Below are 72,089 nucleotides of genomic sequence, written 5' to 3'. Positions count from 1 at the left end.
CCTCCTCCTTGCCGGAGATGTTGAAATGAACCCGGGACCTGACGGAGATTGCCACCACTGCCGCCGTCCGATCCGTCGCGGCCAACCTCCGCTCCATTGCTCCGCCCCTACCTGCCCCGCCCTATGCCACAAACAGTCGGCCTGCAGTGGCCTCTCCCGGCATTTCCAGACCGGCCCTTGGAGGTGCGTGGCCCACGGAGGCCAACCTCCCGGCCCTCCCCCTTCAGGAGGGCGGATTTGTTGTGTCCCTATGGAGATGCCCACTGCACAGGCCCCGAATCGAGACAGTCGCCGGCCGCGTTGCGGCCGACCTTGCAGCTCGACCCCCGTCTGACTCCCAGCACAAAGTGAAATGCACCGGCTGCCAGCGTACCATCGCCAAGACGACTCAGCCCCTCACCTGTCGAGCCTGCAGAGCCCCCTACCACCAGTCCTGCTCAGGCACTACCCGTGATGCTGCGGCAACTATGAGGCCATCTGACAGCTGGTCCTGCCCACAATGTGCCACCACCCCGACACCGGCTACCTCTCAACCCCAACCCAATCCTCCAAACCCCCTCCTACCCTTCCCAAAACCAAAGACGGACATCCGCAACATAGCCAAGAGATCCACGCTGCGCATCTTGCATTGGAATGCTGACGGCGTGAAGACAAAGTCTGCCGAGCTGGAAAAGCGGATGGTCGAAGGCAAGTACGACATCTGCTTGATCCAGGAAAGCAAGCTGTGGGCCAAAGACTCCACCCCGACCTTCCCGGGGTATGCTGTCGTCCGTGCCGACCGCCCCAAAGACCAACCCGGGGGCGGACTCATGACCCTGATCAAAGACGACCTCTCCTTCATGAACCTGGGCGCCTCCCTGCGGGGCCTCCTGGAGTCGTCCACGATCAAGGTACGTGTGACCCGGCACCGCTGGCTGACGGTGCACAACCTCTACGCACCCCCATGCCGAGATCCGGGACGAAACTCCGAACTGGACCTCACCTGGATCGGGGCGAACACCGACGTGATCATCGGCGGTGACCTAAACGCCCACTCCGGCCTCTGGGACTACAACCAGCCAAGCGACAAGCGTGGGGCCGACATCGAGGACTGGCTGCTTGCCAGTCTCCTTCTACATGGGGGATGAGTCTCCTTCTTCTAACCCAAATTCAATGCAGTTCCTTAAAGATTCTTATTATGTAGTCAGCCCGATTAGCCTCATCATCCAGTTCCAATCGTGCAGCGAATAAGGACGTTTTGTATGGTCTACCAAATAGGATTTTCATAAGTTGTTGTCCGGTTGAACTCGTTATTTAGACGCCGTGATTTCATAACAAGATATGGAACCTTTTGTCAATCCAGCCAATTATTTTGTAACACAATCTGGGTGCCTTTATCAGTATAAATCAATGGTTCTATGGAATTTCAAATTGTCCATTTATATGCCGAGCACAGGTTAAGCATGCTCTTCAACTGATTTAACCCTTATAAATTGTGTAGCGGCACCGTGCCAAGGCCACCATCACCCATGTGGAGACATAGGACTTCCCATGACTCAAGCCAGCTTTGTTAAAAGCAGCTCACCCAAGTAAGTTGATGTACCAATTTATTATTATTTTTTTGGTCCCAAATTTCCCATTTTATAGAGGAGATTATAATTCCTCCACGCCAAGTTTCACATTTGAAGTACTGCTGCTGTATTCTCATCAAAAACTTCATTTGAAGAAAAGTTTTTTTCTTTGTCGCCGCCATCCCTGAAAAACGGCTTATTGGCAATTTTAGAAAAAATTATTTCAAATTTCCGAATCCTTTTCCACCTTGATACCTGATTGATTGATATCTTGGTGGCCAGCCAATCAAAAACACACGAAGACAGACAACCATTCACTCCTAATAAAGGGAATTTAGAGTGTTCAACCAGTCTAGCATCCATAATTTTGGTTTGTGGGATAAAACTGGAGTACTTGGAGAAAACCCACAAATTCTTGAGGAAGCCAGGAATTCTCCACACTTTGGCTTTCATTAGTAGATCTTAGAACCATAAGGTTTATAATAATAATCGGACATAATAATAATAATCGGACATAATAATAATAATCGGACATAATAATAATTGGACATAATAATAATTGGACATAATAATCGGACATAATAATAATAATGGGACATAAGAATAATTGGACATAATAATTGGACATAATAATCGGACATAATAATAACCAGACATAATAATAATCGGACATAATAATAATCGGACATAATAATAATCGGACATAATAATAATCGGACATAATAATAATCGGACATAATAATAATCGGACATAATAATAATCGGACATAATAATAATCGGACATAATAATAATCCGACATAATGTTAATAATAATCAGACATAATATAATAATCAGACATAATATAATAATCAGACATAATGTTAATAATAATCAGACATAATAATAATCAGACATAATATAATAATCGGACATAATAATAATCGGACATAGGCCCTGTCATCATCATCAACAGCAAAAGCCTACTTGTCATCACACCCAGAAACTGCGCGTGACGAAATTGGTAGTGCTTTTCCATAAGGTGCATTTACTCGGCAAAATACCTAAATAAGTGATAGTTATGGACTTGTAATTTGGCATTCTGCCTATCATCATCAATGAAATTAGAATTAAATCAGAGAAACTAACCTTCTACTAGGCGTTTCCTTACAAATTTTCACCAATATGTCATAATACTGTAAATTTTCTCATCCTTTTTTACTCGAACCAGCTGATCTCTAACGTTATAAAGTATTTTGAACAAACCAACTATTCAAAAACAGTATTAAAAAAAAATAATAAACTTTTACTTTCCAAAAGCTAGTTTTCTTTCATAAAGAGTCCTTCGAAATCAACAAATTAGTCAAAAATGTCTATTTTGCTCTATTCCCAATTTCGAAGCCAAACAAATCTTTTCTTTTTTAAAAACAGATTGACTATCACCTTGAAAAACATTTTTGTTTAAAATTCAAAAAATGCGAAAGTAACCTTAGAACACTGCATTTCCTGCAGACCATGTTTTGCTCTTATTCTGAAATGTTTAACGGAAGCACGCTCTTAGCCGCTAACTGTGAGCTATAGACTGCAAAAGCAGGATTTCTCCTCTCAAACACATCTTGTCTGTCACAAATTCCTTGTTTTGCATTTTTTACAAATGCCTCCCCAGCGAGGTATGTTTGAAATGTCGCTTTTTAGCTGTGAATATTGCATTTTGGAGAAGACTACCATTAGTCCATAATAAGCTAAATTAATTCCTTATCCGGTAACCAACCATATCTAAAAAAAAATTCCAAGACCAAATAATCCCAAAATATGCTGCAATCACAGATCAAAACCCCAGATCAAAAAACATTTTTGCACACACATTTGTTTGAGAAACCCCAAGGGCCAGTTGATGTAATGTCTTCACAGATGGGGTCCAAAATTTTTAGTCACGTGTGCTGTTCGGCCACACAAGGTGCACGTTCAATGACTGCATATAATCAAGATCTGTTTCTAACTCCGTCCAATCGGTAGCCCCGCGGGCCCCATGTACAAAGTCGGCCTGAGTGACCTGTGCTTTTTTTTCCTCATTGGCCTTATCAGGCCCTCAGTCATTTTGCACCAAATTTTCACATGGAGAGAGTTCATATTTTCAATACTCTGCCTCGTCTCTATCAAATCAGCAGTTGCAGTAACAGGGCACTTCCCACCACAGTCAGTGTATTATTTGGGAAGTTTAGAGTGTAATTAAAGAAAGCAGGTTAGCAACCCAGCAAAACATTTAATTGGCCGTTATGAATTTATTTTCGTATTTTAACCACCATCTTCCCGCAAGCGGACCGGATCAAAGCCAGGCCAAGCTTCAATAGGCCATCTCATCCCAGTAAAATAACAGGACATTCAGGTACCACTAACACAGACATCTAACCGTCAATAAGACCCTCCATTTTGTATACCTAATACCTGGAATATCTATTTTAATTGCAGTTTTATAAGCTCCAGTATCACACGTACTTTTTTTATCGTATCCCATTCACGAACAATGCGATCTATGGTTTAATCGTATTAAATGCCAGTATTTCCGCTAAATTTAGCTCAACTCCTATTTAAAGTCTTCGTTCATCACATTTTAAGCAGGCCTGCCGGCTTTTCATGCCGAGTAGGCCTAGTTTTTTTCTCCCAAATGCACGCACAAATAAAAGAGACAGGAGACACATCTGTAGTTTTCTTGCAAGAGAAAATCGGACTGAGGGGTCTTCGTTCAAGTTCATTTTGGCATTAAACACATCTTTTCACCGTTTATTAACTTCAAAGAGCCTAGTTACAATGGACATGAAGATGATTTGACCTTCATTTGTTTGGTCTAACTAAGGAGCGTGCATTTATGTGGGGTAGACCTGCCGACTGGCTTAATAATTGTTGGTTCATGTCGAACCATGTGGCCAAACTGGTTTTACAATTGTTTGTTAAGACAGTGGAATGTAGGATAGGCCAACTAGCTGGCCTTGCAATTGTTTGTCCGCACCACGAATTGTAAGATAGCTAACTAGCTGGTCTTGCAATTGTTTGTTCGCCTGACGAAATACATAGGCTGGCTAACAGGGTTTGCAATTGTTTTTCTTGTATTGTGGAATGTGGCCAAATCGCTTTGGAATTGTTTGTTCGAAACGCGCAATATAAGATAGGCTGCTGCAGTTTGTGTGAGCTATAAAAATATCGTGTTTGCGTACAACTTAAACCTGCAAATGTCTAATCATCTAAACCCAAAGTTTTGTTTGCATAAACTCTGTCCTACATCACTGTCTTAAAAATATTACCCTGTTTTCCTAAATAAAGACTGACCCAGTATTCATTCAAAGAGAATTGCGAAGACGACAGACTCTGAGAGGTTCACAGCTGTCTGAGCTTTCTCCAACCATCCTACAGACGGCAATAAACCTTTTTCCTATTTAAATTGATCTCACTCTTTCTTAACCTGCTCCTGAAGTTGTATTTTCAGATCTATCAATTTACATGATTGCAAAGAGATGTTATAAAATGACTTTTCTAATGTGAATAAGCTAAGTAAAGCAAAGCGTTCTTCATTGCGAGCATATATAATAATGTAAGACTAATAACCCTAACAATCCATCTTGGTCGCTATTGTTGATCAACACTATCAGTTAACAGTTGACTCCCAAAACATATCTTTATTAATATGACTCTCTCACTCTCTATTTATTTCAGCTGGTCTGAGGAGGAGTTTTCGACTGGGAAAAAAGTGCAATTGGGCCAAAAAAGCATCTCGGTCCAGAAGGTGGAGCTCAGGAGCTTATGACTGCATTTGTCTACCTCCTTACATACAAGTCATCCCTTACAATAAATATCCGAAAGAAAGAATCTGTCTTGTGGTCTTTGTTGGTAAGTATGAAATAATCTTGCAACAGAGGAAGTTTTTTTTTTCTTCAAAAGTGTGTTTCTGTATCAAGTATATATATATATATATATATATATATATATATATATATATATATATATATATATATATATATATATATATATATATATATATATATATATATATATATATATATATATATATATATATATATATATATATATATATATATATATATATATATATATATAGATAGATAGATAGATAGATAGATAGATAGATAGATAGATAGATAGATAGATAGATAGATAGATAGATAGATAGATAGATAGATAGATAGATAGATAGATAGATAGATAGATAGATAGATAGATAGATAGATAGATAGATAGATAGATAGATAGATAGATAGATAGATAGATAGATAGATAGATAGATAGATAGATAGATAGATAGATAGATAGATAGATAGATAGATAGATAGATAGATAGATAGATAGATAGATAGATAGATAGATAGATAGATAGATAGATAGATAGATAGATAGATAGATAGATAGATAGATAGATAGATAGATAGATAGATAGATAGATAGATAGATAGATAGATAGATAGATAGATAGATAGATAGATAGATAGATAGATAGATAGATAGATAGATAGATAGATAGATAGATAGATAGATAGATAGATAGATAGATAGATAGATAGATAGATAGATAGATAGATAGATAGATAGATAGATAGATAGATAGATAGATAGATAGATAGATAGATAGATAGATAGATAGATAGATAGATAGATAGATAGATAGATAGATAGATAGATAGATAGATAGATAGATAGATAGATAGATAGATAGATAGATAGATAGATAGATAGATAGATAGATAGATAGATAGATAGATAGATAGATAGATAGATAGATAGATAGATAGATAGATAGATAGATAGATAGATAGATAGATAGATAGATAGATAGATAGATAGATAGATAGATAGATAGATAGATAGATAGATAGATAGATAGATAGATAGATAGATAGATAGATAGATAGATAGATAGATAGATAGATAGATAGATAGATAGATAGATAGATAGATAGATAGATAGATAGATAGATAGATAGATAGATAGATAGATAGATAGATAGATAGATAGATAGATAGATAGATAGATAGATAGATAGATAGATAGATAGATAGATAGATAGATAGATAGATAGATAGATAGATAGATAGATAGATAGATAGATAGATAGATAGATAGATAGATAGATAGATAGATAGATAGATAGATAGATAGATAGATAGATAGATAGATAGATAGATAGATAGATAGATAGATAGATAGATAGATAGATAGATAGATAGATAGATAGATAGATAGATAGATAGATAGATAGATAGATAGATAGATAGATAGATAGATAGATAGATAGATAGATAGATAGATAGATAGATAGATAGATAGATAGATAGATAGATAGATAGATAGATAGATAGATAGATAGATAGATAGATAGATAGATAGATAGATAGATAGATAGATAGATAGATAGATAGATAGATAGATAGATAGATAGATAGATAGATAGATAGATAGATAGATAGATAGATAGATAGATAGATAGATAGATAGATAGATAGATAGATAGATAGATAGATAGATAGATAGATAGATAGATAGATAGATAGATAGATAGATAGATAGATAGATAGATAGATAGATAGATAGATAGATAGATAGATAGATAGATAGATAGATAGATAGATAGATAGATAGATAGATAGATAGATAGATAGATAGATAGATAGATAGATAGATAGATAGATAGATAGATAGATAGATAGATAGATAGATAGATAGATAGATAGATAGATAGATAGATAGATAGATAGATAGATAGATAGATAGATAGATAGATAGATAGATAGATAGATAGATAGATAGATAGATAGATAGATAGATAGATAGATAGATAGATAGATAGATAGATAGATAGATAGATAGATAGATAGATAGATAGATAGATAGATAGATAGATAGATAGATAGATAGATAGATAGATAGATAGATAGATAGATAGATAGATAGATAGATAGATAGATAGATAGATAGATAGATAGATAGATAGATAGATAGATAGATAGATAGATAGATAGATAGATAGATAGATAGATAGATAGATAGATAGATAGATAGATAGATAGATAGATAGATAGATAGATAGATAGATAGATAGATAGATAGATAGATAGATAGATAGATAGATAGATAGATAGATAGATAGATAGATAGATAGATAGATAGATAGATAGATAGATAGATAGATAGATAGATAGATAGATAGATAGATAGATAGATAGATAGATAGATAGATAGATAGATAGATAGATAGATAGATAGATAGATAGATAGATAGATAGATAGATAGATAGATAGATAGATAGATAGATAGATAGATAGATAGATAGATAGATAGATAGATAGATAGATAGATAGATAGATAGATAGATAGATAGATAGATAGATAGATAGATAGATAGATAGATAGATAGATAGATAGATAGATAGATAGATAGATAGATAGATAGATAGATAGATAGATAGATAGATATATATATATATATATATGTATATGTGTGTGTTTCACTTGCGAGTTTCAGTGTGAATTTTTACATTTTATTAACTTTTTTTATACTTAATATAAAAAAATGCTAATTACTGAACCTGTGAATGTTGAAACCATGAAGTGCTGAAGGATGACAGTATTTGGTTCACTCGTTCTAAATGAAAGAAAATTATACGATGGTATAATAGCCACAAAAGTTACTGACTAATGGTAACTATTCATGTGCGCTATTCGAGTTTTGTTCGACTCGTCAATTTTGTTAGTTTTGACCACAAACAATGTTAAATATATATTTATTTATATTATTTATTTATTTGTTTTTTTTAATTTTTGGAGGGCCAAGCGGTGTTGGTGTCACCGAATTGAAGAAAAGACTTCTGATCTCAGATCCTGACCTCTATGGTGTAACTGTACCATGTAAAGCAAAAAATAAATCTACTCACTATTTCTTCCCATAAACTATTTTTATTGGGGGTCTTGCCGTCAGCTTGCCAACATCTTCTCTTTCAGACACCACACGCGAGAAGAAAAACCAAGAAATTGACGGGATAGATTACCATTTTGTATCTGTCCAGAGATTTGAAGAGGACATCCTCAACCACAGGTACATAAAACATTTCCTCTCCAGACTCATTAAATTATAGTCTGACTTGCATTCTGGACATTCTATACCACTCATCTTTGTTTTGAAATGGAAGGTGATTTTTTTCGTTAATCATTATTTTATCTGCTATCTTTAATGTGTTATGTTGGCCTTCAGGTTTATAGAGGTATAGGGGACACTACTATGGAACAAGTCTGGACTCTGTTCACCACGTGTTGGCTGAGGGCAAAGTGTGTTTACTGGATGTACATCCTTATGTAAGTAAAGAAGTAAAAATCATTTTCATGTTCACACAAACTGAAAGCAAATGAGAACTGGAGCATTGTTATGGATTTTAGTCAAAAGACCCCGAATCAGCCATAAATACACCTTTAATGGTGATGATGTCTATTCATTGCAATTCACCCTGACAGAGTGAAGGCACAAGGGAGTAGTGTAGGCGTGCCAGGGAGGATGATGCGAGGGTCGAGAGCCGTGACGTCCGTGGGAATGGTCCAAGGCAGAGCTACAGAATCCATAAGGCGAGATACAGGGTCGTGGTCGAGATCATACTCGTGGTCCTTGGGCAAAAACTAGGGGTCGAACATCAGAGAAGGCAGAAACAAGGAGGAAACGCGAAAGGGCATTTTACAGTGAACTGATAAAGGGCGGGAGGACGGACGGACGGACAAGAGGGACGGACAAGAGGGACGGACAAGACGGACGGACAAGACGGACGGACAAGACGGACGGACAAGACGGACGGACAAGACGGACGGACAAGACGGACGGACAAGACGGACGGACAAGACGGACGGACAAGACGGACGGACAATACGGACGGACAAGACGGACGGACAAGACGGACGGACAAGACGGACGGACAAGACGGACGGACAAGACGGACGGACAAGACGGACGGACAAGACGGACGGACAAGACGGACGGACAAGACGGACGGACAAGACGGACGGACAAGACGGACGGACAAGACGGACGGACAGGACGGACGGACAAGACGGACGGACAGGACGGACGGACAGGACGGACGGACAGGACGGACGGACAGGACGGACGGACAGGACGGACAGGACGGACGGACAGGACGGACAGGACGGACGGACAGGACGGACGGACAAGACGGACAGACGGACGGACAAAAAGGACAGACGGACGGACAAGACGGACAGACGAACGGACAAGACGGACAGACTTACGGACAAGAGGGACAGACCGACGGACAAGACGGACAGACCAACAGACAAGACGGAAAAGACGGACAGACCGACGGACAAGACGGACAGACTGACGGACAAGACGGACAGACCGACGGACAGACCGACGGACAGACCGACGGACAGACCGACGGACAGACCGACGGACAGACCGACGGACAGACCGACGGACAGACCGACGGACAGACCGACGGACAGACCGACGGACAGACCGACGGACAGACCGACGGACAGACCGACGGACAGACCGACGGACAGACCGACGGACAGACCGACGGACAGACCAACGGACAAGACGGACAGACCGACGGACAAGACGGACAGACGGACGGACAGATGGACGGACGGACAGACGGACAGACGGACAGACGGACAGACGGACAGACGGACGGACAGACGGACGGACAGATGGACAGACGAACAGACGGACGGACGGATGGACGGACAGACGGACGGACGGACGGACAGACGGACAGACAGACGGACGGACAGACGGACGGACAAGACGGACAAGACGGACAAGACGGACAAGACAGACAAGACAGACAGACGGACGGACAAAAAGGACAGACGGACGGACAAGACGGACAGACTTACGGACAAGACGGACAGACCGACGGACAAGACGGACAGACCGCCAGACAAGACGGACAGACCGACGGACAAGACGGACAGACCGTCGGATAAGACTGACAGACCGTCAGACAAGACGGACAGACCGACGGACAAGACGGACAGACCGACGGACAAGACAGACGGACCGACGGACAGACCGACGGACAGATCGACGGACAGATCGACGGACAAGACGGACAAGACGGACAGACCGACGGACAGACCGACGGACAAGACGGACAGACGGACAGACAAGACGGACAGACCGACGGACAGACCGACGAACAGACCGACGGACAAGACGGACAGACCGACGGACAGACCGACGGACAAGACGGACAAAGATAAGACCATCTGGAGGAAAATTATGTGGTCAGATGAAAGAAAAATATAGCTGTTTGGCCACAATGCACAGCAATATGTTTGGAGGAGAAAAGGTGAGGCCGGTAACCCCAAGTACATTCTGCCTACTGTCAAGCACGGTGGTGGTAGAAATATGCTGTGGGGCTGTTTTGCAACCACTGGAACTGGTGCTTTTCAGAGAGTAAATGGGATAATGAAGAAGGAGGATTACCTTCAAATTCTTCAAGATAACCTAAAGTCAGCAGCCCGAAGATTGGGTCTTGGGTGCAGTTGGGTGTTCCAGCAGGACAATGACCACAAACACGCCTCAAAAATGGTAATTGAATGGCTAAATCAGGCTAGAGTTAAGATTTTCGAATGACCTTCCCAAAGTCCTGACTTAAAGCCCATTGAGAACTTTTGGACAATGCTGAAGAAACAAGTCCATGTCAGAAAGCCATCAAATTTAACTGAACTGCACCAAATTTGTCAAGAGGAGTGGTCAAAGATTCAACCAGAAGCTTAAGGATGGCTACCAAAAGCGCCCAATTGAAGTGAAAATGGCCAAGGGAAATGTTACCAAATATTAGCGCTGCTGTAGTAACATTTTTTACCCAGCAGATTTGATCACTTTTTTCTCTTCCCCCATAATAAAGTCATAAAAGAACCAGACTTCATGAATGTTTTTAGTGACAAAGAAGTATCTGTTCCTATCTGTTAAGTTCATCAATAATTATACTTTAATATAATTATGAAACAACACAGGGGGGACATCTGATTCAATTATATTTATTTCATTAAACTGGCATCGCTGATGATGTACTTGCAAGGGACAAAACATTCCGACATCTTCCTCGTCACGAATGATTCTGGAAAGTGGCAATTTCTCCTGCCATTTAAGGCCACAAATCAAAACAATTACACGGTTATTGATTAATCCAATTATGTAAGCAAAACAACAGCTGTAACGATAATTGCATATCAGGTATTCAATAATAACAATTAAGGTTTGAACTCAAAATCAAACTCCATTAGAAATTAAACAAACAAGCCTCTATTCGGCAAAACAATTCCATATCAGGCGAACCGAGCGTCACAACGTAAAAACAATATGCGAGTATTTCTGGAGGAGATTGATAGCCTTCTGCTGGAATCAAGAGTCCTTCACGGCTCTTCATTGCAAACCCAGATCAACAGTTTTCGGAGTCGGGGTGAGATGTCAGGTCAAAATTCCTCGGAATAGGCAAAAACAATTAAACGTCCTCGGAACCAGCTGCAGGGGAAAGTGTGCCTCGGTAACAGTTATACTGAGCAGTTGTCTCCGTTGCAAGCACATTAATACATAGATATAATGATTAATGCTCACATTTATAATAGTATCCCAGAATAACCCCAACACTATCACTCTATCAGAGTAAAATCAGAGTTGTAGAAATAACTCGAAACTCAAGAGAGCCATGACATTATGTTCTTCACAAGTGTAAGCAAACTTTTGACCACAATTGTACATAGATGTACATGTATACATACGATTGGTCTTAACATTAAGCCATGTGTTTTGTTAAAGAGCCTGATAGCTGATGGGAGGAAATATCTGCTGAAGCACTCCTTCCCGCAATGAGCGTGCAGTAGTCTATTGCTGAAAGAGAAAGTAGTGGACAGACAATGGTTTTGGTGGGACAACGGAAGGAAGGAAAAAATAAAAGAACACAAAAAAAGAAAATGCATCAATAAATACACATGCTACTTATTTAACATAGTGGTGCTATTGCAAGATGATTGGATTTAAGAGGGTACCATGTATGAGGGGCTACCAAAGCAAGGATTAGAAGAGAAAACAAGGGTTGGATTGAGGGGATGTAAGGAAAGGTGAGTGGGCAAGAAATCACAGTAATTTCCGGTAAACTATATATACACATAACCTGTGAGTATTAAGCTGAAATGCTAATTTTTACTATCAGATTGTTAAAATTGACATCAAAATGTATTTACCAGCGCACCGCCCCGATGGTGGAGAGATTAGCGCGTCGGGTCCTGGGTTCAAATCCAGGTCACGTCCACTTGTGTGGAGTTTGCATGTTCGCCCCGGGTATCCCTGCGTGGGTTTCCTCACACATTCAAAAATCATGCATGGTCGGCTAATTGGACACTCTAAATTGTCCCTATGTATGGATGTGAGTATGTATGGTTGTCTGTCTACTTGTGCCCTGCGATCGTCTGGCCACCGATTTAGATTGTCCCCCGCCTCTGGCCCGGTGATGGCAGGGATTGGCTCCAGCACCCCCCTTGACCCCTATGAGGATAAAGCGGTTCAGAAAATGGGATGAGATCAGTGGTGTTTACCTGCACCTAGTAATTTGTGAATCCAATCTGACATGTGTTAGTCATGCAGAAAATTAAATTACTTTGGTATGGCTGCCAAATACAGGTTTTATGAATGACAAAGTGCAGCGGCTGCAGCAAGACTTGTGGAGGCTGGACCATGGAGTCCAGGGAAACTCTCAGGTGAAAGTGGATAGGGACTACTCACGTCAGAGAGAGTTACGTTTACTGGAGGTAAAAATGCAAAAGTGAGGTAAAATGTGGGAAAAGTGACCCCTAAATTGATTCTATTAAAATGTACTTTACATTCACATTTGATATTAGCCAACCACCTAAATCATCAAATTGATTTAAAGGGTTCTTGGTAAACTATCAAAATCAAGCTCCTCAGCTCACATCAACATAATTACGACTTGGAATCAAGATAGAATGAATGCGGGTATTTGTGATGAATCCTCAAAAGGCAGGTGGACAATCAAAAACCCACAAATGGATTCTGACAAACTCCGAATATTGATTATGCATGTCAGGTTTAAGACCATATACATTCAATAATATCGGAGCAGAGGAAACACACAGCCAGTCGTGATGAGAATTTAAACCACTTCATATTAAGGAGGAGGCGCCAGAGTAGCCAGAGCAGAAAGTTAGTCTATCTTCCTGAATGACCGTTAGGAATTCCTGGCGACTCCCTACAAACAACCTGGTTTTATTAGCACAGGATCATGTGACACAGACAAACGTAAGGCGTGGAAATACACAAAGGAATGGGGGTTTGAAAGAGATAGCACCCCACTAACTAAAAGAGGTAGTGACGAGAGTCACCACTAGATGGTGCAAAATTCTATTCCAGTGACTACACTATGTAAACTAAAAGACATAATAATAATAAGCATAAAATACATTCATACTTCACAATGCAAGAGTGGACGGTTATCAGTTAGTATTTGGTTCAGAAGTTGATCGGCAGCATGCCAACGACAAGTGTATTTAAAAAAAGTTGGAAAAATTCTGCTCCTCCCCACATAAGTTCTCACGGAGAGTTAAATTTAGAGTATTGTCCATGCCCTTACACATTTAAAATTTCTCCTTCAGAATTACTTCAATTTGGTAGGAACTTTCAAGTTGGTGAACATTTTACAAGGATATTCTTATAACTTTTTTTCATTATTTCCTTGCTTCATTTTTAAAGCAATAGTCTCATATAAAGTATATGCTTTTTTCCACACTAGAAACTAAAGCATGTCTGCACACTTGAATTCAAACCTATGGTGATTTTTGTGAAACCCCCACGTATTGAAGAATTACGTCTCACCAGGAGAAGAGCTAAATTCATCTGTGATGAAGAGGAGGCAAACCAAGTCAGGATGTTCACAGTAAGAATGGCTGTTATTGTCATCAAATGGACTGTTGTTCCTCTGTACTTTACACAAATTACTTCACAAAAACCTGACTTATTTACACCACCCAAGCACAACAAAACAGACCTACTGTATTTACCGTATTTTACGGACAATAAATTGCAGTTCTGCTTTGTTTTTATAGTGTGGCCGGGCGTACAACTTACACTAGTGTGACTTACGTGTGAGATTATTTACACAATATATTTTACTCCACCTGTTATTTTTTAAATGAAACGTAAGCGAGTACTTTAGGACACCTGTGATCATTTACAGAGTTTAAGACAAGGTTCTCAAACTCAATTTACCTGTAATTCTGCTCTCAACTCAAAAAATCTCTTCAATACATTTCCCCTGCTGAGCCAACGTACCTCAGTGAAGTAGAGCACATCCCCATATTCAAAAAAAGAAATATTGCACTCCCCACTTTTCTTGAAACTCTCTGTGCTCATCACTGACCTTTCTCTTCACAGCAGGCTTTGAAACAGACATCTTTGGGGCTGTAATATGTTTACACTAGGAATGAGTCTCGGATTGAATTTTTAACTTTCAGTCGTGCAGTTCTGTGGTGCATGCGCACTTTCGATTTGACCGTTTAACTTTCAGTCGCGCGGGTCTGTGGCGCATGCGCACTTTTGATCACCGATTGTATTGGATTACGGCAGCTCTCCGAGCCGAGCGGAGTGAGAGAGGCACTGGACAGCCCAGCCAATGTCCCACCCTCCAGAGCCGTATACTTCACCGTGATTGGTTCATCCAGCTCCAAACACAGTGTCATTCATTTCAATCTTGCGGGCCGCACGGACATTAATCTTGCATATTAAGACGCGGGCCGCAAATCATCGTCCCGCGGGCTGCATTTGGCCCGCGGGGGCGAGTTTGAGACCCCTGGTTTAAGACGTTGTGAACAGGCCTTGTGTGTTCGTCTTTCTTATCTCGCTCCTCTTACGGCCTCTCCTACAAGCGTCAATGATTTGGCCAGTGTTTTCTTGTTGGACAGAAAAAGGCTGCTCATGTTTGTTATTTGACTACTTCTACTTATTAAATATTGGTTTCCTTGAGTCCCCCCATTTGATCTCGACTTTAAGTAACGATCAACCAATCTCATACATTTCAACTTGTGCCTTTTTCCTGGTACGCCATTTAAGAACTTTTGTACGAGAAAAATATTTTGTAAAAAGTAAGTTTTTTTTATAAGATCATTCTCGTTTTACCCATTACGGCTTAAATCCAGATTGTCTCAGTCACTGTGCATGTCAGCAAATATTGTAACCCGATAGTCAAACAGTCAGCGTCACACAGCGACATCTACAAAATCTTGAATTTAGTGTAACACAAAAGGGGCGCCGACTGCTTGGGCACCCAGTCTACTTTGGAGAACATTTTGTGAGTAAATATGTGCCGCGTTCTGCTTGTACGGTTTATTATAACTTAATAAAGGGAATTGCAATAACGAATAAGGCAAGCAATTGGCTGAGGTTGACAGGTATGCAATCTAAGCATGAAAAGTTGGTTAACTGCAAAATAAAAAGGACAACAATATTTTCAAGAAGGCTAAAATAGAGTAAAAGAGAAGACTTCACTTACCAAAATAATAGATCCAACATCTCTAAGTACTGCGACCGTGTTGCAATAGGTTGGGTCCTCCTTGCTCGCCCAGGTACCACAAATGTTTAAACCAACCTGGTTTCAGCACTGGGATTCACCCTTCATGTCATCTATGGTCAACTATTGATATGTACAGGTTGACTCAAACTTAATAGTGACAGTAAAATCTTCCCCAGTAACTTCCATCAATCCAAAATATTCATCAGCAGGGTGCTTCTGTTATGATCGTGGGAGCGGACCCCAAAGCAGGCGAGGGTAGAACTAGTTTGCTTCCAAAATCTTTATTCGGCTCGTCCACGTGGCTGGCGAGCACTGGCGGGTTCCGGTTAGGTTGCGTGGTCGTAGTCCGTCAATCTGTGGTCCGTTGTCCTTGTTCCGTAATTTTGGTCCGTTGTCCTTATTCCGTAATCCTAGTTTCGTTGATCCTTTTTCCGTTCCTTGGTCTGTGAGGCTTGGCGTGGTCGAAATCCTGAGTACAAACAGAGGTCGTTGATCAACAAGCAAGCAATAGGAAATGCGAGAGGGTACTTTACAGTAAACTGATAAGACGATCCAGCAGCATGGTCAGGCTTTAAATATTGCTTAATGGCTGATGGCTTGCACCTGGCATTACTCCACTCGTTAGGGGCTGGGTCTGTGATTGGGTGACAGGCACAACCGGCCACCAGTCTGGTCAGAGCCTGACAGTTTCTGTACCAACTTTTTGACTAAGTTCTTTATAAGTTATATCCTGTAACATTAGGGATCTTAAAGACACAGCTTCTGTCATTCTCATGAGCACTTCATTTGTAAACCTGTTTCTTAATCAGGATTATTTGACACTGCAACAGGTTGTTTTTCATTAAAATGACTCTGATAGTTTTTTTCACTTCAGCCTTTTCATAAAACACAGAAGGCAATCTGTGATGGCCTTCTGCTTCGGCTCCACGTTTGTGCTTGCCTCGTTCCAGCTGTACCAACACCGGATAGGGTTTATCTTCCTCTGACTCTTAAGTTTGCTGTGGCTCGGAAACTATGACCTCAATCAATCCTGATCTGTTGGATCTCCTCAAATCACACAGTTAGTCACATTACAAAAGTCAAGTTGACATACCACACTTTCTCTCAGAATGTAATCCAACTCCAGAACCACTATTGGCTTCCCACTCTGCATTTCCCTCATCCCAAATTCTGTTTGATAAATTCAGTCCTTCTGCTAATGTTCCTCTAATCTAAAGTTTCTTTCTCCTTACTTCCTGTAACTCAAATCAGAAACATCACCAGAGTCATAACAATTGCTCTTATTGCCCAATAAATAACAAAAAAAATACCGACCATAAACCAAATCCAGCTAACAGTCTAACTAAAAATAGTAAAAAGTAAGACAAAGATAGCAGAATGTCCTCAGTCCCCGAATGAAGGGACAAAAAAATGGCAGTGGGAAAGTACTTCATTTACAACCGGCATGAACATTCTGTCGCCAACACGGGCCTTCTTAGCACCTTCATATTCTTACTCTTGCAACTTACTCAGAAACATTCACCCGACACATATTTTACCTGTCCACTAAGGAAGCCTTTCGTAGTAAGACAAATGATTAACTGCAATTATTTTACAGCATAATTACCTTCAATGTCCAAATGATAGCCTGTTGCCCCTTTTGCACTTGCGTCTTTCACGGTTTAGACTGTCCAATCCCTGTGTAAGTCTGTAAGCAGTATTTTCAGCAATGGCCGTTCAGTCACCCGAGACATATAGAATATGCTTTTACTGTTCTTCGAATAGGTGTCTTGAATTTCTAATTCTTAAGCAAAGTCAATGACGAAGCCTCGTGTTTCCCAAAGAGACTCAGAATAAATAACATTTCTCAAACACGGCTCGGTCTGGTATGCGTCAGAATGTTGGAGCTGTTTGAGCCCCTTCCTGAGATCCTAGTCCTGTTAAAGAAAACACTGGAGTTTTTTTTCTAGACCCCTTGAATTCCCAGTCACAATTTGAAACAAAAGATCACTTATTTTATTTTATGTACTAGCAAAATGGGAGTGTGAAAGGGGGATTCTGATCCTTCTAAGGCAGGGGTGTCCAAACTTTTTAAAAAGAGAACCAGATTTGGTAAGCTAAAAATGTGTGAGGGCCGACTATTCAGACTGGCATTCTTGGAACCATTTACATTAAATACAAATTAACTATTTTATGATTATATATATTCATTGTGGGCGGCACAGGAATAAAGAATAAACGGGTCAAGAAAATGAATGAAAGAATATATTTATTGAAAATCGTAAACTTCATTTAAAATAGTTTTAACAAAATCACAGACTACAATAAAACGAACAAAAAGCCAGTCTGGGGAAAAATATTTGTTTATTTGATTTATTATTTATTCAAATCGGGAATAAACAAATATCTTGCCTGCGCTTATGGGAAGGTTGATACTGGGACCTCGACTCCAGTATGTAGTCTAGGTCTGGCTCAAGAACAATCGTTTTGATGCGCAAGACTTCACACAGGTGGAAGTCACTTAGTCTCGTCTTCACGCGGCTCTTAATAATGTTTATATAGGTAGATGTCTTCTCGCACAAGTATGTGGATCCAAGCAAGCTCAGCATTTTCTTAGCAAATGTTCACATTTCTTGGAACCTGCCTACAACCAGTTGGCGGTAGAAGTTGACAAGAGGGAGCTGTTAGTGCCAACTGCGACACTTGACGTCACACTGCAGCAATGCAGGTCGTCTGCAGGGTCATCATGATCCACAGAGAAAAGGAGTGGAGAAAAGTGTGATCTCTTTTGCAAAGATCCGAAAACGGTTTTGAAACTCATTAGCTTGAGATGAAATGTCTGCTGCGTACTTTGCCGTTTGCGCACTTATAGTTGTTCTGTTAGAGACTGGTCATAATTCCCCGCAGCGATGAGATATGTGTGCTATTGGCCTGCGCCTGTGACAGGTGCCTTTGGAAAAGTAGTGGCTTGGTCCGAAATGCCTTGATGTGTGAATACAGTTGGTTTACCACTGCATTTTGCCGTTGAAGACTTGTGTTCAGCGCATTCAGACGTCTCGTTATGGCAACCAAAAATCCTAAATCAGCCAGCCAAACAGGTTCAAAAAATTATGGCATCAGTTGTCTCTTTTTTGTCAAGAACTGTCCAATTTCTTCCCCGAGAGCAAAGAAACGCTGCAATGGAGACCCCCGACTGAGCCATCGTACCTTTTTGCGATGGAAAATATCTACATATTCAGCCTGGATGTCAAGAAGAAACTGCTGAAACTGGCAGTGGCACTGCTTGCAAGGATTGATATCTTGAGCCTGTGCACCTTAAGGCAATTAAGCCACATAGTGTTCCCCCGCTACTTCGCGGTTCAGCTATCACGTACTCAGAGCTTCGCAGATTTTTTTTGAAAAAAATAAATAAAAATAGAAATATAAAAAAAAAAAATGAAAATCAGACATAGGCATTGTCGTCATCATTGACTTGACAAAAAGCCTAGGAGTCATCATACCCTCAGCAGCGTATGACGAAATTGTATAGTGCTACTCCACAAGTTCGTCTTCCCAGGCAAAGACCCCTTTTTGACATTTATTTATGACATATTCATACTTTTAGCTCTCCGCCTCCTTGAGCGCCATCAATCCGGCGATTGCTAGTTCCCTCACCGATGCCAACAAGAATAAGATGGATCACTTACTTCTCACAGTCTTCTTACTTACCCTCCCTCAGTCGTATATTACATTGAAACAACATATTTTACAGTTTTTTTTGTTATAACATGAATTTCACTCTCTCTACCCGTATTCTATATGGTGTACTGTATACAGGGGGGTAAAAAAAAAAGATTAAAAAAAATTGGAATTAAATTCAAATTAAGCATTTTTGAAGGGGAATCCCTACTTCGCGGAAATGCACTTATCGCGGGTGGTCCCGGTCCCCAGTGAGGGAACAGTGTAATCTATAAAATGCATGCAAATCAAGCACTCCAAATTCATCCAACAATGTTCATCACGTTGTATATTAAAACCAGTTGTTTGAAATAAAAATATCCCAATTTAGTAGCATTTCGGTAAATTTGTTTAGCGTCTCCTGTAAAACTTTCTTAATGAATGATTTTTCAATAGTTACAAATAAAAATATAGTTACATTTCTGTTAGATTCACCAATCGGCATTCCCAAATGCACACAAATAAAAGAGACAGGAAACAATCCTCAAGAAGGTCATGTAGTTCTGATAGATATTCTCCACGTTCCGGCTGTCCGAGAGGATTTGACCTTCCTTTTGAGGAGCAAAGCATTTACATGGCTGCAGGCACATGTACTATAATACCTTTCTAATGTTAATAAGCTAGGTGAAGCAAAGCGTTCTTCATTGCAAGCAAATATATAAGAATGTAAGACTAATAACTCTTACATTCCAAGTGAAGCAAAGTGTTCTTCATTGCAAGCAAATATATAAGAATGTAAGACTAATAACCCTAACATTCTAAGTGAAGCAAAGCGTTCTTCATTGCAAGCAAATATATAAGAATGTAAGACTAATAACCCTAACATTCTAAGTGAAGCAAAACGTTCTTCTAAAAACCCTAACATTCGCCCGTTATTAAATATTTGCACATGAGCTCCTTAATAAAACTTCCTTTTGGCTTTATTCTATTAATTCAATTTTTTGACAAATACACTCGGGGGAAGTCCGTTGTCTCGATCTTTACCCGAATTCGCCTCACTTGCATGTCTGAAAAAGGGAGTACAAAATCATTCTCGTCCAACTGATTTTCATAATTAGCATAATCCTGGACATCAATCTTGTCACCTGTAAGCTGTCTAATAAGCAGATACAATTCTCGCAATTTGGAATTTGTTAGAGCAATTGCACTAACCATAAGTCGGTTTAGCAAAAAGTGTAAGCAGGGGATGAGACAACATCCACACATTGTCAAAGTATTAGAAAACAGCCGTTGATATCAACTCGATGAAGGCCATTTTTTTACACTTGCCAAAGGTCTTATCCAACCACTCAGCTCAGGCAGACAGTTCCACCCCAGAGTGCATCTTCGTTTCTGGTTCAGGGTCTGCAGTCCTTCATTGGCTCTGGCTAGGGACCCGTTGGGTGACGTGCTGTTGAGTGCACCGTTTTCCAAACATTGCACACACCCCCTGCTCCACCAAGAGCATATCAACCATCAGAAGCATATCAACAACTTTGCGGTCCTGGAAAGCCATGAGACTGGTGGCTGCCAGCTGTTCCTTCATTGCAGAAAATCCCTGCCCAGCATAATTTCCAATTTCTTTTATTTGGACATTGTGATGGATGTTGTTCACCCTTTTCATACTTTTATTTGACGTAAACCAAAGAAAAATAGACTCCTGCTGTAATTTGGCAAATCAACCCATAAGTCGGATCATGAGCCGCTAATGGTAACACCTCAACTGTAAAAGAGATGCTGGTAAAAACAGTGATAGTACGTAGTCCTGTTTCCTTTTGACAGGAGTTATATAATTTATTTGCACCACTTCACCACCATAAGCCAAAACGTAAGGTTTAAACAGGTAAAGTTAGCACAGTTGAAAAATTGGCTTGCCATTCACTGCTTTCGCAACAGGGGAGACACTGTTTAAATATATTTACTTTTCTTTACAAGCAGGACATATTTTTTTTTCTTTTGTAAAAACACTTTCCCCAAAGAATGATGATTGAGGGAGTTGTTGTTATTATAATCGTATTTTCCCTTGTCTGGTATTTTGTTTTAACCTTTTGTAAGAAGGTTTAGTCTCATTTGAAACGATTTCACCTTTTTTCATATGGAGGCAATAAAACCAATATAAACGAATTCCCTATGGTTGATGGTATTTTATTACATCAGAAAGCTGTTCTTTCCTGTCTCCTTAAACGATTCAACTAGAGAACCTACTTACAGTGCAAAAGGTGGATCCACATCCCCCTCTCGGCTATTTTCATGTTTGCTGGTTGGTCGGAAACACTTAGTATGGACGTTCCCCCTTTTGGCCGGGCTAGTGGTTCTTCTTTATACTGTAAGTTGAGCACCCAGGCTCCTGGCACCAGCGCTAGTCTGTTTCCTGTTGAGAAGCTCAGTCTCTTTCTGCTAACCCAAATTCAATGCATTTCCTTAAAGATTTCTTTTATGTAGGCAGCGAGATTAGCCTCATAATCCAGTTCCAATCGTGCAGTGAATAATGGCGATTTTCATACGTTGTTGTCTGGTTGAACTGTAGGCGCGGTGATTTCATAACGAGATATAGAAACCTTTGTCAATCCAGCCAATTATTTTGTTAATGGTTCTTTGGAATTTCAAATTGTGCACCAAAATAAGTTTTGCCGATGGACATTTGAGCGAAGGACAGTTCGCCGAGGGGGCATTTGGCCGAACAGATAATTAGCCGAACAGAGATCTAGCTGACCTGATAGACAGCCGATCGTACGTTGCGCGGCGCGTGCTCGCCCCGTCCCCGGTTGTGTGTGTACATGTTTTTCAACCTCGGTCTTCGCCATATGCGACCCGTTACAGATAACATTCATTTAGGAATAATAGGGGCATTCAGAACAGAATAAATCATAGAAATCCTACTCCAGAAATAGAATATATATTTCCTAAAATAATGGGAAATTATTTAAAATTAAACTTGAAGTAAAAGTGTGGCATGTTATTGTTCTCTAGCCACCTCCGGTCGGTCCAAAGCACTTAATATTTAGAAATATGTCCAGGGGGGAGGGGGGTGGGAGGTCTTAGTACTGCATCCCAAAAGCTAAAACTCAAAGAACATACAGACGCTCCCCTACATACGAACGAGTTATGTTCCGAGCGCTTGTTCATAGGTTGAAATTGTTCAAATTGTAGTTGATTCAGTGCTATATTTTGTATTATAATCTATGTTTAAGGTCTATATAAGTATATTGAAGGTTTATATAAGTACATATGTATGTTTAAGGCTTGTATCAGTAATCAGCATTGGTTTGTACTGAAAAAATGTAATAAAATGCAGAGAATACACACAGCGCTGTATACATACATTAGAGAGAGAAAGAGAGAGATTTACAAGAAACTGGCCAAAAGAAGCTATCTAATGACGATTGCAGTTTTCTTCCTTTTTTCATCATAAATGCGATAGCACTGTATGGCATCATTGAATTGATTTGCAAACTTTGTGCAACGTTCAATATTTGGGTCTGCTGCTCGAGCTTTCTCTTTATAAATGGTACTGACGGTCGAACGATTCAAGTCGTATTCCCGTGCAACACTCACCCACTTTCTCACGCGCATCAAGATTCTTTATTATTGTCACTTTTGTTTCTAATGAAATGGCTTGCCTCTTCCTTGCACCTCCTTCACTAGAAGCCTTTCGCTTTTCACCAACCTTATTGAATAAGGGATGCACAAGATATTTAATGATAAAAATGAAAAAGGTTCTTTGCGCACTGGAGATAGGTCATGCACTTCCGTACTGCAACAAACTGGGCAGAGGAAGGTGGATGCTGGGTGAGCGGAGCTCTCACAGCGCCAGGCGTCGGTATTAGCGGCGGAAAGAAGCACTACTCGGAAAGAGGCACACAATACAAAATCAAACTTACGAACATTTTTCGACAAAAACGCAATTTGCAGACATGTTCGTAAGTACTGTTGTTCGTAACTTGAATGTTCGTGAGTAGGGGAGCGTCTGTATGATCTGATATTTTTTAAGATTACAGAAGGCCGTGTTATGGAGCCTAGTTCCATAACTGTTGATTTTGAACAGGCTGTAGAATAAAAAAACATTTTCCAAACTCCCACACATTTGGGAGTCTTGTAAGTATGTATTGTATTATTTGTAATTTTTGTAAATAGTTTATATTGTATTATTTGTAATTTTTGTAAATAGTTTGTATTGTATTTTTAACTTTTGTACATAATTTGTAAGTTTTTTACTGCTTTAATAAAAACACCATCTGTGAATTTGCTTTGTCTTTTTAATGAAATATTTTTTAAGAATGACAGCTTATTGATAGAGTTTAATATTAAAACGCAAGTAAAATGATTATATTTGTACTGGCTCTTGGCTATTACATTTGAATCATATCTTGGCAAGTGGTTTAGGTTGTTTTTACCAGTCCTGTAGGTCAGCAAGGGTCACCAAAATGATTATCGTAGTTGGGTGACAAATGGATCACAAAACAAATTCACTGAACACTGCTCACAGTCAGATGTAAACAATATGAATTAGACTATATAAGTCAACTGACACAAAACACGTCAGGCAAAGAGTACCACCCCCTGGATGCAAGTTTAATAATGGATGATATGAGAGTAAATAGACATGGTTCAGACGAATTAGTCAAGAGCCAGTACAAAGATAATCATTTTACTGGCTTTTTATAGCGGTTAGGGAAATGAATGAGTTCATTGATTTTTACTATAAATTGGAATTTAAATTGGATAACGCCGACGGCAGGCCGGATTAAAAATCCTAATGGCCTGTATATGGCCCGCAGGCCAAACGTCCGTTCGACCAAATTTCCGTTCTACCAAACGTCCGTTCGACCAAACTTCCGGTCGACCAAACGTCCATTAGACGAACTGTCCTTCGCCCAAACGTCCGTCAACCAAACATCCTTCGGCGAAACTTTCTGTCACGAAATCAAACTGGGGACGTCTTATCCACAAGAAATTGTTAAATTCAACAATTTTAAGGGTGCCGCTGAGACGCTGGGGCACTCATATGTGACAAAATACGGTATTATAAATAGAACTTCAGCGTTGATGCCAGCCACTCACACATACACCGTCTGGCCAGTGAAATGGTAAGAAATCTTATATTTTTTACGGCTGTAGAATAATACGGTGTGTGCGGAGCAAACAGCATTTAACATTCTCCCCGACTCACGGCCGCTTGCTAATTCCACAATGGGTGTTATCTAGACCAGGGGTAGGGAACTCGGGAGCCTTATACGGCTCCTAGCTAAACTTTCAGTTAATATATGGAGTTCTGAACTTTTTCTACTTTCAAAGGGGGTGAAATGAGTAAAAGAGGTTTACATTTTTCATGTTTTAAATTCTTAGCATGGATAAAGGCATAATATTTGAAAATATGAATTGTTTACGACTCTATGTCAAAAAAGTTCTGACTCATCTAGATTATCACATTATTCACATTATTCCACAATACTACAAATCCCTGCTCAGTATAATCACTGCAGAGGCTGAACCGATCTGCCTGTCAATCTCCCATTCCCATTTTTTCCTCACTTGTGAACGAGACTGCAAGATAAATAGCAATAAAATTATACGGATTTTGAAGGGGAGAGAAAGCGGGCCTGACGGAGAGGGGGACGATTTTTGCACGGCAACATGCTTGTTTCATAACAAACTAATTTAAATGAACTATAATTACGATGCAGACACTCAAAAATAAATTAAATCTAACCTTACACTAAACTTAATTCTAATTTTATATTACATTTTGATACCTTTCTTCTCCCGGGTTGGCTCTATTTGCCCCGCCTCTACCCTGACTTTCACTATCGATAGACTGTTTGCTTTTGTATTCTCTTTAAAATATTCCGAAAATGATGCACACAAATGTCCTCACAATAGGACGCCCACTTGCCAACACGAACTAATATATGCTCCTCGTATTAGCGATCGCTCTGCCATTTGCACTACGTGACAGTTAAAAAAAACACACAAATGCAATGTTCTGCCCAGTGCTTGTAGATATCTGTTATACACGAAAGAGATGCGTCAAAAAAGACTAAAAGCTAAAATCATAAACAGCCTCTCATGTCTTGGCCACCAGGCTTTTTCGTATCTCGAAATTTGTCTCGTGTCTAGAGATAATTATTTGCTCAAAATTTTACTCGTATTTCGAAAGGCTCGTATGTCAGGGTGCTCGTATGTCGAGTAGTGATAACACTTTATTAGATTCTAGTTGCAGAACTCGAGTTGAGTATGATGACAGCTCTTGAGTAGAAACTGTCCTTGAGTAAAAATTGTCTGATATTTTTTTTTACATTTTATATTGATTTTGCGCGAATCGCATTCACTCCTGACGAAAACATAAAACTCCGGAAATGGGACAAGGTTAGCTCCGAGTTGCGAATCATTTGAACAAGAGTTGGAAATCACGGCTTGGTGAAGCCAACGGAACCGCATTATCTGTAAAAAGAAGGGACGCAATTATTGCAAACTACACTGAATCAACCCCCCGGGGAGGCTGAGTGTGATTTTCCTACAATTTGAACACACCCTCCAGTGCCCCTTTTAAAAAGAGGAACCACCCGATGCCAATTCAGAGGCACTGTCCCTGATGTCTTGCCATGTTGCAGAGGCTTCTCTTGGGAGGTTGGCTCTATTGGTTGTGTCACTGGTGTGCTGTATGGATCCATTACAGCTTCCATGATCAGTCAACATTTTTTTTCATTGTTATTCCAGCACCAGGAATTATCATGTGCAAAGCTAAATAGACAAATATACATACTTGATTAATAAAAATGTTATCCTAGTAACCGTGGCCGGTCGAGATGCCTAAAGACATTTAGCCGACTAACGTCTGGGCGAGGGCCATCTCACCGAGGGGGCATCTTGCCGAACGTAGAGTTAGCCGAGCGACTAGTTAGCCGACCGGATAGCCAGCCGAAGGACGTTTTCGCCTACGCGCTCGCCCCGCCCCCGGTCGTGAGTGTGTACATGTTTTTCAACCTCGGCCCGCGGGCCATATACAGCCCGTTACAGATAACAACGTTCATTTAGCATAGCAAGGGCATTCATTCACGGTCAAACACATGCAGAAGAGTACGTGACAGAAGGAAAAAGTAGTTACATTAGTAAGTACTATAATGACAGAATCAAAAACGTAGTTATAACAGGAAATTGTAATCCTTCTCCAGAAAATTTACACCAGCATAGAAAACATTGAGATTAATCTTTGAATTTTGAACCATCTTTCAATATATATTTCCTAAAATAATGGGAAATTATTTAAAATTAAAATATTGTTCTTATTGGCACACATTAAAATATTGTTCTTATTGGCACACATCACTAGAAGAAGTGTGTTCAATAGTATCTTCAGGTATTGTTCTCTAAGCCCTCTAGTCTGTATTTCCCCTGTGCAAAATGGCACACCAGAACCTAGTGGACCCACTTTTAATACACACCCGTACGCACTCTAGACTGGTTTTGAATCGGCAGAACTCTTCTACCTGCTGGACAAATAATTTTACTGCAATTGGGTCTGGTACCGGGTTAAAAGTGCACTTTTTACCAGGAAAGCAAGCACCCTGGACTCGGTTATAGTGTCTAAAAATCAGCCAGTATTTTTATTTATGTTGCGGTATTTGTATTTATTCATTTAATGCTGTTTTAGATCGGATTTAAAGCAATTTTAGTGTATTTTGGTGCATCTATGAATGTTTTAAACGGGGAAATGACTCCCCTGGGCTCGATTCGATTGTCTGAAAAATTCCAGTATTTTTATTCAATCATTAAATGCTGTTTTCCATGTGATTTTAGCACATTTTTGCGCATTTTGTGGTTTTTCGCCATTGACGCCCATGGCTGTCTTTTACCGGGGAAATCACTACCCTGGGTTCGGTTTAAGCTTCCAAAGAGCTCCAGTATCTGCATTTAATCATTAAATGCCATTTTCCGCGTGATTTTAGCACTGAAGTAGGATTACAATTTCCTGTTATAACTACTCTTTTTTTTCTGTCACATACTGTTCTGCGTGTGTTTGGTCGTGAATAAATGCCCTTGTTATTCTAAATCTGGGGTAGGGAACCTATTGCTCGGGAGCCATATGTGGCTCTTTTGATGGGTGCACATGGCTCTCCGCGAACCTGTGTGGTAAATTATGGGAACCGCTGGTGAGAGACCTATGTCCCAGACGCACCAATGAGAGTGTCACGCCGGCACTGTGGCACCAAAACTATCTCTAGCGCCTTTTTAGATCATAATTTTTCTTCATTAGACTCTTCTGCATGCATCCTCTCATTGATACTCATTGATTAGCAACAGTGAAATAATGTTCTCAAAATAAATCAGACTTTCTTCACTTTCAAAGTGGTGAAATGAATAATAAATGCTCAGATTTTCATTTGTTTTTACTTTTAAATTCTGAGTATAGCTCTCAAGGAATAATGTTTGAAAATATGAATTGTTTATGGCTCTCTTCGTCAAAAATGTTCCCAACCCCTGTTCTAAATGAATGTTGTTATCTGTAACAGGCTGTATATGGCCCACAGGCCGAAGTTGAAAAAAAATGTACACACACACGATGGGGGGCAGGGCGAGCGCATCGGCGCAACGTCCTTCGGCTGGCACTCCGGTCGGCTAACTAGTCCTTCGGCTAACTCTACGTTCGGCCAGATGCCGCCTCAGCGAGAAGGCCTTTGTCCAGACGTCAGTGTCGCCTAAACGTCTTTAGGCAACTCGACCGAGTGCCCCTAGTAACTCTAAGTGTAAGATCAAGTTATTTATTTTTTGCTTGACAGGAGGAAGATTTTGAAGATATGATTTATTCAGCTGAAAGCATGGAAGCACAGCACGGTCACATGTTTGACAAGGTTATCGTTAATGGAGACGTTGCAGTGGCCTTCAGGGAGCTGAAAGCAGACCTCCAACAGCTTGAGGAGGCACATGTCCGCTGGATTCCTGCAGATTGGCTTTGCCCCTCACCAACAAAGGCAAGGAGTTGTGGTCTTTTAACCGGCTGGATTAGAACTTTAGAACACTAAAGACGATTATGCGCAGTAATATATACACCGCCAAGTAAAAATACTATGCTGGTGGAACCCTGTTCATTTGTCATATTTTCAAATTTATTTACTGTCTTGAAGAAAGCCTCAGATTACTGCAGGATGAGCTTTTGCTGAATGTAAAGTTAATAAGGTAATCAGAGTCCAACTCCCTTTTTGTCAGTGCCAGTTTTTCCCGATATTTAGCTCTAATAACAGGTCAAACCATTAAAATTATTTAATTTAAAAAAGTTGGAAGCCATGGGCTTTTGGTTTATGTGGTGTGTGTGTGCGTGCACGTGCGTGCATGTATGCGCATTTGTCTGTGCGTGTGTGTGCGTGAGTGTGTGCGTGCATGCATGTATGGCGGGATTGGGTTGTAAAGCTTGAGTGTAGTTTATCCCTGCCAAGATGCAAACATTACCTTGGAATTATTCTGAAAGCTGCTACACTTGAACAAACAATGCAAAGCTCTCAAAATAAATATGTATCATTAGTAGCAGGCATATAGACTACACTTTATATTAACAAGAAAATATTAGATGGCACGATGGAAAAAAACTTAATCGACATTGGATTCCTCCACAAGCTGACCAATTCTGGAAACTTTTACCGAGCTTTTAACATCCCAGAAGAGATAGCATGACCAGCGGGATCCATGTGGATTGTTATCAGGTCTGATCAATGCCATAGACGGCAGACAGAACATAAAAAAATGCATCAATGTCCATGAACGCATGTAGGTGTAGAAACCGTATGTTCTTTGAAATCCACTGCCTGGAGTAAATGTCGACAAGACCTTTTTTTCTCACGTTGAGAGCTAACTGTTGTTATCCTCACTGCTGTCTCGGTTGTACTGGATAATGTTAGCACTGCACTTTCACAATTAACAAGCACCAGCATCTGACCACTATCATAACAAAGTGCCTCGATAGTCTGTTTCCACAAAACATTAAATTTTAATTTTAAATGATTAAAAGATCCCTCTCAATTTGTGGATCCATACCAATTTGCACACTAGTCAAACATATCAACAGACGACACCAACGTCACCACTCACCACAGAGCTACCTGGAACACCAAAACAATTATACCAGATTCCTCTTCTGTGACTGCAGCTCAGCCTTAAATACCATCATACAGGACACTCTGATCCCCAAACTGCTCATTACCGGATTTTTTTTTTTTTTACCCGTAGCATGTGAAATTTTAATAATAATCTATTCAGATTATTCTTATGTTGTTCTTATGAATGAGGTTATGTTTATTCTTCATAATTGGGTATCTAATGGATGGTTGACGGCAACTGGCAAATCTGTGGCAGACAAAGATTTGAACAACCCCAGATCTACGGCAATCAACAAATGCATTGGCTATTCAAAAATGACTCAATTTGAAGCTAAGGGTAATGGCGACACTGCCAAAGCAGCTGCATGTTATTTGCTCTCTGCTGTACAAATACGGAATCGTCAGACTCTCTGTTTCTTACATTGACGTGTCATTTCAGCAGCTGATTAACTCAACGAGAGGATGCGGGATTACAAGAGCTGCAGCTGTTTGACATATCCTGCATTTAAGAACACCAGATACAACCAGCTGATTATGGGACTATTGATTGCATTTCCGTTGCTTACCGCCTTGCATGCCCAACACTTTACTGAGACTTCTTGAGAGCTTCTCGTTGGTATTTTGTAATTTTGTACGTTGAAAGACCTTATTTTCTTTGCTGGGTCGGTCGTGCTGTTTTGGTTGTACTTTTGACCCGTAGTTTATTCGCCGACTCGGCCGTGGTGTTTTCGTTGTACTTTTGACCTGCAGTTTATCCCCCTACTCGGTCGTGATGTTTTCGTTGTACTTTTGACCTGCAGTTTATCCGCCGACTCGGTCGTGCTGTTTTTGTTGTACTTTTGACTCGTAATTTATTCGCCGACCCGGTCGTGGTGTTTTCGTTGTATTTTTGACCTGCAGTTTATCCGCCTACTCAGTCGTGCTGTTTTCGTTGTACTTTTGAGCCGTAGTTTATTTGCCGACTCGGTCGTGGTGTTTTCGTTACACTTTTGACCCATGGTTTTACGCTTCCTCGGTCGTGGTGTTTTTTGTTGTACTTTTGGCCCATAGTTTATTTGTCAAATCGGTCGTGTTGTTTTCGTTGTACTTTTGACCCGTAGTTTATTTGCCGACTGGCTCGTGCTGCTTTTGCTACATCCCTTTTGACACTCATGTTTTTAGCATGCCCTTTCTGTTCAATAAATCCTAGTTTCTCTGAATTGATTCCTTCATTTCCGAAATTGTTGTGGATCCATCCTTAATCGGCTTGCCGATTCCTAACACTCATTATTTGTAGGTTGCTGATATCACAGAGAAACATGCCAAATCATACTTTTTCCTCCTGATGAATGTGCACAAGTATCTTCCACCAAAACTGATACACCCTCTACTGCTAATGATACGTTTGATCATTACGTATGTAGTATATTGATACTATAACTGTTTGTTTCATCAAGTTTTACAAGTGTTTCACATAGGTCTCGGCATATACAAGGAATGTCAAGAAGACTACGAGTGATTGAGAGTGGAGGCTATTCAGAGAAGGTTACTCACGGAGCAAGATCTGACATATGGTGAACCAAATTTCAGAAAATCATAAAATTTTATCTGCACCAATTGAATCTGGTATCATTAGCTAAAGACAGTTAGATCAAGGTAAAGGTATCAATACAATTCCATTGACCATCACAAGAATGCATGCAGTGGGGCAAATAAGTATTTAGTCAACCACCAATTGTGCAAGTTATCCAACTTGAAAAGAATAGAGAAGCCTATAATTGTCAGCATGGGTAAACAAATGAGAGACAGAAAGTAGGGGGAAAAAACAGAAAATTACATTGTTTGATTTTTAAAGAATGTATTTGCAAATCATGGTGGAAAATAAGTATTTGGTCAATACCAAAATTTCAACTCAATACTTCGTTATGTACCCTTTATTGGCAATAACGGAAGCCAAACGTTTTCTGCAACTCTTCACAAGCTTTTCACACACTGTTGCTGGTGTTTTGGCCTATTTCTCCATGCAGATATCCTTTAGAGCAGTTTTGGGGCTGTCGTTGGATAACACAGACTTTCAACTTCCTCCACAGATTTCTATTGGGTCTGGAGAATGATTGGGCCACTCCAGGACCTTGAAATGCTTCTTACTAAGCCACTCCTTTGATGTCCTGGCTGTGTGCTTGGGATCATTGTCATGCTGAAAGACCCAGTCAATTATTGGTTTTGATACATGGCAAAAAAACGGAATTACACAAATTAAAATAGCACTAACTGCTGTACACAAGCATATAAAGTTTAACAATACCAGCCTTTAAAACATTAATATATTATGTCAGTATTATATATTAAGGAACAGAAAACCAGCTAAAATTCCTTATATTTAAGAAATTAAGATTCCACATCTTAAAAAAAACAAAACCAAAACATCTTTTTACGCCAGGGTTATTTAGAATCACCGTAGTTTTTTCTTCCTGGGGATCCATCTTCTTTGGATGCACCAAGACTGAAAAATAAACTGTGTAACTTGCATGATTATGGCAAAACGGACAGTTCATGATCGAGAGGTTTACGATGTTCACACTAGACAGGTAAATCGCGCGGTGGTTGGATACTTGAAAAATATCTCTTTGGACAAAAAAGGTTGGGGTCTACTGTTATAAATATTTCATTTATGTTTAAAGAGCGCAAAAATAAAGAGCAAACGAGCCATAATTTCAGCCAGTGATTAGTCATTTAAAGACTAGGACAGTGGTACCTCGAGATACGAGCTTAATTTGTTCTGGGACTGAGCTCATATGTCGATATATTCATCTAATATGGAAATTGTTTTGTATATTCTTATGCAATTGTTTTTAGTTTCCGACCTTGTTGTTTTGAAGACATGATATGCAATTGTTGTTGTAGTTGTTTTTTGACCTTATGGTCAACGCTCATGCAATTGGATTGAATAGATAACCTTGTAATTGTTTTGATTGGATGTCTCCAATAGGCAGGAGATGAATTCGATCTTTTAGAATAATCTGTGACGGGGACGATGTTAAGAATGGATTCTCCATGCCAGATGTGCTCGATGTCTCCTTTCATTGTTTTCTATTATATTAAAGATAACTAAAAATGAACTTAACAGTTTTTGTATGGATGCCTATACTTAGTTGAACTGGATGTTCCAAAAACAGCATCTTGAAAATCATTTGTCTTTGCAACATCTTTCTGACATATAGCCCACCTATTTTATTTGTTGTAATAATAAACATAAATCAAAGGTATTAAAAATGAATTGAAAATGGTGCCACTGAATGGGACTGATTGCATTAACCTTTGTAACTTGTCCGTTGAAAGAATATAGGATTTTTTATCTTCAATAGGCCATATCCTCTTTCTCCTCAGCATATTGGCACTGCGAAAATAAGTCCCCAATCATTATATAGGTAACGGTGAAATAATATTTGGTCACTCTCATTTCTGTTTTTTTTTAATTGTTTTGTTTTGCAACTTGCAATAGAGAATAATAGCTTGTAAAAATAATAAAATGAAAACTGAAATAAAAAGGGCTTTGTTACTAGGTAGACAGTTTAAAAGACAAAAACTGCTTGAAAAAGGAAAATTTGTCAAGAAAAAAGCTTTCTGCTCTCATTTGGTGCACATGTAACATTGGAATACAACTGAGAAGTAAACTATATAAAAAATATTTCTAACTACACACACAATTCGGCCAATTCTGTTGCTTTTATCATTTCAGGGGTTATTCCAATTACTCCACATAGATGGGGGGGAGGGGGGTATATGATTAAACACGTGTTTTCAGGTTGATGACCACGCGAACAGAATGTTCCCTTATATTAATGCTTGCACAATGAATAAAGGCTTTCAGTATTAGATATTCTTTTGAGGTTCACTACAATAAAACACAAGGTTTTATTTGTATATATTACTACTGTATGATTAAACACTTGTTTTCAGGTTGATTACCACGCGAACAGAACTTATATTATTGCTTGCAAAATAAATAAAGGCTTTCAGTATGAGGTATTATTTTGAGGTTGATTACAGACAGTTTCACCGAAGGCCTACGGGTTCCTTAGGCGAGCAGAGTGGACACCCAAATCCAACTGATACAGAGGCGAGAGGAGAGTAGAAAATCCCAAAGAGGATGGCACCCTTCAAGACAGTCATGGTCCAGTCAACATCATACCTTTAATCAGCTAATGCATTATTCATACAGTCGAATATTTTGATACGACCGCTCGTCATACGACAATCTTGTCTTACAACAAACATTTCGAATAATTCGCCCGAGATACAATTAAAATTTGGTGAGTCAAAATTTCTACGACCACTGGGCGGACTTTGCATTTCCCCACCCGCCCGCTTTCCCCCGTGTTGGTTACTGATAGGTTCATTTATAATTTAGGGCATTGTCCATCTTAACAATGATTCAATGCCGGAATAGGCTCAGCGACATCTCTGTGCACGATGTGAAATGTAATCCGAAGATATGAAAAGCTAAGACGACGTTCTCGGTTGTTTGTATTATTCGTTGCTGAAATTTCCATTCTTCTTAAGCACTGAGTGCCACCCATTTCAGTGCCGAAGAAGCGGTGCTCTTACATCTCGTCTTCCGCTTGCGAGTTTAAGCGCGAATTTGAAAATTTTTATTAACATTTTTTATACTTTGTCTATAACCCTTATAAAGTGTGATTTATGTGTGTGTGTGTGTGTGTGCATGTATATGTTAAGAGTCTCTTGCTACGTTGTTTCCCACTGCAACATGGAAAGTTGACATGATGGTCGCCAGAAACGGCTATCAGATCATAATAGACGATTTATTAAATTTCTTTACCTTCTCTAAGTGTAAAATCAAGCTTTGACCATTTGCAAGGATTATCGATGTGTTTGCCTGACCAGAAATATGTTAACTTGCTGCTCTCATGTGGTAGTTTTAAGCATGACACTGCATATTCCAAAAACCCATACTTTCCTCAGTGCCCACTGGAGTGCCAACGCTTAGTCATTATCGCTTGAAGTTAGTTGCATGAACTACACAACAGTGCTGCTATTGTGAGTTTTACATTTTGTCATATTTTCACTTTGGTTTACAATGTTTTAACAAAACAATACCTAAAAATTACTTAAATAGGAAAAAAATGTCAGCCCTTCTTTTGAAAGTGACCGTCAGTTTTCCTTACTTTCCTGTACTCCTGCTTCTGTATATATTATACATTATTTTTTGCATACTCGGCGGTCTTCTATAATCCCTATGAATTGTGATTTATGGAAGGGTGCGTACATGTTAAGATTCTCTCGCTAAGTAATTGAATTTCTTCACCTTCTCGAAGTGTATAAACTATCTTTAATTTGTTAAACGTCCATTTTTCAAGATATTTTTTTCAAATAGCGCAACAATTGAAACTAAGTCACTCTGCTCGTAATATAAAAAATAAAATGTACTGAAGCCACGATGTGGTGAGGGGTCACCACAGTGATGAGATTGTGAACATGTTTTGAAAACTCAGGCATCCCAATTGTGTAATCTAACCTTTACAGTTGGGATGTCCATCCAATCAGGGCCTCTGAATGTAATAAAAAAATAGATAAAAGAAAAAGGTCAGAATGCCATTGGGGAATTGCGACAAGCAGTCCTCAACGCCCGTCCTCCTTGCAAGTGAAAGGGGATCTTTCCTATTTTTTTCTGTGTGTGTGCTTTTATGAATCTTGATAGATAAAAGGCGACAACAAAGAAAACTGAGATTGTCAGGGTCCATTCAGACACATCAAGGCTTTTAATGAAAGCACACGATTCGACATGTAATTTCAGTATATATTATTCCCAGCAGGCTTGAATCTTAGTGGCCGTGTTTCAGTTTAGAAGGAACTTCCAAATATGGAGTTGTTTTCCACAGCTAACATCAGTGTTTGAAATCTTATCGCTTAGGTGCTTAAGAATAATGCTAGGATCTTTCTTGGACAAGTTTGACATAGGGCACCAAGGCCAGAGTTGGAACGGCCCACGCTCCACCCCATATCAAGCTTGAGACAACTCGAGGTCCAAAAGAAGAATTATGAGTCCTACGATACAAGGTTGAATTTGCAGAAAGATCACTGTGTTGCTGCTACAAAGATTATAAGTGCTAATACATACATGATTTGATTTATAATACAAACAAGACACATGGTCAGAGTAAGTTAAGTCAAAAGACTAGTAAAAGTATAAATTTGTATACACAATATCGCCTCTGCTTTTTTATGACCTCACACCCACAACGCCGGTTGATCGTTTTCTTTTCAGGGGTTTTTTGGAAGACAGACGGAAACATACAAGACATACTGAGACCCGGGGTCGGTTCTTAAAATAATCTGCAAACCTTTTTTACAAGAGCACCAACTTCTGATACTGACTGCACTGCACTGCACAAATCTTTTTCCTTTTACAGCAGGCAAAAGTGGGCATTATTTAAATCTCAGTGGCTGCTGAGGCCTGGGGAGAACATGCAAACTCCACACAGGTGGACCGACCTGAACTTGAACCCAGGACCCCAGGGCTGTGGAGCCAACGCACAAACCACTCGCCCCACCGGCTGCCCATGGCAGGAACATAGTTGAAATATCTCCTGCCATCCTGGAGGGATAACATGAAATAATTGAGTCATAAAAAGTGTGAAATGTAAAGGACAAAGGAGTACTTGTGTGAATATAAACCAGTGGTTCTTACTCTGGGTTCCATCAAACCATAGGGGTTCAGTGAGTTGGTCTCAGGGGTTCAGTGGAGCCTCTGCCACGGACGTCAAGACACATCGACTCATCAGGTCTATACACGGTAACGTGCCCCACTTGATCATCACTGGCTGCACTCATTCTGTCGCCAGCACCATCCGGCAGCTGAATTTAACATTCATAATTTATCATTTTTAGGATTTAGTGTTAACATTTAATTTACAATTGGATATAACATTTAAATTCCCGACTTATATTTGGGGTTAAGATTTAATATTTAAATTTTGAAATTTAACAGAACATTTGAATCCCGACTTATATATACTTTTATATTACTATTTATGTTTATTCACTGGGAAAATGCACTTTGTGGAGTAGCACCACCAATTTTGTTAAACACAGCTGTGTAGCATGACAATACAGGCTTTGGATTTTTGATCTATTTGGGGTCAAGATTTAACATTTAAATTCCCAACTTATTTAACCGGATGTTGTTGATAGTCAGGATTCGGTAAGTGTCTGCGCGTCGTAAATTTCATGACTGGCTGGTCACTAGATGACGAATGTCACGAAATTCTCCGCACCCCCTGCTGCGTTACTACGGTATCACATTGACGATCAACAGAACTCTCACATTGCTAGGATTCAGTGTCTGCGCACGTCATCATAAAATGCATGAATGGTTCTATCAATTGGTCCATTTTTAGTGGTTTATGGTTCTTTTTATGAATTTGGAATCTTACTCAATCACGGGAGTACAAAAATATATTTTTAGTATTGCAGATTTACAAAAAGGAGTTACAAAAATATTTGTCTACGTAACTCTACGCGACCCCCCCCCCCCCCCCAAAAAAAAAAACGATGAAAATAGGCACAAAAATAAAATAAAAAAACCTGATCGACCGCCTCCGGTCGATTATGCTTACTATGTCACCGTTATATTTAGGTAGACAAGTGAGGCTGGCATGACAAGAGGACGTCAACAATGGAGTACAGAGGAGGAGGCAGCGGAAAAAGATGAGGGTGAAGAACATGGTCTTCAAGAAATTTGCAGATGTTCAATATGATGCAGTTTGCAACAAAGGTCCCAGGAAATTGATGACAACATGGTAGAAGCCATTGAATTTGGCAATCGTCTGGACAGTGTCATGTAAAAAAATGGTAATTGCCATGTTCCTTGTGTGCTAAAAACCTCTCCCAAAAGCTTGCCCTACTGCTCCTATGGTCACCCTGAAGATATCATCAGTGGTCCAGTGCCTCTCAAATCTGATGAAGAGGACTTGAATTAAAACTCACAATTACCTGTTTTTTCAATCAAGCAGGGAAAAACGACTTTCACTGTCGGTACAGTACTTTATTTAAATAATTCGTATTGATAGATTATATTTAGATATTAATAGTCATACCTCATCTCATTTTCTTCCACTTTATCCAAAGATGGGTCATGGGTGCATCAGCTTGAGCAGGAAAGACTAGACTCCACTCTCCCCAGCAACTTCATCCAGCTCTTCCGGGAGTATCCCAAGGCGCGTCCCACGTCGGCCCTGTGGCCTCTTCCCGGTGGGACTTGCCCAGGAAACCTCACGAGGGAGGCGTCCAGGGGTCATCCTGATCAGATGCCCGGGCCAACTCATCTGGCTCCTCCCAATCCGGAGGAGCAGTGGCTCTACTCCGAGCCCCTCCCGGATGACCGAGCTTCTCATCTTATCTCTGAGGGAGAATGCGGACAACCTGCGGAGGAAACTCATTCCAGCTGCTTGTATCCAGGATCTCGTTCTTAGATGAGGGTGGGAACGGAGACGCCCGGTAAATTGAGATCATCGCCTTTTGGCCCAGCTCCTTCTTCACTAGTACGGACCGGTGCAAAGTCCACATCACTGCAGACCCCGCACTGATCTGCCTATCGATCTCCCACTCCATTCTTCCCATACTCGTGAACAACACCCCAAGATACTTATACTCCTGCACCGGAGGAAGGACCTGGTCCCTGACCCAGAGAGGGCAAGCTACCTTTTTCCGACTGAGAAAAATGGTCTCAGATTTGGAGATGCAGATACTCATTCCGACCACTTCACACTTGGTTGGGAATCGTTCTAGCGAAAGTTGGAGATCACGGCCTGATGAAGCCAACAGAACCACATCATCCGTTTTTTGCCCCAGAGATGACCAGAGCCGCGTGCGGCTTGGTCACCTGGTGCCCGTTAGTTACCTTCGGAGTCCCCAGGGCCAGAAGGGCCTGGTAGGACTCCTTTCTCAGCCCGAAAGTGTACCTTACTGCCGCATCAGCAATAGAAGCGCGGAACATGGTCCACTCGGACTTAATGTACCCCGCCTCGACCCTGAAGCGGGAATTGAAACTCCTTCTGACAGGGGACTCCACCAGGCGTACCCAGCAGACCCTCATGAAACGTTTGGGTCTCCCGGGCCAGGGTAATTGGTTGATAGCTCCGCCTCTCTCTTCACTCGAGTGTCCAAGATGTGGCCGCAGGTCCGATGACACAGCCAAAAAGTCGATCATTGAAGCGCGGCCTAGGTTGTCAATCCACGACAAGCGCAGAAATCCAACAATAGAACGTGCGGGTTATGATCGGGGTCCCGTTTTCCCATCATTCCCCTCCAGGTCTCACTGTCATTGCCCACGTAAGCAGGAAAACGAGGTAGTACCCGAAAGAAGAACTCTCCAGCACTCCCTCCAAAGACTCCAAAAAGGGTGGGAACTCTGAACTGCAGTTTGATGCATACACACAAACAACGACCAGGTCCCGGCCACCCTCTCGTCCACCGGGGTAAACCCAACATACCGACCAGAGGCCAACAAGTATGCCCACACCCGCTCGGCACCTCTCACCATGGGCAACTCCAAAGTGGAAGACCGTCCACCCACCCTTGAGGAGGTGTACCGGAACCCAAGCTGTGTGTAGAGGTGAGTCCACCTATGTCGAACTGGAATTTCTCAACTTCATGTACTAGCTCATGTTCTTTCCCAACAAGAGAGGTGACATTCCACGTCCCAATAGTTAGTTTCTGCAGCTGGAGATCAAACCGCCAATGATCCTTCCTTAGCTCCCGCCCAACTGTTGGCGCACCCGACCTCTTTGGCTCTCCTCTCAAGTGGAGAGCCCACGTGAACAGTCATACATCTACTTCCGAATGCCTCTAGGTACGAAATATCAGGTAACAAACCTTTTATATATAAATGAATGACTCGAAATATGAAAAAACTGTTGGCGCACCCGACCTCTTTGGCTCTCCTCTCAAGTGGAGAGCCCACGTGAACAGTCATACATCTACTTCCGAATGCCTCTAGGTACGAAATTTCAGGTAACAAACCTTTTATATATAAATGAATGACTCGAAATATGAAAATTATACAAGTTACAATATCCCCCAAAAAGTTAATGCATGTCCTTATCCAATATTTTATTTTGAATTCTCCTTATTAAGTGATTAAAAACTACAAATGCAACTTAGCACGTATCTTCACACACAAACAGGGCACAAGTAAGTCTAAAATGTACTAGAGTGGTCGGCTTTCGGCACGGGTACAATGTGCGTTTGCCGCCATTTGGACAAACACGGGTATTACATCTATGATGGCCGCAGAGGGAGATATTTCAGCAGGGCACATTTTCATAAGCTTTATTTATTTTCACGTATTGATAACTCATTTCCTTATAATTTCTCTTTGTGTTTCTTCACATCTTCCATGCAAAATTGTGACACTGACCAATTTTAAAGGGTTTAGTTGGTAGTTGTGAGGTCTGTGGAACGAATTAGAAAATTTACATATAAAGTACACCTCTACTTCCAAAATTGTCACGTTACAACAAAGTCTAATAATTTTGTAAGTAGAAGTACAGATGTACATTAGTCTTCATAAGCCTATAACTGTAATATTAAATAAATATAATATCTGTGTACTTGTGTTTTTGTATAGGCGCAAAAATGTAGTATGGTATGTAATAATAGGGGTGATCCTACATTGCGGTTTTATGATTAGCACGGCCTGGTTTGGTATACAATTTTCGAGTGATTGCTGTACCATCAATTTATCAACTGACTTGACTCTGGAGAGCTATTCTGTCTCCCAGTTGCTGTTCATTATGTTGGCCTGAAGAGTGGATGAAAACTACATACAAAAAGTAACAGCCTAGCATGAATGGATCCTGACACTCGTTTATTTCTGTTTTAAATAGTTAGAATACTGCAAACAAGAGTGAATATTATCTGTTGTTACTCAACAAATACAACTGAGACAACATGTCCCAAAAGTGATAAATGACAGAAGTATATACATGAAACAAGATTACTAATTATGACAATACAAATAAAAATCTGGAAGGATCTTGCATCATGTATGAAACCATCAGATTGGAGATTAAACCACATCACATGCAAACAGTAAAATAGAATGAAATTATGTACAATGATAAAGGTGAATGAGAAAAAAACGCAAGCTTACCATTTTAATTGAGCTGTTAAATGACATTCCTTTATTACAATTCTTGTATTGTATGGGTATGGTGGTCAGAAATCAATCAATCAATTCAGAAACCCTCAATTTCATGTTGAGGACATTAAAGGTAGATGAGCAGACCTAATTAACAGTGTAACTAACTATTGTATGGATGCACAGTGATATTAAAAAAAAATGACCAGTGTTAAATTCAAAGTTATTAAGTCACATTCAGTGCCCCTAGACGCATAGGATAGTTGAATGGCCTAACGTTGCTTCACATTGGCTTCACGATTATCTTCACAGTTGTATAATTACATCATACATGTTTCATACTAACTTATCTTAAACTTATAGGGCTTAAAGACTACAATTAATTAAACAGGAAGAAGTGCACTGTGCAGAGAGTCCATCTGTTTGGATTAACATCTCACATTATCAATCTCCCATGCCATTCTGGACTTTTAACAATTTTTATCAAGCTTTTTTTAGTTTTGTTTTGTGAACTTTCAAGGTATTGAGCAGTATCCTCCACAAGCCCTGCTGCCTCCTCTGTCGTGATCCCCAAGATGTAGCGCCTGGCCCTGGCTTTCACTTTCCCATAGGCCAGGAGTTTGGAGGATCTTCTCCACAAGCTCCTCAAAAGCACACTGTACGCCATCTTTAGTCTTTGCACTTGCCTCTAAACAAAAGGAAGAACGTAAACAAGAAAAAAGTCAAATCAAAAGAGACCTATACAGTAATCCCTCTAATATTGCGACTTCAATTATCGTGAATTGACTATTGGCAGTTGTATCTGCCATTAATTATATATATATTTATATATTTTTTTTAAATTAAAAAGTTTGCAACAGGAAGACATGAAAATTGCGGCGGCAGAAAATGGCGGAAGTCAGGGTCAGCCCCCTCTTCTGCGCAGCAATGATTGGTTTTAACCATACCACAGAAGAATAAACCTTAAGTATAAATGCCTCTCTAAACAGGCGAGTTGGTCTTTCCTGTTTCTCGCCTGTAACGTTTAGCATCACGTACGGAGAGGGAATTCCAGCTTTCTTTGTTTTGATTTTACAATTACTATTACACTATGAAAAATGGCTCCCAAGCATCTAGGACTACCCAAGGCTTCATCGCATGTGAAGCAAAAACGGATGATGATGATGACTGTTGGGGTTATTCTGGGATTCTGTTATATACATGTGTACATTTAATCATTTTTGTATGAAAGCTTCTTCAAATTGTCTGAAGAGAACTCGGGATCATAAGTCACCGAGTCCTCGTTCCAAGGACTGATTAATGAACTTTTATCCAGGGAAAACAAATCTGGAAGGACGCTTAAAGATGTTTATGCAGCCTATCCAAGCAACCTTCGTCTTTACTTCGTATATTGTCAGCAATCGTGACGCCCTTTCCGCGTCTTTGTGTAATTGTTTTCTCTAATTGAGGCTTTTTTGTTTAATTTCCAATGGAGTTTGTTTTTGAGTTCCACCCTTGATTGTTATTATTGAATACCTGATATGCTATGATTGTTGCAGATGTTGCTGTTGGTTACGTAGTTGATTAATCAATAATCTTATAATTGTTTTGATTTATGGCCTTAAAGGGGCAGGAGAAATGACCGCACGGTACAACCATTTGGCGGCGGAGACGAGGTCGGAATGTTCTCACTTGCAAGCTGATTATCAGATACCAATTTAAGAAAATGTCAATAATTGAATCAGATGTCTGCCTGCAGTGTTCTATAACTATATTCAAGTATAATTATTGATGAATCTAACAATGACCGTTGCTGAAAAAAATTAAGATTCTTGATATGCTGAGGTAGGAAAAAAAGTACTGTGGTACCTCTACATACGCACTAAATTTGTTGCAGGACCGAGCTCGTATGTCAATCTTCTCGTAACTCGAATGATCGCTTCCCATTGAAATGAACTAAAAACAAATTATTTTGTTCCAACCCTCTGAAAAAACACCAAAAACAGGTTAATTGATTGGAAAAATATTTTTTAATGTTTTTTGTTAATTTTTCTAATTTGCCATCTATTAACAAAGTAACACACAACTAGTGTTTAAATAGTAATAAATTGTGTTTAATAGAACTACAATTAGACAGATTTCGCGGAGGGTACAGGGAGGGACATAAAGAGAAGGTTTTTCTTTCTGTGGGACGCCCGCTACTCCTATAACCTGGAGGGACAGGGGTGGGGGTTTGACTTCTGGAACCTTGTCTGACGGGAAGGTCCGATCGGCCCCTGAATCCACCAGGAACCAAACTGGTGTACGATGAGGTCCTATCAAGAGTTGTACTCGGGGTTGGTTCTCCAAGAAATGGAGTCCACGGTATTGCCTGACAGGTCCATAACTGGGAAGGGGAGGGGTTCCTTGTTACCTAGGTTAATTTCTTCTTCCCCCTCGTTTTCCTCGTCCTCTCATCCCCTCGTGGATGGTGCGAGGGAGTCCTCTTGGACGGACTTCTGGCGTCACTGGTTCATTGTATTGGTGTTCCCTGCACTCCCGTTGTCTCTGGGGTCCTGAGTTTTTTCTAGCTTTTCTATTTCTCCGGTTAGGGCTTGGGAGTCGTAGGCTAATACGTTTCCCCCTGCATCACGCCGTGTGAATCTTTGACTCTGCCAATCTATGTTTCAGAGAGTTCTTTAACGCTTTCTCCACTTTTGCTCCATTCAGGTGATAGGACGCCACTAACTCACGGGAGTTTCTGGCCCATTGTTCCGCATTTTCTTCCACATCTCGGAGTTCCTTGCATGCTTCCAGGCATTCAGCCTCGGTCCAGGGTCGGTGGACCAATAGGGTGGGTGGTTGTTGTTTTTCCCCCCACCTTGGATTCGCCACAGCCATCATTGGGTAGGTTTTGACATTTCTCTTTTCTGCCTCCATTGTTTTTGTTGGGGACTGTGGGGTTCCTCTTCCGTTCCAATAGTCTCCCGAGTTTTGAGGTCGGTTGGAGTTGCCGGGTCTGGTGTGGGCTGGTGACGAAATGGTGTCGTTGGGCGTTTTCCGGTTATGTCAGTCTTCGATAAACGTTGGTTTCCTCTTCAGGGCTGCTTTTCATGGTGGCAATGCGTGACCAGATGTTTGGTCGCCGGTCTTTTGGTCCCTTTTGGTCGCTGGTCAAATAGTGACAGAGTTCACTGTTGAAACCAGCTCTCAAAATTATATCCATGATGAGAGTTTAATATCTAAGAGAGAGAGTTTAATATCTAAGTACTGTTTAATATTTAAGTACTGTTGAAACCAGGTCTTGAAATTATATTCATGAGAGTTTAATATTTAAATATATAATGTTTTCAACAGTACTTAGATATTAAACAGTACTTGGATCTTAAACAGTACTTGGATCTTAAACAGTACTTGGATCTTAAACAGTACTTGGATCTTAAACAGTACTTAGATGTTAAATTCTCTTAGATATTAAACTCATGAATATAATGTTGAGAGCTGGTTTCAACAGTAAACTCTTTCACCGTTGGACCAGCGACCAAAAGACCGACGACCAAACGTCCGAGAACCGTGGTGATGAGACCTTGTTTTCGCTCATTCTTCTTTTTCTTTACTGTGATGTCGTGTAGACGTTTCACACTCTGTTCTTTCCATATTTTCAACACCAACAACTGTTTCTCAACTCCCTCACTTTTCTTTCCCTTTCGCTCCATTTCCTTCAATAATTCCCTTTCTAAGCTCATCAAACCTTCTATATCCTTCAAATTGGGACATAAACCAAGTTTCTTCACCCATCTTTTCAGATACAGACCTCCTCATAAATTGCATTTGTATACAGTGTTCCCTCGCTTATCGCGGTTAATGGGGACCGGGACACCCCCGCAAAAGGGTGAAACCGCGAAGTAGCCGGGCGCCATTAAAAAAAAAAAAAAAACGCTTATAGAAACGTATAACACGTGAACAAAACCACCACCAGGCTAATATGCTGTTCATTCAGGTGTTTTATTCCACATTAGAATGCAGGTGTTATGTTAGTGCATACAAAAAATTACTGCAAATGTAATAAATGTAAACTTTTATTCAGAAAACTCAGAAATTCAAAAACATCATACGTACTAGTAGTCAGGATGGATCTTCCGCAGTTCTTTGGCGCATAAAAAACATTGTTATGGGGAGTTGGGAACGTTGTTTTTTTTGGTCGGTGAGGATGCGCTTGTAAACAGCCATGACCTCATCGATGCGATTGCTGAACTCGACTGCCCTCACCATGTTATCGTCCATTTCTTTGGAGGTCTTTGGCTGTATTAAAGAGGTCTTGCAAATCATGTAAAGTAAGGCCACCTTCGTCAGCGTCGTCGTCGGCAGCAGGCGCCTCTTCCTCCTCACTCGCCGACTTGCTCATCTCACCACTCGCATGCACCATGGCATCAAACAAAGATTTAGCCTTACTTCGGATTAAGTTTCCGTCCAGGCTGATTTGCTTCGCCCTACAATCACGGATCCAAATAACCAGTGCATGGAGAGTGTTTGGGAGGCGTCACGAAGGGCTTCACAAAACTTACGCTTAACTTGGCGACAAGCGTACTGTATAGCACGAGATAGGCGTGGACTGAGAATGGGCATCCGTGGTGAATGGGCCAATGGGGAGTCGAGTATATTCAGTGAGCATTCAGCTGGCCAATCAGCTTGCGTTTATGCCTGTGATGCGGAAGTGAAACGCCGTGATGCGGAAGTGACGCGGCCGTGATCCCCCATGATGCTTTGCGCATACGTGGAATTTTTGTGTTTTAGAATTTATAAAATGATGAAATTACTAATTCTAATTGAAGATTTTGTTTCCACACCCTGTAGGACGATGTAATTTATAATTTAAATTTAATATCTTTAATTTTTTTTTTTCCTGAAAAAAATCTGCTAAGCTCTGCAGGCAGCAATAAGTGGAACGCGAAGTAGCGAGGGTTCACTGTATATTTTACATCCGGTAACTCCGATTTTAATTTTGCAGTCCGGCAACAAACCCACCCCTTTTGTCACTTTCTGACCTATATTAATCACTTACTTAATAGTTTATACAACAATTATGTTCTAAATTTCGCAAAATTGATCTCAATACTTTGTGATTCACCCAAAATCTCCGAATACACCAAGACCACAAGTCCCTGACTTTGTCTTAGCAGAGTCCCTGACTCAATTGACACACCAAGACTATAAGTGCCTGGCATATTCTTGGCGGAATCCCTGACTCTATTATCTTAGCGGGGTTTAACAGTAACAATACTCAAATTATCACACTTCACGGAGACAGAAATCAAAGGGTGAACTCATGATTTTTCTCATTCCAAACCTTCCCTGGTTCAGAGGGACCCTTCACCAGATCACCGGAGCGGCGAGGGAACGTTCGTCGGGTTGACCGTTTCAATGGAGGATGCTGTCGTTGTGTTCCGTCGTCGCTCCGGCAATTGTTGGCTGTTGGGTCCCGGGTTTCGGCACCAAAGTATCATAGGTCTGTAAAAAACAGCTTCAGAGCAGGTTAAGAAAGAGTGAGACCAATTTGAAGGAAATAGGTTTATTACCAGACTGCAAGGTGGAGAGAGAGAGCTCTAACAGTGGAGAACCGCTCAGCCTGGTGTCCTTTTCAACTCTCCCCGGATGAAGAGTAGGTCAGTCTTTATATTGGAAAACAGAGTATAGTATAGTTTCTATGACGACCAAGTGTACCTTTTACATCAAAGCATTATCACTCTTAGTTTTGCTCGTGGTGTCTTTAAATAAACACCCTAGTGCCAAGCCTAACATACCCTGGCAGCTAGCATAACATATGCTAGCAGCTAACATAACATATGCTAGCAGCTAGCATAACATGTTATTTTAGTGGCATGCTAGTGCCCTATCGGACGAGGCGTCCAATGTATTGACAAAAAAAAATGTAAAATATACCTGCAAATGACACCGCGTCCTATCACGATGCGTTTTATGTGTGAAAACACGGTACAGTGGTACCTCTACATACGAGCAGCTCGAGATACGAGGAAAATTTCGAGAAAATATTTATCTCTAGATACGAGAAAAAATTTGAGATGTGAGAAAGCAAGGTGGCCAAAATATGAGGCTGTTTATCATTGTAGCTGTCTTTCTTGTCGCATCTCTTGTGTATAACCAATATCTACAAGCACTGGGCGGACGGAGCGTCGCATTTTCTTCAGTGTTGTTTTCCGTCAGTCAGCGTGAATGCCGGAGAGATTGCTAATACGAGCAGTATAGTATATTACATCTTGTTGGCTGCTCATAAGAACATCAGGGGCACCTGCTCTCTCTCTCCTTAACTCCTCGTGTAATATCTGGTCTCAATTATACCTCTTTGCAACGTCATGTCTCTGCGAGCACTGAGCGGAGCATTTAATTTTGACAGTGATTTTCCCCCCTTAGCCTATTAGCTCCTGTCAACGGAGAAATATCTAATTCAAGACTACTTCGCGTTGGCAAGTGGTCGAGCGTTATCCTATTGTGAGGACATTTGTGTGCATCATTTTCGGAATATTTTGATAGGGGAAGACAACAGCAAATAGCCCATCGATTGCGAACGTGAGAGTGGAAGCGTCGTAAACAGATAACCCGGCCAGAAGGTATAAAAATGTAAAACAAAATTATAGTTCTATGTTAAGTTATATTAAACGTGTTTGAGTGTGTCTGTATATGTTATCCAAGTTAATTTCAATTTGTTTCTTCTGCTACGAGTGAGTTGCGGTGGAAAGTCAAACCCCCACCCCTGTCCCTCCAGGTTATAGGAGTTGCGGACGTCCCACAGAAAAAAAATCCACTTCCAAGCCAGAAGAAGAGGAGGACTGAATCAGAGTCACTGCCCCCTTTATCCTATGCTCCGAATGTCCGATCAACCTACTGGGACGAGATATCATGGTCCAGCTTAGGCTAAGCCTAGTAGCCACCCAAAATGGCCTCCAACCCAGAAAATTAAAGACCGGAAACATCTTCCACACCACCACATCCAACACCTTCTACTCTCTTGACATTGTCAAGAAAGATTCTGTCAAGGTAGCTGAAAGTCTGAGAGAACAGGCTATAGATATCTGCCCGGCAGAACTAGGACAGAAACAACAAACATGGCTGTCACATGTCACCCTGAAGTTCATGGGAGACCGGACGACAAGTGGTTAAACCAATTTTCACAGTTTCCCACTGAACGAATCATAACTAACCACGTATATGCAACCGACCAAAGTCTGTTTTGCCACTGTGACCCTCCCACCGGCATCAGTAACACTGAGCTCAACGGGATACCGCCCTCATGTCTGACTGAACAAGTTGTTCATCATTGAATGGAAGGATCTTGTACCTTTCACCGACGTTTTGCTGCAAACCAAAGAATCCGAGTGGCAAGACACCAATGAAGGGGATCAGTAGTGTGAGATCCCCGAATTTGGACAAGTGACAAGAAAGAGCTTGGACTGGGTCATCGAAACCATCCCCTCCACGCACAAGTATGCATGACTAGGCAAGCCCGTGGACCTACTCTACAGAGAGAAATATTTCCCCACTGTACAAGAGAATCTATGGTCCAAGTCCAAAACTGTTGTCGGACGGATGAACACAGCAAAGCCAGAACCTCTTACCGCCCTCAGAAACGGCAGTACCTACTCAAGCTAGATCAAAAAGAAGGCATTCTCCCAGTCATCCAGGAAATGTTTGACACAGGCATACTCATTGGAAGTGATCGTGCTGAAGGCAACACGCCAATCTTCCCCGTAAAGAAACCAGGGGGAGGATGGACGATTGTCCGAGATTTATGCCGAGTCAATAAAGCAGTGAAATAATGTGCTCCCAACGTCCAAGACCCCTACACGCTGCTGAACAAACTGAAACCGACAGAAATACTTCCCGGTCATTGATCAAAGTAATGCGTTTTTCTCAAACCCACTGGATGCGACAGCACAAGAATGGTTCGGCTTTGGAAACAAAGTTAATCACTTGTCATAAAAGGGCGAAGGCTAACAGAGAACAGGAAGAAGGCCGTCATAGATGCCCCCAGGCCAAAGACTAAGAATTCATGGCTTTCCTCTGGTTAGCCAATTACTGTCAAAGATGGATCCTTCACTTCGCACAAATCACCCAGCCATTATGACCTCATGAGTGACAAAGAACTCAACCTGTAAGATCCAGTAGAATGGACTCCAGCTGAAGAAGCTTTCAACACTGTTTAACAGGCCATACTACTCATCTGTCATGGGCCTGCCACTGTTCAAACAGTTGACTGCAAATCAGGATTCATGACATCTGCCCTTCTCCAACAACATGGTGCTAAACTATGCCCTGTCGCTTTCTATTCAAAACGACTGGATGCGGTAGCACAAACCCTTCCACTATGCATGCAAGCCATGTACTGCAGCCATGGCCCTCCAAAGTTCCACTGAACTCATACTCTTCCATCATGCAGTTGACATGTTATTAACCCAGACCAAAATGGCATTTCTATCTCCAGCTCGACACCTGTTCCTCACCGTGACATTGCTCACACAACCACATCTCACAGTTCAAAGATGTAATACACTGAAGCAAGCCACACTGTTTCCCACCGAAGAAGATGGAGATCCACACACTTGTCAACTAAGAATTGAAGAGAATTACAAACCAAGGGCTGACCTAATGGACAACCCACCGCCCACATTGTTTATATGGATGGATAATCATCAAAAACCCTGGATGGAAAAAAAAAACCTGGATATGCTGTGGCGACTCAAAAAGACCCTGAAGGCAGGACGACTCCCTGGCAACTGGTCTGCACAACCTGCAGTAATAGTGGCCCTGACAGAGGCCTCTAAACTATTCCAAGGACGAGATGTGATGGTTTGGACAGAAAGCCAATATGCATTCGCTACAGTTCATTTATTCGCTGGACAGTGGTTCAAACGAGGAATGAAAACATCCAATAGATCTCCAAACACGCAAAGCGGTACAGCTACCAATGAAGCTGGCCATCTGCAAATGTAAAGCACACAATGGAACAAGACCACGTCTCATTGGGGACAAGCGAGCAGACAAAGCCGCAATAGAAGCTGCACACTGCAAACATCCAGACGGCAATCTCCACGGTGGAAAGATCCAGCCCAATCTCTGCCGAAATCCTAAGAGACATGCAAAATCACGCCACAGAAACACAGAAACTACAATAGGAAACAGAAGGAATCACTCAACACAAGAACGGCCTCTATGCATTGCAAGACAAACCATGCGTCCCACAATCAGTTTGAAGTACAGACGCTCCCCTGCTTACAAACGAGTTACGTTCCGAGCCCTTGTTCATAAAATGAAATTGTTCATAAGTTGAAATTGTTCATAAGTTGAAGTTGTTCATAAGTTGAAGTTCTTCATAAGTTGAAGTAGTTCACAAGTTGAAGTAGTTCACAAGTTGAAGTTGTTCACAAGTTGAAGTTGTTCATAAGTTGAAGTTGTTCATAAGTTGAAGTTGTTCATAAGTTGAGTTGTTCATAAGTTGAAATTGTTCAAATTGAAGTTGATTCAGTGCTATATTTTGTATTATAATTTATGTTTAAGGCTTGTATAAGTAACCAGCATTGGTTTTTAAAAAACATTTAATAAAATGGAGAGAATAAATATAGTACCTAATGACGATTGCAGTTTTCTTTTTTTCATCATAAATGCGGTAGCACTGTATGACATCATTCAATTGATTTGCAACCTTTGTGCAACGTTCAATATTTGGGTCCTGCTGCTTAACCCTTGTTTATGAATGGTTCTGACGGTCGAACGATTCAAGTTGTATTCCCGTGCAACGCTCACATTTTCACGCGCATCCGGCTTCTTATTGCCACTTTTGTTTCAAATGAAATGGCTAGCCTCTTCCTGGCCCCACCCTCACTAGAAGGCTTTCGCTTTTCACCAACCACATTGAATAATGGATCCACAAGATATTTAAGGATAAAAATAAAAAAGGTTCTTTGCGCACTTGAGATACGTCACGCACTTCGGCAACTTCCGCACTGCAACAAACTGGGCAGAGGAAGGTGGAAGCTGGGTGAGCTGAGCTCTCACAGCGTCAGGTGTCGGAATTACCGGTGGAAAGAAGCACTACTCGGAAAAAGGCGCAGAATACAAAATCGAACTTACCAATATTTTTCAACATAAGCGCAATTTGCAGACATGTTCGTATGTACCGTTGTTCGTAAGTTGAATGTTCGTAAGTAGGGGAGCGTCTGTAATTGCTAAATTGAGCCATGGGAGGGGCCATGTCTCAACAGTGGGGCTGATCAGTATAGTACAACAAACAATGCATGTTCCCAGAGGTCTCCAAACCTACTTTAAAAATGTTTGCAGAAACTGTCTCCACTACTGCAACCACAACTCTCAAGGCAAGACCCAAGCGTGGAACAAGGCAAACAGGGACATATCCCGTTGAGGTTCTGAACATGGATTTCATCAAACTCAAACAAATTGACACATACAAGTACTGTTTTTGATCATTGACACATTTAGAAAGTGGGTTGCGATATGCCCATCCAAGAAAGTTGACGCCATGGCAGTCGCAAAAGCCATATGCAATAGGATCATTCCAAGCCATGGAATAGCACAAGTCCTTTGAGGTGATAATGGTGCTCACTTCGTTAACCACATGATCCAAACTATAGGGCAACATCTTGGAATCAACCTGAAATATCATTGCGCCTACCACCCCAAAAGTGCTGGACTCCTTGAAAGAACCAGTGGAACAGTAAAACTAAAACTCAGAAAAACCATGGAAGACACGGGAAAACCATGGCCAGAATGCCTGAGCCTGGTAGAAACATAAATGAGATTCATTCCAACAGCACGGGGATGCACACCATTTGAGGCAGTGAATGGCAGACCCTTACATTTACCAATGTGGGAAAAAGATCTGGTGGTAGAAGAGAAAGGATCAACAGATCCCCTTACTCACTTGTTATGCAAAATGTTCTAAGAAAGAACTGTGATTAATGCAAATGATCTGCCGACATTTTCTCTGTCTCTCACACAGGAGGTCCTGCCCCCAGGAGACCTTGTACTCGTCAAGGTGATAAAAAGAAAGTGCTGGTCCTCTCCACGTTGGGGCGGACCTCACCGTGTTATTTTGGCCACCCCCACCGCCGTCAAAATCGAAGGAAGGGACACATACATCAGTCTCACTGTAAACAAGTGGAAGAATGAAGTGGTTAGTCATCATCAAATGTCATTTATTGTGCCTTGCCTGGGAGGACGCACTTGTGGAGAAGCACTACCAATTTCGTCATACAGGGCTGGGTATGATCACAATTGGGCTTTTTGTCAAGTCAATGATGACGACAATGCCTATGTCTGATTTTATTTATTTTTATCATCACCGCTCTGTGCTCCACCACATGGGGGAACCTACCGGAACCATGGAACAATCCCACTGGAGGAGAATTCCCCACTAGCTGATTCCGGAAACGATCAGGGGCCCTCCAGATCTGCAACCCGTTAACCAAACACCCAACGTTGTCCAAGTCCCATTGATCACCCTACAGTTTACTCACTTAGGGATACAGGGGACCGACTTCAGTTATTATTATTGGTACCTACAAGCTCCCAGGGTCCGAGGAGTCTGACCAGACACCTGGGACCAGGTCCCCCTCCACACAGGCTACAGAACCATCATATGGCTTCTTTCCAAAGAAGCTACCACCATAACCGCTAGCTTCACCAAGTTTGCCACCACCATCAAAGCTAAGGGAAGAGTGTTGGAGCTCACGACCCATATCCACACTATCACCATCCACACTACTAGTCCAGCCACAGTCCCCAAAGTGATTTGTGTGAACCCTTTCGTAAGAAGATCAGGCATATGCCAACTCGAAACCCGTCCGGCAGGAACACCTAAGCCTGAGGAGACACACCCAATCCTCGCCCATGGCCAAACCCAAAACGACTAACACCCGATGATGAGGAACAGTTGGTACAGATAGTGTTCCCTCGCTTATCACGTTAATGGGGACCGGGACCACCCGCGATAAGTGGATTTCCGCGAAGTGGGGATTCCCCTTCAAAAATGCTTAATTTGAATTTGATTCCAAAAATTTTTTTTTAATGTTTTTTAAAAAAAATGTTTTTTTTTTTTAAATTACCCCCCTGTATACAGTACACCATATAGAATATGGGTAGAAAGAGTGAAATTCATAATATAACAAAAATAACTAAAATATGTTGTTTCAATGTAATATTTGTATTTTTTTTTTTTGAAAAAAATCTGCGAAGCTCTTAGTCCGCGATAGCTGAACCGCGAAGTAGAGAGGGAACATTGTACACCGCACTCACAGCCCCGCCACAACCAATGAGAATTGTTATGTCTGTTTCCTCATGCCTACTGCCGTAGCCAACCACAGCTGTTTCAACCTCCAGAACAAAGAACTCGCCAACTACACCTACAACGGAAAGAATACTGTCCGGCAAAGTTCGACCACATACATACATAACATGGTCGTGGTGCCATTAACAGCTAAAGTCAATCCCGAAAAGTATGTCCGGTGCAACAATTGAACTCGTGCATTTGATTAGGATGTGCCCTGGATGCCTCCCTGGAGAGGTAGGTCCCTCCAGAAAGAGGCCACGGGGCGGACTTGCTATCAAATCAAATATCAAAAGCATTTAGTGTCATCATACACAGAATATAACGGAATTTGTGGTGCTACTCCACAAAATTGAACAGACTGTTATCCATCCTGTTTCAAATTCAGTGGACCAGATCCCAAGACCCCGTTAGACCACAACCCCGTTCACATCCCCAGGTGCGCCGAGATCAGACAAGTCCCTTCCCTATCATCGACAGTTCTGGACCAAGTATGTAGACTCTGCAGATGGCGAGTGTATATGATCATCCCCGCCAATTCAGCTGACGTCTGTGTCCCTACATCTGTCTCCGACCACATACATCCTTACAACAGATTCAATCCCCACAGTTGACGCCATCCCACATCAACACCGGAGCCTCGATTTCCACCTCCATGATCCAGTGTGGAGCTCGGATGTCCCCCTTGAACACAAACACTGGTCGATCTCCTCCAAAATCCTGATAGCTTTGTTCACCTGGGTAGGAACAGCAAAGAACAGCCTATGTTTGAAACCATTGACGACTGATTCCAGGCCTATTTCAACGCATCAATCCGATACCAACAAGACCGAGAAGTCCAAACAACTATAACGCTATGACCGAAATGATTATTCAGAACCACCTTGCTTTTCACAGAATAACCGCCTAGCAGTGAGGTGTTTGCCATGGTAGGACACTTATGCTGCACCTTCATCCCTGCCAATGCATCCTACTCATTCCTTGATGCCCTACAAACTATGAAGAACATACAGAACAATATGACCAAAGATCTGGTTCCACAACGAGGATGGCTTGACTGGTTCCTCTCGGGCTCATGGACAGACTCTTTTGAAATCCCTAGTACCGTTTGTAACTGTTATTGCTCTCGTGTTTGTTATCCTAACCTATTGTTTACCCTGCTTCTCAGCTTTGATCAAACGTACCATGATTGTTGAAACCCAGCTAATGCTTACTCGTATACACATGCATTAATCCATATCCCAAACTGACCCTGATGTTGTGCTACTGTCTGACACTGAGTAATACGTCTTTCCTATTCCCTCAACTGCGTGATGGTTTTTCGCCCCCTTCTGGTTGGTCCAAACTCCAGTTCAAGGTAATTTGTGAAGTATTTTGTTCAAAAGTAGCGTCACTAACAAAGGATGTTCTGAAGTATTTATACTCACAACAGGAGGGAATTGTTAGATAATATTGTAAGATAAGATGACAAAGACACATGGTAATTACTTGTTAATATTGTATCCGTTTTGTAAGTATAGAAACATCGTCATCCTAGAAACTTGACAACGATTCATCAGACATTGCCCCAAGTTTGGTCATTGTCATGGAGACTACACTTTACTGTTTTCTTATACAAAGACTGACCCGCTGTTCATGGGGAGAGTTGCAAAGGACACCAGGCTGAGCGGTTCTCCACTATTAGAGCTCACTCTCTACAGTCTGGTAATAAACATATTTTCTTTAAATTGGTCTCACTCTTTCTTAACATGCTCCTGAAGCTGTTTTTACAGACCTAACAGTTGATTTAAAGCAATTTTCAAGATGGACTATGCCAGATATACAACAGGATAGGCTCGAAATTTCAGCATTAGCTTGGATGACAATATAAGAGAAGAAAGAAAGGAGGATGGATATTTTGTACAGTTAAAAAGGATTTTTGGTGAGTAAAATATAGCTTTATTCCTAAATAATATTTCAATTGTAAATAAATTATTTTACCCCATTTTAATGCATTTTTTGCCATTTTGCCATTGCCAACAGCGGAGCAGGGGGGTGGGGTACACTGCGGAAACTAATCAGGTCCGTGCGGTCTTCTTTCGGTAGGGCAAGTTCTTCCTCTGTGACTTTCGTAGTGTAGGTCTGCAAAAGGCGGAAGTGGGAGAGGGGGAGAGCGATCGTCACGTTGGATGATGCCGTGTCTTGTGACTGCGTCATCTGACGAGCCAAGTTTAGCTAGCGCATTGGCCAGGTCGTTACCACGTATGATGCAGTGGCCCAGGCCACAGTAGCTGTAGTCGCTTAGGCGGAGGGAAAAGGGCGATGTCAAACTGATGTCTCCTAACGGCGGGGTCTTGCGTTTGGGGGTTTTCCATAGCCTGGACCAGCTATTTGCAGTCACTGAGGGTGATTGAATTCTGCCAGTCTGCTATATTTTATTCAGCCGGCTGAATGCCTCGGTCAATGCACTTTGTCGAGTGGTAGGAGCTGCTGCGGGCGCCAGTGGCATCATGCCATTTTTGGATGATTGCATTCTCCTTGATGACAATGAAACCTGCACCACCGTCCACAGTGCCTACTTCGCTGGATCCATCTGTGAAGATCGGTAGGTCCGGTACACCCAAGCTTCTGATGAGCTCTTCAGCCTTTTCTCTTTGGATGACGATCGGCATTTGTTGAGAGAGTGCAGTAAAGGCTGTTTGGATAGGTGGATAATAGCCAAGGTGGGCAGGGGTGGGTAGAGTATGTAGAAGGGGTATGGAATTCAAGGGCTGTAAGACGGGGAAGGGTCGAAGATCGCCAGTCTGACTTCTTTTGTAACAGCATTTTGATGTTTTCATGGAGAAGGCGGTGTCGGGGATCAGAAAGAGGCAATTGGTTCCAGGCATCAGCTTTAAGAAGTGCTTGTAGATTGAGGCGGGATGAGAGGGGTGTAAGATGCGCCTCATGTAGGACTGATTTGGTGGGGGTAGACCTGAGGTGGTGGATTATGGCGCGGGCTGCTTCCAGTTGGGCAGTTTCGAGGGATTTCAGGTGATCCCATTCCGGCGCTGCGTACTCTGCGAGACTTCTTTGGGTGGCACTATACACCTTTTTAAGGTTGTTTGGTTGCCAACCCCAAGATGTGCCACTGAGTTTGCGGAGATCTATTTTTTTGGACATGTTTTGGCTGACTTTTTTTGCCTGCTCCGCAAATGTGAGTTGTCGGTCGAAGGATACGCCAAGGAAAGTGGGGTTGGGGTTATGCTTGAGGGCGGCGACATTTATTCAGATCTTTGGTTGCCATTTCGCCTCAGCCGAGTTCAGGCTAAAAAATGATGCCTCACACTTTGTGGTGTTGAGGGTTAGGTGTGGCTTGGAACTCCACCTGCAGACTTTTTCCAAACTCTGTTTGAAGTCTGCTTACCACCTCCTCTTTATTCCCACCCCGACAAGCAAGAGCCAGATTGTCTGCGTAGGCGCAAACCAGGGTGGAATTGTTGAACTTGTCGAGGAAGTCATTAATAGAGATGATGAATAGGAGGGGCGACAGAACCGAGCCTTGGGGGAGCCCTTCTTTGAAGGTTCTGCTCCTGCCGGAGGTATTGTTGATCTTGACCCTGGCAGTGCGATTTGTGAGCTGGTTTGCGATCTATCAGATGAAGCGATAGGGGACCCCCAGGTCTGCCATTTTTTGTAAGAGACCTGTTCTACATACCTGGTCGAATGCTTTGCTGAAGTCGAAGAAAGTTGCAAGCGTGCGTTGTCGTTGAGTCGACTGGAAGCCGTCAGAGATAAACTGAGACAGTCGCAGAGTCTGGTCCGCTGTACTACTTCCCTTTCGAAAACCGGCATGCCAATGGCTGAGGAGGTGTTTGTCTTCCAATCACCAGGCGAGACGGTTCACGATGAGCCTTTACATCGTTTTGCTGAACGTAGAGGTGAGGGCGATGGGTCTGTAGTTCCCTAGGTCCTTTGGTGACTTCCCTTTTTTTGAAGAAAGGGATGATGTTGGCCACTCGCCAAGCTTGTGGACACCAGCCCTTTAGCCAGCTGGTGTTGACGATATGGAGTAGTTCAGGGAAGATGTTTGCCGGGAGATTTTTTAGAAGGTCGGGGCTATGTCGTCGGGTCTAGCCGCATTACCCGCTTTAAGTTGGGACAGCGCTGTCTGCAGTTTAGTATCGGTGAACGGGAGATCGAGGACTCGTCGCGGTGAGACAAATAGTCTGCGGGTAACTGTACGTAGAGATTTCACTGCTCGTCTGCTCTGCTTGTCACTCTTGCTACCGCTGACCGAGGCATACTTCCTAATAAATGCTGTTGCCTTGGCTCGGTCGCTCACGTACTCCTTGTTCTTATAGACCAGTGCTTCTCAAATAGTGGGGCACGCCCCCCTGGGGGGGCGTGGTGCGATACCTGGGGGGGCGCGTGTAACCCTGGGGAACAGGATTTTATTTGGCCGTACTAGTATAAAGTGTAATAGCGCATCCACTACAGTAGCTGGCAGTGGCGCTCATTTATTTTTTATTTCAGGCATTGATGCACTTAAAATCTTTTTTGTTGCAGACTTAAAACAAGATGTAATAAAGTTATTCTTTGTAAGTTTGACTAGATTTCTTTCTTTTTTTTCCTTTTCTTTAATGTTAATAAGGATAAAATGTTGTACTTCTAACAATTTTATAAAATGATTTTATTTATAGTCACGGTGGGAAGTGGGGGTGGGGGGGCCCCGAATAATTTTCTTCTTGCTAGGGGGGCCTAACAGAAAATAATTGAGAAGCACTGTTATAGACCAAGGCCTCGCCAGATTGTTGCGTTTTTGTGCCTGAGAGATTTAACTAGAGACCAGGCTTGTCCCGTAGATTTTGTCTCGGCGATCTTGGCGAGGTGTAAGTGCTATGTGTTTCTTTTCGCTTCAGTGTTTTTTCTCTTTGATCTGTTGACAGAGTGCTACCCATGCCTTCCTATTTTGTTGAGGGTCTCGACGTATTCGATGCCTTTAGTGGATGAGGTCCTTCAGGTCCTGTCTCAGCCATCGGAGCTCCTTCTGGCGGATCTTTGACCAGTATTGTAAGTGCTCCTGCCTCTTTCATGGAGAGGGAGAGCTTTTCCGGTGCTGTGGCTGATTCTGATGTCTAAAAAGCTCCAGTATTTGTATCTAATAGAATGCTGTTTTCGGCTGGATTTTACCCCATTTTTGGGCAATGTTTGCTGGTAATCTCTGCAAAGCTCCAGTATTTGTATTTAATCATTAAATGCTGCTAGGAAGTGGATTTTAGCCCACTTTGTGCATTGATTTATTGACTATTTTTTATGTGTCGCAGCTGTAACTGCTGTCGAGGTTTGATAGCCCAAAAATACGTTTTTCAGAATTGGATTGATTCGTTGAAGGCGCTACGAGAAAATCCATGGACCGCCACTGGGACTTACCAATAAAAAGCATTGAGTGTTTCCTAGCAAATTTAAGGCCTTCATTTCTGTCCACTTCATGGTCATCCTGCAAACCAAACAAAAAAAATCCACATTAGTTTTTCCATTAAGTTTGTAGCACCAAAATATTTCCAGGTATAAAAGTCGTCTTGACAACGTGCTGGCTCGCTAGCATCTAGCATGCAAGTCAACAGTCGAAGTAAATTTTGTTTGTACTCACCCTGTCAATCTTGTTGCCGACAAGCATTTTTATAATATCATTTCGAGTCGTGTATGTTTCCAGTTCATTGAGCCAAATTTCCATCTTTGTGAAGGTGTCATGCTTTGTAACGTCATATACTGTCAGAAAGAAAATAAACTGTTGATGCATATTCATACCATTAAATCTGTGTTAAAGGTTTTTGCCAATTATTAAAATGTTTTATGATACATAAAGTAACAGTATTTATAGGAGATTAAAAGGATTTGAGTCGAGTGGTAAGCACAGGGGTATTGAGTCGAGTGGTTAGCACAGGGGTATTCATCAAGTCGACCTACAAGGCACCACTGGTAGATCGACTGAGAGTAGCCGTCATTCAGTACATTGGAGCTTGTATTAAGTATGTTTTAAAAAAGTTCATTAAATGTCAAAATTCATGCTGAAATCGGCACCGACAGACGAGTGATGAAAAATGGCTTTCAGGCTCCGCTTCTTCTTTGGCGCTGAATTGGATTGCACTCAGCGCCAAAGAAAAATAATTTCACACCAGAAGAATGACGTGCTGAAGAAGAATTTCACCGTAGACGAAAAAAGACGAATATTCAGCCGACCATCCACCTACATGGGTGCGTCGCCTCGAGCAAAGTGTACCGCGCAACCCGATGTCGCTGTATGACGTTGACCGCTTAAATTGCCAGGGTACATTTCTTGCTGATGCGCTGATGTGAAACTAGGGACGGAACTGAGGACAGCATGTAGGTGTGAATGGGAGTGGGAGTAACACAAAAAAAATCCCAATACTCAAAGAAACAGCATATTAGAGCTATTCAGAGGAAATGCCTGGCCTGAATAGGTTTTCTACTGGTATCACGTTTTTTTTCTTCCGATTGCCCCCGATGAGTCATCACCTTATCATGGTGGTGGGGTTTGTGTCCCATTGATCCTTAGAGCTATGTTGTCTGGGGCCTTGTGCCCCTGATCGGTCACCCATGGCAAAATGGTCTAAGGGTGAGGGACTGGACAAAAAATGGCTCAGAAGACCTCTTATGACAAGCAACACTGTTGAACACCATTTTCACTAACCCATACATGGGCCCCCAGGGCCCTATTCAGGAGCCAGGCCTGGAGGAGGAGCACGATTGTGGCGCCTGTGTCGGGCCTAAACCCATGAGGCCTGGCCGGGCAGAGCCTGAAGAGACTGTGGGTTTCCTTTCCCATCGGCTCTCCACCTGTGAGAGGTCGGGTGCGAAGACAGTCGGGCGAGAGCAGGAGGGATCCTTGGCGGTCTGATCCCCGGATGCAGAAACTGGCTCTTGGGACATGGAATCTGACTTCTATGGTTGGGAAAAGGCCTGAGCTAGTGCGTGAGGTTGAGAGATTCCGGCTCGATTTAGTCGGGCTTATCTCTAAGCACTGCGCCCTCCTGTATGTTGGGCTTAACCCAGAAGGACGAGAGGGGAGCATCCCTCCGTCTTGGGGTGGGACATGACTTTTGTTTGTGTGTAACTGGCAGTTAAGAGGACCCACCCTTTTCGGAGTTCTTGGAAGGAGTGCTGCAGAATGCTCTATCAGGGTATTCCCTCGTTCTGCTGGGGGGACTTCTGGAGGGACATAATTGGGAAGAACGGTCTCCCTGATTTAGTCGGATACAGGATAAATTATCCTCTGCCGGGTGTCTGGACTCTATCTTATTGATAAGGTAAGAAGCTTGGTCATCAGGGAGGAACTCGGAGTAGAGCCGCTGCTCCTACAGATAGAGATAAGACACACGAGTTGGCTCGTTGATTTTATTAGGATGTGCCCTGGATGCCTCCCTGGGGAGGTAGGTCCCACCAGAAAGAGGCCACGGGGCGGACTTGCTATCAAATCAAATATCTAAAGCATTTAGTGTCATCATACACAGGTGCATATAATGGAATTTGTGGTACTACTCCACAAAGTGCGTTTTCCCAGTAAAAAAAAAACAAAAACATAAAAGTATTATAAAAGTCACATCCTGGCTAGGTGAATTCAAAAATATTGCACAGTCTAAGATATTGCATATTGTTATTGCACACCACAAAGTTATTGCACAGAAGAGATTGGGTGTCGTCCTAACGCAAGTTCAGAGTCCTGTTGGCTGTGGAAAAAAAACTGTCCTTAAGTCTATTTGTCTGTGCAGTGTCTGTGTGAAACAAAACAGCAAACTGGAGAGCATAGAGCTGTGCGCACCGCCACTTTGGATCCAGGAGAGACTATGTCCTCCAGCTAGCCCGACAATGCTTTAGGATCCTCCCGGAGGTGGATGAAGTGGCTGGGGAGAGGGAAGTCTGGCCTTTACTGATGAAGCTGCTGCTCCTGCAACTTGGCCTCAGATAAGCGGATGATGAGATGAGATGTCCGAAAAAGATTGTTGAGTACTCAAAATGTCCATTCCTGCAAGCATCTGGCCCATTTGGTTTCATGCACGCTGATCAAAGTGTTTGCTTCTATTGTTGATCGGTTTGCACGTGACGAGCTGGATGTAATCTGAGTGTTTGCTCTATAATGTTTTTATTAGTAGGGACCGGTATCATAAAATTCTTCTAGACCCCAAGTGAAGAGGACGGTCAAATTGCCCGGACCAGCTAGGGCATAGGAGGATAAACCTGAAATCCGGATGTTCCTTCTAAACTGCAACATCCCCACTGATATTCAAATAAACGCCGACTATTGCCTGCTGGAAAAGAATATAACCGGGTATAAGATATTAAGGTGTAATCCTTGCAATATCGCATGCTGGTGAGAGAATTGACCTAAAATGTCTCGGTCTGTTTTGTATGTCTCTGTCTATCTTCCAACAAGTGTTCAGAAGAGAAAACAAGCATGCAGGGATGTGTACGAGGTTGAAAAAGAACAATGCTAATAACACAGCTCAAAAGATAATCAACTGCCCCCTACCTGCCCTGTCCAGGGACTACGAATCCCGGTTTGAAGGGCAGAGAGATAAAAAATACAAGATAAAATAAATGAAGGTCCAAGAGGTGTTGTTTAGGCTAACTAAGGAGTGAGCATTTACACGGCTGCAAGCAGATATATAATATAACCCTAACATTCAAAGTAAAGCAACGTTCTTCATTGCAAGCCAATATATAATAATGTAAGACTTGGCGAAGAGGCTTTCATCTCATTTCATTTTCCGGACCGGTTTATCTTCATTAGGGTTGCGGGGGGGGAGGGGGGGGGGGGGGGAGTGGAGCCTAGCCCAGCTGATTTCAGGCCAGAGGCAGGGGGACACCCTGTATTTGTCGCCAGCTGATTGAAAGGCACAAGGACAACCATTCACACACACGCATACCGAGGGGCAATTTATAGTATCCAATCAGTTTACCAGGTGTGTCTTTGGAACGTGGGAGAAACCCCACGCAGGCCCCGGGGAGAACATGCAAACTCAACACAGGTGAACCGACTTGGATTTGAACCCAGGACTCCCACTGTGCCCAGGCGGGAGTTCAAGTATGGTAATTGGTATTGAGTTCCAGACATGTTTGGCACGGATAGATAAGTTGCTTCGTCTGAATGCACTCTTTTTGAAGGGAACTACACAGTCACCTCTGGAGCAATGTTCTCCATGTCATCTACCATGTAGGATAATTCTGAATCAGAAATGTCTTTTTTTGACGTTTCTCTGGCTGTTCTGATTTTAATTTTCCATTGTTCATATAGTCTCATGAAACGCCCTTCCTTTTCATCTATTTCCTCCACTTGAGATTCTTACATTTTCTCCGTAGGTTTGGAAAGGCATTCTATATGACAAGGCATATTTAGCAGTATCTCTGCACCTTGATCATCTTCCTCTATTTCACCTTGAAGTTCGGTTCGCAGTTTTTCATTGCTTTCAATTCGTTCCTTTAATACATGTCTAGACAAAATTTCACATTCTTCATTTAGCAACCGTTTATCATCTATTTGTACTTGTAGCTTATTTCTCAGTTCTTTAATGTCATCCATTTTTCAGCTCGTAGTTGTCTTTAGTATGTTACCATTCACGACCACACTTGCTTGCAACGCACTGACGTTTCGTTTTCCTTCAATATTTTAGCAGCTCGAAGAAGCAGATATGGGTAATTCTTCACTTTTGTCCATCACACTTGGTTGCAACTTATTGATGGTTCCGTTCCTTCCGTAGGTCAGCAGCTCGGACAAGCTGAAAGATGGTCAAGTCTTGACTGTTGGTTTGAAGTTTGTTAAATCATATTCCGTTCATTTCCAAAAAAACATGCAACCACTATTAGAAATTGTGTCACTTTTGCCTGTGCTAAGATGTACACATGACTAACAAACTCCTCCGTGGTTCACGTGTCAGCTGTTGCTTTTAAGTTTGTGACCTGCACAATGAAAGTCACGCATGGAATATGGATATATACATATATAGAGTTAGAGAAATCTTGTTAATGACATCAAAACATTGTTTAGGTGGTTAACAAAATTAATTTGAATTAAAAAAAAATCTTTAATTAGGTCCTTTCCAATGTGAATTGTCCAACAAGTGAGGGAAAAAGCCTCTGGATGATGTTTACTCGAACATCAAAGGAGCATACAGAGCCATACCTCGCACACAGTCAGATCAAACCTCTTTGTTCATGACCCCAACTTACGCACTCCATTTAGCCGACAGTCAATGCCACAAAGACGAAACATCCTCACATGGCCTGACGACACCCTCCAAGACTGCTTTGAACAGACACAGTGGGAAACTTTCAACTATGAGGAACTGGGAACCATAACAGACAGTGGGAAACTTTCAACCATGAGGACCTGCGAACCTTCACAGACACCGTGCTGTTTTAAATCAAGTATTGCATGGCTACGGTCAGTGTGGAGAAGACCATACAGGTATACAAAAACCGGAAACCGTGGATGACCAGCCAGGTCTGATCACTCCATGATGCAGCCTTCAGATCTGTTGACAGGACCCGCCCCACTCATTGTGGAGGTAGTAAATTTAAGATGTGCTTCGAGCAGTCAACCCCTGGAAGGCCACAGGACCAGATGGAATATCAGGCAACGTACTTGAGGCCTCTGCTGACCAAATAGGACCAGTCTTCGCTGACATTGTCAACTTTTCACTGGAACAAGCCTTCGTCCCAGCCTGCCTGAAATTGGCCACAATCATTCCAGTACCCAAGAAGTCACCCGCTAACAGTCTCAGCGACTCCCGCCAGTAGCTCCCACACCAATCATCACAAAGTGTTTTGAAAAATTGGAACTGAAACACATCAAAACCTATCTTCCCATCACTCATGACCCACATCAGTTTGCATATCGACCGAACAGATCCACCGGAGATGCAATAACCACCGCACTCCACACTGCACCTTGAAAAAAGAGCGAGCCAAGTCGGCCGACCTAGGAGCCTCAACTTCCACATGCCTTCCAGGTCAATCGACCCCACATCTCATCTACCCGAACGCTCACCGCCGGCTCTCCCCCAGGCTGGTGTACCGAGTACACTACTTTATTCGCTCTACACACACGACTGCAGACCCACGCACCCTGAGAACATCTTTGTGAAAGTTGTGGACGTTAAAAGGGTAGTGGGGTTGATCACAGAGAAGAATGAGACGGGCTACAGAGATGATGAGGTCTTTAGAAAACTCATCCTGGACCTCTGACGGAACAAGGCTGCTCCATTGCTGATGTATATTAACGGCGAATGTGTTAAGCAATTAGTTTCAAATTCCTAGAAGTCCACATTTCTACTGATGTCATTTGGGCGGCAAACACTACGGCACTCATCAAGCGCAGCAGAGGCTACATTTGAGGGTGAGTACAAATGATCATCAACCGCTCCCTACCCACTCTGTCCAGAGTCTACGAATCCCAGTGCCTTAGAAGGGCAGAGAGCATTATAAAAGACAATATGCATCCAGGCTTCCACCACTTCAACCTGCTGCCCTCTGGAAGGCACTACAGAGCTAGAACTGCAAAGACAAATAGACTCAAGGACAATTTCTTCCCAAGAGTTGTCACCATATTCAACTCGAGTTCTGCACCTAATCAAGACTTATTACTACTACTTAAACAACTGTTTTTTTTATTTTGACCACTTATTCAATCTATTACTATTTCATTATTATTTCTCTATCATTACTATTTAGTGATTATTTATTGCGCTGAATGTCTACAACAACCATGGAACTTATCCTTGACTTAAACGGTCACTCGGTCTCTGCAAGTAATAGAATGCGCTCATAACATAAACAAATTTAATTTAAATGAACTTAAATTACCCTAAAAACTTAAAAATAAGTTTTAATATTACCTCACACTAAACTTAATTCTAATTTTAAAATTAAGACATTTAAAATCTAGTTTACTCTCTTTTTCTTCCGGTTTGGCTCTTTTTGCCTCGCTTAGACCTTCACTTGTAGCCAGAGTTTTTAATAGGAACCTATCTAGGGTTATTTGTTTTTGTCTCTCCTTCAAAATATTACGAAAATGACGCGCACACACACAATAGGATACCCACGACCACTTGCCAACTTGTCTGGGAAGTACTCCTCTCTTATTGACGAGGCAGCTCCGTGACACGTACACCATTCTCATGTTTTACGATCATTTTGTGCTTAATTGTCATCGATTGTCATCATACACCTTTTCTTCGCAATAACCTTCATTGCACCTGCTTGCTTTGGACCCATTGTTTTTCCCTTTATTCTATACCCTACTAAAGCAACAACAAAAAACGCGGAAAAAATGCAACCCTCCACCCAGTGCTCTTAGATATCTTTACACAAGGGAGATGTGTAATGATCATAAGAAGCCTCTCACATCTCGGCCACATGGTTTTCTCGTACCTCAAAATTTGTCTCGTATCTCAACGCAAATATTTACTCTAAATTTTACTCATATCTCAAATTGCTTGTATGTTGGGGCACTCGAATGTCAATGTATTGCCGTGTGTCAATTGATACAAGGCCATTTAAAAAGACAAAAAAACATGAAGTTGGATGAATTTAACCCATTTTAATCCAAGTTAACAGTTTAGATTTTTTTTTAACATTTTCAGAACATTTACATAAAATTGATATCAAGTAAGAAAAGAATTACAGACTTTCCTCAAATGAGGACAGTGGGTAAAATGGATTACTGAAATGTTCAGTATTTATGGACAGGTATTTATGAAGCATTTTTAAAAAAGACAGAAACCCTATCCATGTCTTTGTTCAGTAGAGGATATGAGGCGGTGTGCTGCCAAGGTTCAGTCAATTGTGTTGGCTCTCAGTATGCCTCACGTGTGTTGATAAGGATAAACTACACAGCACTTCACTCGGATCTTGTAGTAAGTGGGCTTGGTGTTGTCGTGCATCTCATAATCACTCATTTTGGCAGTGTTACAGACCTTTTTTTTTTCCGACCTTACTCTGTGTGCCTCACGCTTTTGCTACCTCTGCCAAATGATTATTCCGCACCATCTTCGTCTTGTGAACGTTGGTCTGGCACTAGCATTCACGTCGCATCAGCGTCCCCACTCTTTTGTCGTTTTAGTGGTACAATTAGAGCTTCTATTTATCAAAAGTTTTTATCATTGTTAACAAAAATATTTGATAATTATCTTTATTGTTTTATCACCCATGGATAGTGTGAAAGGTTGCTTTTCTACATATGGCCTGCAATTGTACCCCAACTCTTGCTCCAAGGTAGCTGGGATAGGCTCCAGCATCCCCGCGACCCTCGTGAGGATAAGCGATAAAAAAGATGAATTGACAGAACCTGCATATTAAATTTAAGAAACAAATATAAAGGAGAGGCGTTGATAAGTTCCAAGTAAAACCTAAAATACTTACCAAGTATGACTCCCTGGGCGCCACGATAGTAACTGGGTGTTAGTGTACGAAACCTTTCCTGTCCAGCTGTGTCCTTAAAAAAAAAAAGATAAAGGCAAAGAGATTACATTATTATATTGAAGGAGTGACATGGTGAAGTTTAAATTTGGGTGTTAACAAAATAAAAAATACTAGTAGCCGGAATATCTTCATTTCTAAGTGATAAATTTTGCTTTATTTATGTGTCCTTAATTGTACGATGTCGCTACTGAGTGGACACGTGTAACAATGCATCATGTTTTTAACGAGGGCACATGTTAAATAGATATTTAATAAGATGGGTCCTGCTTACCCATATGGCCAATTTAGCTCTATTCCCATCAATGGCTAGTGTCTTCACTTTGAAATCCACTCCTTGGTCATTGTGAAATATAGATTTTTAAAAAAGAGAGAGAAACCAGACGGCTTTATATAATTACAAAAATATTGGCAGTGGCTCCTTCGCCAGTAACCGGTCAAATAGCCTATATGGCCCCATATGGCTATTTAGCCAGTAAGAATTCTGTGGGGGGTAAATAGTAAGAAATTATGGCTACGGAGCCACCTACATGTGTTTAGAAGCAAAGAGTCTACATGAAAGTAATACCTAATGTGTTAGTACAGTGTGAGTAAAAACAGCTCTAGGCAAAGTCCATCCATTTTGGGAATTGTAATTTGGCAATAATTTCAATAATTCTTAACAAATACTCAATATTTGACAGTTTTAATTTATTTTATAAGTGGTAAACTTCCGACAAAATCTGATAAAGATCAGATGGACAGTTTAAAAAGATTCCCGTTCACCCAATTAGCATGCAATTGATAGATTTCAACATTAGGGGAATGGGGATTTAGTGATCATTATTTAACATTGAGTGAAAAGGGGATTTTCTAAACCATTCAACCAATCTTATTTAAATTTGATGTGTTATTGCCAATTGATAGATTTTAACATTACGTGAATCTCCTATTCACTCTATGTGAAATAATAGTTATTGAATCTCTATTCACTTCATGTTAAAATCTATCAATTGGCAATAACACATGCATTTCAATAAGATTGGTTGAATGGTTTAGAAAATCCCCTATTCACTCTGTTTAATAATAGTCATTAAATATTTACTCACCTAATGTTAAAATCTATCAATTGCATGCTAATTGGGTAAACAGGAAAGCTTTTTAACTGTCCATCTGGTCTTTATCAGATTTGGTAGGAAGTTTACTACTAATAAAATAAATAACTGCCAAATATTGTGAGTATTTGTTAAGAATTATTGAAATTGTTGCCAAATTCCAATTCCCAAAATGGATTTGACTGTGCCTATAGCTGTTTCTACTCACACTGTACTAACACATTAGGTATTACTCTCATGTAGACTATTTGTTTCTACACACGTGGAGGTGTTAATGACTATTATTTAGGCAGTGGCTGCGTAGTTGTGGTTTCTTACTATTTACCCCACACAGAATTCTTACTGGATAAATAGCCATATGGGGTCATATAGGCTATTTGACCGGTTAACAGCTAAATAGGCCCTGGGATTATTTGACCGGTTAACAGCTAAATAGGCCCTGGGACTATTTGACCGGTTACCGGCTAAGGAGCCACTGCCAAAAATATTAATAAATATGGGAACTTGAGCGTGGGTGTATAAACTGTACCTATTGTCGCTGACTGTTCTGGGTCAAATGTATCTTCTGTGAATCTCAGCAGAAGGCTGTTAGGAAGGAAATTTGTGATAATATGACAAAAATAGACAAAAACTTTAAATGTCTAAAGTAGCAAGAAGTATTCTGACACGTTGACGATTGAAAACAAGGGGAAACATTGCTTAAAACAAACCCGTAAAAAAGAATAGCAACAATACTAATAAGGTCTTAAAAGAGATGTTCGATATCATTACACTTTAAATACACAATTGACATTTTTAAATGAAAACGAATCTGAAAATGCCCGCCCGCGACAGTGGAAACGTCTGTGGGGAAAAACAGTGCTAACAAACCACTGTCAACATGCCAAACTGGCTAAGCTAGCACACGAAGTTGAGGGTTAAACAAACCTTGATTTGCCCACTCCACTTTCGCCTATTATCAACAATTTCAGAGTTGTTAGCACGTCGTCATCCATATTCCGTTGTAAGAAGTTATCTAGCCAAATGTCACGCTTTAAAAAACAACATACACGCTGATTGTTTCCTTTTTTGAAGTTCCTGTGAGCTGCTCGACTTTTGAGAGCCTGTGGAGTACGTAACTTCCGCCCAGCATGAAAGTTATGGATAAAGGGTGTCAAACTCGGGTTGGTTTGCGGGCCACATTAACGTTAACCATTTTAGATCTAGTATCTAATTTTTTGGGGGATTTTTCTAAATTAGATTAAAAGAACTGGATCAAAAGCCCTAAATAGTCCGTTTTTAATAGATTTAAAGCAATATTTATTTTAGCTTTTTTCCTTAGTATTGGAAAATGTCTTTTTATCATGTTTTTTTTTATTTCTAATAGAAAAAAAATATTTTTTAAAGTGGAAAACGGAAGATATTTGTATATTTAAAATAAAAACACAAAAGAAAAAAAAAGATTAAAAATTGCAATGATTGATTTTAAAAAGGGGGAAAACAGCAAATGTAATGCACATCTATAATCATTTGAATTTGATCTTAAAACAGAAAATCAGCAATCATAATTTTCTTTCTCGGGCCGCACAAAATGATGCAGCGAGACAGATTTGGCCCCTGGGCTGCCACTTTGACACCTGTGTTATGATGATGTTTGATTTCCACATAAAAATGTAGACGTAATCAGGGAATTACTGAAAATACCTAATATAAAACCTCAAATTTCTTTTGTAGTGATACATTTTCCAAAATGACTGCAAAAGTTCATAAAACTGAACTGCTGTACTGACAAGTTGGGCTACCTCGTTGGGGGAAGATAGGTCAAGTGAGCGGCAGTTTCTCTTTCCGGAGTCAAGCCAGCCGCGGTTCATTTTCAGTTGTCATCATCCTTGCAGTTTAACGGCAAAGATCGAGGATGCGCGTGTGACAGGGTAAAGTGAGTTAAATTATAAATGAGTGCATGCTGATGTGATGTTGTTAGGTTCATTAATAATTACCTTCGTCCGTAATTATCAATAACTGCAGGCAGACATCTTATTCAATTATTGACATTTAATTAAGTAGAAATGGATAACAACAGGTAAAACCTCCGAAGGGGAGAGTTTCAGCAAGTTCTGCTTACAACTTCGGAACGTCTCCCCGAATAGACATTCTCGTACGACTCTTATTGTCATGAATCAAAACAATTTACAGAGTTTTTGATCATTCCATCACGTATGAGTAAAAACAACATCTGGGACTACAATAACAATCAAAGTATTTTACCAATAACAAAAACAGGAGACTAGACCTAAACAACATTTAGATTAGAACAATTATGCCTTCCTTGACCTAAGAATCATATAATAATTACATAAAGAAAAACCCGAAGTGCGTCACGGGTGTTATGGACGTGGCAGAAACAATATCTTTGTTATGGGCTCCATTGCTGGAAATGGCAGATATCCAGTCATTGCCCGATCAACAACCCTCTCAGCCCGATACTGGGTATGTGGATGTAGCAACAATCCTTGGAGAAGTCCATGTGAGAGTGGACTAGGCGGCAGTTCATGACCTTGCAACACTTTGAGAATAATAAGAGAATGATTTAACAAAGAAATGACTTAATACAACTATATTTATAATAGTAATACAGAATAAACCCAACAGATGTAAAACTAGTTTTGGGATTGGGTGTTTATCATTCTTTGATTATTGATGCCTCCAGCCAAATAGCAAGGGTATGGATCGCTACTCGATTTTTTATGTCTGGGCTCATGTAGTTGATACGCGGGGAGATCTTCAGGCATTTCAGTAAAAGTTGGCTTGAAGATAAAAACAACTGACCTGTCTGATTATTTCCCCCTGTGTTTTAAAGGTATGTTGTTTTGTTGTAGAGACCGATTGAGTGTGGGGTTTGCAAGAGACAATAGTTAGCATGTGAGAAAGAACATAATGTTTAGTAAGGTTTGTTTACTTTTTATGTTTGGGCGTGAATGTGCAAGTCTCAGGTGGAGGACATGTATAGCCTTTAGCAAGCTACCTTCGGCCACCATTATAGCGTTAGCATGAGTGTGCAGTATATGACGGTCGTAGCAAAGGAAGCTATGCTATTGAGATTTGCCGAGCCTCGATTAGAACACATGTAATAGCATTAGCAACGTCCCCTCGGCCGCCATTAGCGTTAGCATTGTGATGTGTATGTGTGTATGACGGTCGTAGCAAATGAAGCTAAGCTATGCTATTGAGATTCATTTGTTTGCCCTGCTAACTAGCTAAGGACTTTGCTAAGTTGGAAAACAAAAGGTAATACAAGTTACAATAGTCATAAGTTATGACCGTTTATGCAACAAGTACATTGTTTGGGTTATAACGGGTTGTTAATATATTTATATGTAAATATGTTATTGTATATTATGTTTTTGTGTGAATTGATTATTATTATTTTCAGTAAAAGTTGGCTTGAAGATAACAACAACTGACCTGTCTGATTATTTCCCCCTGTGTTTTAAAGGCAAATAAATTGCTGAATTCAGGGGTACAGTGTTCCCTCGCTATTTCGCGCTTCAGCTATCGCGGACTCAGAGGTTCGCAGATTTTTTTTCAGGATTTTTTTTTTTTTTTAAAGATATTAAGTTAAAATTCTAAATTACATCATTTTACAAGAGGTGGAAACAAAATATTCAATAAGAATTAGTAATTGCATCAAAGAAATGGTCAATAACATGGTGAGAGTTCAGGAATTGCATTGATGACGTCATGGCTGTTTACAGGTGCATCTTCACCGCCCAAAAAAACAATGTTCACAACTCCTAATCACGATGTTTCTTATGTGCAAAAAACTGCAGAAGATCCTCAATACGGACTACTATGATGTTTTTGGTTGGTGGTGCTTTTGTGCACGTGTTAGACGTTTCTTTCAGCATTTTTGAAGGGGCACCCCTACTTCGCGGAAATGCAATTATTGCGGGGGGTCCCGGTCCCCATTAACTGCGATAAGCGAGGAAACACTGTACTACATTTGGAGGCACTGCTGGGATTGCTACTTAGATGACCAGTGTTCACAACCTGCTCACTGAATTCTGAGCCAGCTAAGTCTACACTACAAACCAGGAAGAAGGCAGTGAGGAGAAGTGTCGCTGTTAAGAGGAACTTGAAGTTGGCAGACTACTCATCATCTGAGGCCAAGCAGAGATCATCAGAGAGATGGTAAAGACGTGCCAGTTCAGAGTTCA

General features: G+C 41.2%; 3 protein-coding genes across 4 annotated transcripts in view; 2 read left to right on the top strand and 1 right to left on the bottom strand.

Annotated features, from left to right (window-relative positions):
• LOC144201655 (MAGUK p55 subfamily member 7-like) overlaps window positions 1-8,188 on the top strand; it is a 51,506-nt gene extending 43,318 nt beyond the window's left edge. The window contains exons 12-13 of the mRNA XM_077724403.1: window positions 5,238-5,411; window positions 8,148-8,188. Coding sequence (XP_077580529.1) covers window positions 5,238-5,411; window positions 8,148-8,188 — 215 coding nt within the window. The remainder of the gene's footprint in view (window positions 1-5,237; window positions 5,412-8,147) is intronic.
• Window positions 8,189-8,806: 618 nt separating this feature from the next.
• On the top strand, window positions 8,807-31,222 carry LOC144202121 (uncharacterized). Its single transcript, XM_077725107.1, has 4 exons — window positions 8,807-8,887; window positions 28,317-28,491; window positions 28,584-28,775; window positions 30,334-31,222. The coding sequence occupies exons 1-4, from the start codon at window positions 8,814-8,816 to the stop codon at window positions 30,385-30,387; spliced, it is 495 nt and encodes a 164-aa protein (XP_077581233.1). The 5' UTR covers window positions 8,807-8,813; the 3' UTR covers window positions 30,388-31,222.
• Window positions 31,223-40,744: 9,522 nt separating this feature from the next.
• LOC144201641 (ras-related protein Rab-18-B-like) lies at window positions 40,745-69,032 on the bottom strand. Of its 2 annotated transcripts, XM_077724385.1 has the most exons (7): window positions 68,824-69,027; window positions 68,426-68,481; window positions 67,077-67,138; window positions 66,746-66,818; window positions 58,959-59,077; window positions 58,739-58,805; window positions 40,745-41,722 (listed from the first exon to the last, which is right to left on the bottom strand). In XM_077724385.1, exons 1-7 carry the CDS (start codon window positions 68,889-68,891, stop codon window positions 41,550-41,552), a joined length of 618 nt encoding a protein of 205 aa, XP_077580511.1. In that variant the 5' UTR covers window positions 68,892-69,027; the 3' UTR covers window positions 40,745-41,549. The 2 variants fall into 2 exon arrangements, with proteins under 2 accessions (XP_077580511.1, XP_077580512.1); XM_077724386.1 differs by lacking the exons at window positions 58,959-59,077; window positions 67,077-67,138 and having other exon boundaries at window positions 68,824-69,032.
• Window positions 69,033-72,089: the final 3,057 nt, after the last annotated feature.

Source organism: Stigmatopora nigra, chromosome 9, assembly GCF_051989575.1.
Source record: "Stigmatopora nigra isolate UIUO_SnigA chromosome 9, RoL_Snig_1.1, whole genome shotgun sequence".
NCBI classification, from domain to species: domain Eukaryota; kingdom Metazoa; phylum Chordata; class Actinopteri; order Syngnathiformes; family Syngnathidae; genus Stigmatopora; species Stigmatopora nigra.
This window is presented reverse-complemented; position numbering and strand designations above follow the sequence as displayed.

What these genes read in the sequence shown, in the direction of transcription:
- LOC144202121 (XM_077725107.1), top strand. Translation starts at nt 8,814, where the DNA reads ATGGAACAAGTCTGGACTCTGTTCACCACGTGTTGGCTGAGGGCAAAG. An exon ending in TACTGGATGTACATCCTTAT is followed by an intron (nt 8,888 to 28,316) that starts GTAAGTAAAGAA and finishes TATCTGTAACAG; the next exon opens with GCTGTATATGGCCCACAGGC. An exon ending in GAGAAGGCCTTTGTCCAGAC is followed by an intron (nt 28,492 to 28,583) that starts GTCAGTGTCGCC and finishes TTTGCTTGACAG; the next exon opens with GAGGAAGATTTTGAAGATAT.
- LOC144201641 (XM_077724385.1), bottom strand. Translation starts at nt 68,891, where the DNA reads ATGGATGACGACGTGCTAACAACTCTGAAATTGTTGATAATAGGCGAA. An exon ending in AGAACAGTCAGCGACAATAG is followed by an intron (nt 67,139 to 68,425) that starts GTACAGTTTATA and finishes ACAATGACCAAG; the next exon opens with GAGTGGATTTCAAAGTGAAG. An exon ending in CGCCCAGGGAGTCATACTTG is followed by an intron (nt 59,078 to 66,745) that starts GTAAGTATTTTA and finishes TCTTTCTGACAG; the next exon opens with TATATGACGTTACAAAGCAT.